This window comes from Pelodiscus sinensis, chromosome 3, assembly GCF_049634645.1.
Source record: "Pelodiscus sinensis isolate JC-2024 chromosome 3, ASM4963464v1, whole genome shotgun sequence".
In the NCBI taxonomy this organism is placed as follows: Eukaryota; Metazoa; Chordata; order Testudines; family Trionychidae; genus Pelodiscus; species Pelodiscus sinensis.
In genome coordinates this window covers 106,724,480-106,796,568 of record NC_134713.1, presented here as the reverse complement: position 1 = coordinate 106,796,568, position 72,089 = coordinate 106,724,480, and the positions used below count along the sequence as shown (strand labels likewise).

Here is a 72,089-nt window from a genome sequence, read left to right as displayed (position 1 = left end):
TAGCCTTGAGTTCATGGGAGTCACGATTAAAGAGGCAAATGGAGCAGAAGGCTGGAAGCAGAGTGTCCATACAAGATAAGACAAGGGGGAACGCGCAGGGAGCCATTTACAATGGACAAGTTGGAAATGCAAAGATGAAGTAAAGAGTAGGTTGTGCACAGACCATGCAACATATGGAAAGAATGAGCTGCACAGGAACTGGTTCCTACAAAGTGACCAAGCAAATCTCAAAATGCATGATGCAATGTGATGTATAAATGTATAACAAGGAGGAAGTTTGCTGTCTAATTTTGGAGTCTGGTACGCCCCTATACCCAGGGAGTATGGGGCCTGGGATAACCCCACTCTGACCCAGCCTGCCCCCAATCCACCCTTTCCTCCAAGCCCTGCCCTAACTGTGCCCAACCCCTCCCACCCTCATTGCACCCATTTCCCCTAGCAATGTGATCCAGGGAATTACTGGGGGGGGCGGGGAGGGGGGGAGAGGAAGAGAGAGTAGGAGAGGGCTGACATCAGTACTCACCGCAGCAACAGAAAGCAGAATGACTAGACTACAGCCTGCTCCCTCTTTCAAGCCCAGTTCCGAGTCACATCACATGGAGGGGAGGGGAGTGGGCTGCAGCCGGGTTGCTCTGCTTCTTAGCACTGTGATGATATGGAGCTAACTGGCTGGGAGTTGGCAGAGCAGAGCAAGCTGCGTCTGGGTCACTCCACTTCCCACAGCTCCCACTGAGTGCAGGGGCAGGCCCGATCTCTGCTGCGGGCTGCCCTGAACCATCCTATAGACCAGATGACTCTGCCTATATCAACACCCTACAATTGAGCATGAGTCACGCAAGCATAGTTTGATTGTATGCCAATAAAGAAATCTCAGTGAGGAGTTTAAAGTCAAGCTCAGTTCAACAGAGTGGATGAGGCTACTAAGTGACTATGGTCTCAGAAGCCACCCCAACACTGGCTACAGATTACAACAATGCCACCAGTTTCTAAGAAGATTACAGCAGTATTATTTTCAAAGGGTCTTTCAATCTGTTAATTAGTTTGGGGAATCAAATCCATCATCTTCTACTTCTTTCTCTTCACTTCCACGCAGAAATGAATTTGTCCTTCTCTTTAGCAGTTTACAGTACTCAGACTTCCCAGACAGACTTTCTTCTTTAGCAGCTATTTCACTGGAAGAATGAAAAATGTGTTCTACTTTCCTTGTAAGCCTGTAAATGTTGTTTCCCTAGTTGGCTGCTTGATCCACCATAGTGGCAAACAAGCAAAGCATGCAAGAATCAGTTACTGTAAAATCCTGACTATAATGCGCACCTATGCATAATGCGCACCTACCTTTTAAACATGAGAATTCTGGTATAAATTGAGCTCCTATCTATAATGCGCACCCCGACTTTGCCGTATTTTGTCTTGCCTTTTTGTATTGCCGGGTAATCATGCGTGAGTGCCCGAGTATACAGTGCGCGGCGTTTCCATGCTCTCTTTGGGATGCCATGAGTTGTTGGCGATTTTACACGACTGCTGAAAAACTTAAAGTTGTTAGCTATGCTGAGGCTCATGGCAACAGAGCTGCCAGCCATGAATTTGATGGCATAGCAGAGTCTAACATTCAGCTTTGGAAACAGCAGAAAGAGCGCCTGCAAGCGCTGTCTCGGATGAAGATGTCTGAGAGAGGTAAAAGCGCTGCATATCCTGAGTTGGAGGCCAAGCTGGTTTAATGGATTGCTGAGAGTAGCTGAACGTGCAGTTCATTCTGTCCATAGGTTGCATGGTCTGTGATAGCATTGAAGAGGTTAGAATAAAGGCTTTGACCATTGCCAAAACATGCGCTAACACAACCGGGTTTAAAGCTTCGCATGGCTGGGGCAATCGGTTCATGAATCACCATGGCCTGTCAGTCCGACGCTGAACAACAATCGCACAGAAGCTACCTATGGACTCAGACACTAAGGTACTACAGTTCCAAAAGTTTATCGTAAAACTACGCAAGCAGCACTGCTACGACCTTTCATTAATTGGTAATGCAGATCAGACACCATTAAATTTCAATAATCCCTACAACAGAACGCTTGAAGTGAAAGGTGCCAAGACTGTCTCCATTGCTACCACAGGCCATGAAAAGTCTAGGTTTACCTAATGCTTGCTTGCATGGCCAACAGAAGGAAGCTACCTCCTTATATTGTGTTCAAGAGCAAGACAATGCCAAAGAATGTTATATTCCCAAACACCGTTCACGTGCGTGTTCACCCTAAAGGTTGGATTTACGAAGCTTTAATGCTTGATTGGCTACAGATGGTTTGGGTGAAGCGGCCAGGTGGACTTATGAGAAAATGGTCTCTAACAGTTTTGGATGCATTTTGGTGTCATCGTATGCCATCCGTCAAGAAAAGGCTTCAGCAGGACAAAACAGACTTGGCAATTATTTCTGGTGGAATGACCAAAATGTTGCAGGCGCTTGACGTGACAGTTAACAAGCCAATGAAAGATGTACTACGCAGGAAATGGAACACCTGGTTGTTGGAAGATGAACATACATTTACTGCAGGTGGACGTATGCAAACAGTGACGCTGCAAGATGTTACCCAGTGGATAGCGGATGTCTGGGTTGAACTTGATCCCACTATCATAAGGAAGGGGTTTCTGAAATGCAGCATCTCTTATACTATGGATGGCAGCGAAGATGATGCCCTGTGGATGGATCCGAGCGACAATAAATCGTCTGAAAGCAAATTACCGGTGTGCGAAGATGACAATGTTTTGTATTACCTGGATGAAGATGTCGAGGGCTATACCCTGGAAGATATTGCTCGTCTGTACGAGGAAGATTCTAACAAACGTGCATTCAAGGGCTTCAAAGATGAATAGAAGATCAATTAACATACAATATTTTCTTGTTTGCGCTGCAGTGTTGATTTCATTTGTTTAACTTACCTTTTTGAAACTGTGTATATAGTTGCTTGTCGATGCTAATAAAAATTAACTTAACCTCTGGTGTCCAGCAATTAAGTAAGTGCCGCGGAACCACCAAATGAAAACTTTGAAAAAAAATCTCCTATGGATAATGCGTACCCTGACTTTGATGTTAAAAAAAATGAGAAAAAAAGTGTGCACTATACTCGCGATTTTACGGTAATCAAAGTACAATACAAGTAACTTACAAAGATCATACCTATTTAAGCATCACATCTAGTGTTCTTAAAGTCCTTTTGCTCTATGCATGATACCTTTACTATACTGATTCGCCCACTGAGTGTGTCATATCAATTCTGGTCATCTGAAGAAGTGGGCTGTGCCCAAGAAAGCTCATGATATCATCTACATGTTTGGTTAGTCTATAAAGTGCTACCAGACCATTTGTTGTTTTTTCTGTAACAGACTAATTCAGCTACCCCCTGAAGCTTCATATCAATCAGTTACTTGCCTCTTCATGAAAGACAGGACAACACAGACTAAAGGTGAGAATTACTTACCATTTTGTAGAAATCTGAAATCATCCTTGGAAGGAACCAAAATGCAGAGAAAATAGCTGTTCCTGCCTACACATTTTATTGCTACACCGCCTACACTGAGTTCATTGCTGACAGAGTGTGCAGGACATTAAAATACTTCCACAGTGTTTATCCACTCTTTCTTGGCTCCTACATTTCCAGTAACTAAGACTCTTACAGGAAGAACATGTGTGTGATTAATGAGCACACAAGGACAAGGTTTAGGCACATATAATACAGATATGAAATCTGGAAAAATGATGTGTGCAGCAAAAGTGTGAGTGCAGCTTATCAGGGGAGCATCTGTGTTTCAAGGACTGCTTTGTTTTTTTTCTCCCGAGTTTCCTATGTGGACTGATTCTGTACACTGAAACACGCTTTCCTGTAACTACCAACAGAAGGATAAAGAGAGGCACAAAGATGTTAAATGATTTGCCAGGGTCACACAGGAGTCAGGAATGGATCTCTTGGCTCCAAGTCCTGGGTCTTAACCACCAGGCTATCTTCCAACCACAAAAACTACTGCACTTTGTGTATTATATCTAATGAGTACCATCAAAATGTACAGGATGCACAATAGGAATTCATGTAGAATTCCTTAACTCTTAAGGTTCAGATCGGGTTTTCAAAAGCATGGAAGGCAGATGCAACTAGGCAACTCGCTCATGTTGACCTTCAGCAAGAGTTGGGCACTAGCACCCTTAACCCCTTTCATACTCCCTCCCAGCTAAAATATCCTAAGTACTTAATTTCTCAATGTTAACATTGTGTTAAAGCTAACTTGTGAGCCTTATTGTATCCATACACCCAAACTGCATTTTACCCCCCCGGATCCTCTCTTCTTAGACCTTCTTGGCCACATCTACACTGCACCCCCTGGATCCTCCCTTCTTTGACCTTCTTGGCTACATCTACACTATTCTTTGTATACAAGAATAATGGGTCCCTTTCTTGGTCAGGATGGATCACAGAGAGGAAATAAACATTTTTTAAAGTGACGTCATCCCTGTGGCAGTCTGTTTGGGTGACTAACTTGAACCACATTAAATTTAGCTTATCTACAAAGGATAAAATTGAAATGAAAGTATACGGATTTATAGTTACAGGAAAATGAAACCAAGCGATTTAACAATATGTCAAAATTTTAATTATTGTGCAAATGACCCTGCACCAAGTGCCTTGATTTCATGTAGTGTAATTGTGCCATCTAGTGGTCCCAAGGTAACAGCAATTAATTCAGTTCTTGCTAGTGCATTACTTTACACAGTTCCTTGTTGGCAATTAGAAACAGAGATGGAAAATCATTAAAAGCTGCACAAAGGACAATGGAACAATTAACTGACAAGTGCCAAGGCTTTATTTTAAGAAAATAAATTAGAAAATAATTAAAATCTAGCAACATCTTCTAAATATCTAAATAGCTCTTCAGTTCTTAAACATTCAGCGCACAAACATTCTTAAACAACTTTGATGGTCAGAATCTAAGATGCATGGAGAAAAGATCCATTTATATATTTTAATTGCTATTACTTCTGGAAAGATAACTTTGGTTAAAAAATATTATTGTCAAGCGGAGTATAATCCCGTTACTAGAAAGGTGGCATCACACAGAATAACCCACTAGCAGAATAGCTACCTCGCCCCCACATAACGGTGATGTCTGGGAGCATCTTCGCAGCTTAAACCCCCTAGGATGGGTGAAAGGGGTACAGTTTCATGATCATAGAGTATGGTAGGAAGTGTGACCCTTCAAACAGGAGGGCTGTGTCTACATTGGCACCCTTTTCCGGAAAAGGGATGCTAATGAGACAAGTCATTTAAATATCCCCGCGGCATTTGCATGAACATGGCTGCCGCTTTTTTCCAGCTCGGGGCTTTGCTGGAGAAAAGCGCCAGTCTAGATGGGATCTTTCGGAAAATAAAGCCTTTTCCGGAAGATCCCTTATTCCTGATTCCGACTTGTCTCATTAGCATCCCTTTTCCGGAAAAGGGTGCCAGTGTAGACACAGCCGAGGTGATCTTGGGGAAAGCCTTTAGACTTTGGTCCTTTGTGAAGCCAAGTGTTCCTCCATGCTATTCCCAGCTCCCTAATCACAGTTACTCCATTCTACCACCCACATCCAATAGGATTGGAAAGAGTGAATTCTATTCTGCATTAATGAGTGTGAATTTTAATTCAATCACATTTGCAGCTTTTTCACCATTTGCTTTCTACAAACATTCAAGCATTCAACCTTTACTAGTAAAAACATACATAAAAACCTAGTGTTTAGCTATTTGATCTTAAAATCTGATCATTCACTCTGGATTAGTTATACAGGTCATATAGTATTGCTTTTCTACAGTGATTTGCAGGGCTGGCCCACAACATTTTGGCACCTGAGGCAGGGAGCTCAAATGACGCCCCGTCTCTAGAGCAGAGAGAATACATATGTACCAGCAGCAGACACAATTTTCTACACTCTGGGTCCTAGTGGTGCCCCCCCCTCCCCCATAGTCTGGCACCTGAGGCAGCTACCTCAGTTCGCTTCATGGTAAGGCCAGCCCTGGTGATTTGATGTCTTGTATCTAACCAACACTGCACCAAGTTACAATATTGCAATACAATTTATCAGGTACATTGTGTTATCTAATTACAGCATGAATTGCAAGTTGTATGTTCAGTTGCAATTCGAATGATCCATAGAACATTAATTATGTGCCACAGAAATTCACTAAGAATTCTGAGTAATGACTACATTAATGAATTTCACAGTCCATTTCTGGACAATTTACCAACACAAATTGGAAGATACTGCACACCTAATATGTCACTCAGTTCTATTCAGAAGAGAAGAAGAATGGTTTCACACTGAAAATTCACTGTAGGCACTTAAATTTGACAATCAATGGGCAGATGGTTTGTTGCGACCCTTCCTTATTACACAGTTCACACATACAGAATGGGAAGTGACTGTCTAGGAAGCAGTACTGCAGAAAGGGATCTAGGGGTCATACTGGACCACAAGCTAAATATGTGTCAACAGTGTGACACTGTTGCAAAAAAAGCAAACATGGTTCTGGGATGCATTAACAGGAGCGTTGTGAGGAAGATACAAGAAGTCATTCTTCTGCTCTACTCTGTATTGATTAGGCCTAAATTGAAGTATTGTGTCCAGTTCTGGGCACCACATTTCAAGAAAGATGTGGAGAAATTGAGAAGGTCCAGAGAAGAGCAACAAAAATGATTAAAGGTCTAGAATAAATGAGCTATGAAGCAAGGCTGAAGGAATTGGGCTTGTTTAGTTTAGAAAAGAGAAGACTGAGAGGGGACATGATAGCCGTTTTCAGGTATCTAAAAGGGTGTGACGAGGGGGGAAATTGTTCTCCTTGGCCTCTGATGATAGGACAAGAAGCAATGGGCTTAAACTGCAGCAAGGGAGGTTGAAATTGAACATTAGGAAAAACTTCTTAACTCTCAGGGGGGTTAAACACTAGGCCTATGTCTACACTAGTGGGTTCTTGCACAAGAACACATCCACACTGCCATGTGCTTTTGCACAAGAGCATCTATGGCACTGTGGATGCTCTCTTGCGCAAGAATGCTCTGATGGCCATTTTAGCCACAGGGCTTTCTTGAGCAAGAAACCCCTGCTGTGTGTCCACACAGCCCTCTTGTGCACAAGCTCTTGCGCAAGAGGGCTTACACTTGTTAGAAAAGAGCGTAGCTCTTGCGGCAGAAGCCCTGTCTTCCGGCGCCATACTGTAAATCTTCTTGCACAAGAGCAGGTGGGCAATGTGGACGCTCTGCGGGTTCTTGTGCAAGAACAGCTACTTTATGCTTTTCCTGATTGATATTCTAAACAAGGTGCTGTACCTTATGTTAAACTTCAATTGTAAGCTCTTTTGGACAGGGATTATTTTTGTGTTATATCATCTCATACTGTGCTAGCAAAAGGCAGTCCCTGTATAAGTTTGAAGATCTCATTGTGCCATCAGGTATACTTTACATGCACAGGATTTCTTGTGAGTTTTGATTAACAGAATATTTAGGACTGTTTTATTCAAATCCTCTGAGCTATCAGATATGTACTCTTTAAACGGAAATAGTTTGCACATGGAAGCTCTTAACTTACAGCAGGCATGTCCAAAGTCCGGCCCGCGGGCCAATTGCGGCCCATGTTCCGGTTTAATACGGCCCCACAGGTAATTTGGCAATATCTATCTTTTATGGCCCCCAACGAATCCATATGTATTGAGATGAATACATTGTAAAATCTCAGTTAATGTCAGTTGGTCTAAATCAGTTATAAATATATTTGGACACAACATGTATACTTGGTGTTATGTTCCTGTTCATATTTTTTTAACTTAAAAGTTGACAGACAACCTTTATTACCAATAATATGTACTATACTTATGTATTGAGATGAATACATTGTAAAATCTCAGTTAATGTCAGTTGGTCTAAATCAGTTATAAATATATTTGGACACAACATGTATACTTGGTGTTATGTTCCTGTTCATATTTTTTTAACTTAAAAGTTGACAGACAACCTTTATTACCAATAATATGTACTATACTTTACAATGTTCCTGACATATATTTCAGCTTCCTGGATTTTTTTTTTCATCTGGCCTTCAGATATGAAAGGCAGAGTGATTTAACACCAGTTTAGATTTGTCATCCATGTGACGAAATGAAAAGTATGCCGTTTGCAATAAGCTTTGCATAAAATAGTTAATTTGCATTTAATTTTAATGGTTCAAAGAATGTCAGGCAAAATGGTCGGCCCTCACGCATGTTCACTTAATCAAATCTGGCCCTCTTTGAAAAAAGTTTGGACACCCCTGCCTTACAGTGTTTTGTACGCTGAACACCTTCCCATATGTAGGGAACAGTCATCACGATCTACTGTAGATACAAACCTAATTTAGCTGTTAAGCTATTCTTTCCTCCCCACATTGTTTAAAAATAATCAAGTCCTTCCAAATTGCTTCTAGAGGTTAGTCTAGTTTGGATGATGAATTATAGAAACACTGCTCCTAAACCCAAACCATGGCATTTCATAGAATCAGAGAATACTAGGACTGGAAGGGACCTCGAGAGGTCATCGAGTCCAGTCCCCTGCCCTCATGGCAGGACCAAATACTGTCTAGACCATCCCTGATAGACATTTATCTAACCTACTCTTAACTATCTCCAGAGATGGAGATTCCATAACCTCCTTGGGCAATTTATTCCAGTGTTTGACTACCCTGACAGTTAGGACCTTTTTCCTAATGTCCAACCTAAACCTTCCTTGCTGCAGTTTAAGCCCATTGCTTCTTGTTCTATCCTTAGAGGCCAAGATGACCAAGTTTTCTCCCTCCTCCTTATGACACCCTTTTAGATAACTGAAAACTGATATCATATCCCCCCTCAATCTTCTCTTTTCCAAACTAAACAAACCCAATTCTTTCAGCCTTTCTTCATAGGTCATGTTCTCTAGACCTTTAATCATTCTTGTTGCTCTTTTCTGTACCCTCTCCAATTTCTCCACATCTTTCTTGAAATGTGGTGCCCAGAACTGGACACAATACTCCAACTGAGGCCTAACCAGCGCAGAGTAGAGCAGAAGAATGACTTCTCGTGTCTTGCTCACAACACACCTGTTAATGCATCCCAGAATCATGTTTGCTTTTTTTGCCACAGCATCATACTGCTGACTCATAGTCAGCTTGTGGTCCACTATAACCCCTAGATCTCTTTCTGCCATACTCCTTCCTAGACAGTCGCTTCCCATTCTGTATGTGTGAAACTGATTGTTCCTTCCTAAGTGGAGCACTTTGCATTTGTCTTTATTAAACTTCATCCCGTTTACCTCAGACCATTTCTCCAATTTGTCCAGATCATTTTGAATGGAAGCGGACAGGGGACTGCAGACAGGGGAGTTGAAGAGGGAGAGCAAAGCGACCCCACCGCCGAAGAGGCTACCCGGTGAGAGTACAAGCTGTGGTGTGAGTGTGTGTGTGTGCCTGACTGTTTGAATTTTACAGTTTGAAGTGTGAATTGAGTCTGATTCCAGGGAGTGCTAGCAGTTTCAGTTTCAGCTTCTGTGGCAGTTGGGACTGAGAGCCTGCCATTGTTCCCTTGATTGCCTCTGATTAGCCTCAGGCTCAGCCTTCCCCTGTGTGACTCAGAAGGGGGCAGGCCTGACCTAGGCAAGCAGGCTTTAAAAAGCCAGAGCAGTGCGACCAGGGGAGCGAAGCGGACAGGGGACTGCAGACAGGGGAGTTGAAGAGGGAGAGCAAAGCGACCCCACCGCCGAAGAGGCTACCCGGTGAGAGTACAAGCTGTGGTGTGAGTGTGTGTGTGTGCCTGACTGTTTGAATTTTACAGTTTGAAGTGTGAATTGAGTCTGATTCCAGGGAGTGCTAGCAGTTTCAGTTTCAGCTTCTGTGGCAGTTGGGACTGAGAGCCTGCCATTGTTCCCTTGATTGCCTCTGATTAGCCTCAGGCTCAGCCTTCCCCTGTGTGACTCAGAAGGGGGCAGGCCTGACCTAGGCAAGCAGGCTTTATAAAGCCAGAGCAGTGCGACCAGGGGAGCGAAGCGGACAGGGGACTGCAGACAGGGGAGTTGAAGAGGGAGAGCAAAGCGACCCCACCGCCGAAGAGGCTACCCGGTGAGAGTACAAGCTGTGGTGTGAGTGTGTGTGTGTGCCTGACTGTTTGAATTTTACAGTTTGAAGTGTGAATTGAGTCTGATTCCAGGGAGTGCTAGCAGTTTCAGTTTCAGCTTCTGTGGCAGTTGGGACTGAGAGCCTGCCATTGTTCCCTTGATTGCCTCTGATTAGCCTCAGGCTCAGCCTTCCCCTGTGTGACTCAGAAGGGGGCAGGCCTGACCTAGGCAAGCAGGCTTTAAAAAGCCAGAGCAGTGCAACCAGGGGAGCGAAGCGGACAGGGGACTGCAGACAGGGGAGTTGAAGAGGGAGTTGGGCAGAGGGAGTGACTGATGGTGATGAAGACCCGTAGCGCTTGTGCCAGTACTTCTCCTGTCTCCTCCACCTGTGCCTGTATCCAGACAGAGAACCTGAGCATGGATGCCTCTACCCAGGTCCTGGTGTGGTCTTGCTGTATTTGTGGCTTGCAATTCCCACTGAGTGATCTCCAGGCTGGGGGAGACAACCGTTGTGAAAGGTGCCTGCTGGTAGAATCTCTCAGGCAGCAGGTGGGAGAGCTACAGGAGGAGGTGGCCAGGCTGAGGAGCATTCGAAGCCATGAGGAATTCCTGGACAGTATTCCTGTGGAGTCCACGGAGGTCACTGTCCTAGGATGTGGGACTGTTGACCAGCCACTTATGGAGGAGGCAGTGGTGCAGGGTGAGCACTGGCAGCTGGTTACTTCCGGCAGCAGGCAGTGTTCCACCCCTGCTCCTAACCCTCCCACTGTGTTGTTACATAACCGTTACTCTTTACTTTCAGCAGGAGACAAGGAGTCACCCCCCACAGTGGAGGAGACCAGGCCTTGCACCACCAAGGTTGAGCAGTCTCCTGCCACCACTGCGAGGAGGAAACGTAGAGTAGTGGTGGTTGGAGACTCTCTTCTGAGGGGAACGGAGGCACCCATCTGTCGCCCTGACAGCTCATCTCGAGAGGTATGCTGTCTGCCAGGGGCCCGTATCCGAGATGTTACGGAGGCATTGTCGAGGATTATCCGGCCCTCTGACTACTACCCCATGCTACTCATCCACGTGGGCACAAATGATACTGCCAGGTGTGACACTGAGCGGATCAAGTGTGACTACAGGGCTTTGGGAGTACGGGTGAGGGAGTTTGGAGCGCAGGTGGTATTCTCTTCTATCCTTCCTGTCAAAGGTAGGGGCCCGGGCAGAGAGAGGTGCATCCTGGAGGTGAATGCCTGGCTGCGACGATGGTGTCGCCAGGAGGGATTCGGCTTCCTTGATCACGGGGTGCTCTTCCAGGAAGGACTGCTTGGCGGAGATGGAGTTCACCTTTCCAGGAGTGGGAAGGCCTTGTTTGGACACAGACTGGCTAACCTTGTGAGGAGGGCTTTAAACTAGGTTTGTCGGGGGCAGGTGAGCAAAGCCCACAGGTAAGTGCTGAATGTGCGGGACTGGGAGATGGGTTGGAAATGGGGGGGACTACGGCCTATAATGGCAAGGAGAAAGGAGGGTCAGGGCACAACAGGGAGGCAAGATCAAATCAGTATCTTAGATGCCTATATACAAATGCGAGAAGTATGGGTAATAAGCAGGAAGAACTGGAATTGCTAACCAATAAATACAACTATGATATCATTGGTATTACAGAAACCTGGTGGGATGGGACGCATGATTGGAATATTGGTATGGAAGGGTACGGCTTGCTCAGGAAGGACAGACAGGGAAAAAAGGGAGGAGGGGTTGCCTTGTATATTAAAAATGTACACACTTGGACTGAAGTGGAGATGAACGTAGGAGATAGCTGTGTAGAGAGTCTCTGGGTTAAGCTAAAAGGGGTAAAAAACGAGGGTGATATCATGCTAGGAGTCTACTACAGGCCACCTAGCCAGGTGGAAGAGGTGGATGAGGCCTTTTTTAAACAATTAACAAAACTATCCAAAGCCCAAGATTTGGTGGTGATGGGGGACTTCAACTATCCAGACATATGTTGGGAAACTAACACAGCGAGGCACAGGCTATCCAATAAGTTTCTGGACTGCATTGGAGACAACTTTCTGTTTCAGAAGGTTGAAAAAGCTACCAGAGGAGAAGCTGTTCTGGATTTGGTTTTAACAAATAGGGAGGAACTAGTTGAGAACTTGAAAGTGGAAGACAGTATAGGGGACAGTGATCACGAAATAATAGAGTTCATGATCTTAAGGAAAGGTAGAAGGGAGACCAGCACAATTGAGGTTATGGATTTCAGGAAGGCAGATTTTGATAAGCTCAGAGAACTTGTAGGTAAGGTCCCATGGGAAGCAAGACTGAAGGGAAAAACAACTGAGGAGAGTTGGAAGTATTTCAAAGGGACGTTGTTAAGGGCCCAAAAGCAAACAATTCCGCTGTGTAGGAAAGATAGAAAATATGGCAAAAGACCAGCTTGGCTTAACAAGGAGATCTTGCATGATCTCAAAATAAAAAAGGAGTCATATAAAAAATGGAAACTAGGACAACTAACAAAGGAGGAATATAGGCAAGCAACACGGGAATGCAGGGGCAAGATTAGAAAGGCAAAGGCACAAAATGAGATCAAACTAGCTACAGGCATAAAGGGAAACAAGAAGACCTTTTATAAATACATTAAAAGCAAGAGGAAGACCAAGGACAGGGTAGGCCCACTGCTTAGCGAGGAGGGAGAAGCAGTAACAGGGAACTTGGAAATGGCGGAGATGCTCAATGACTTCTTTGTTTCGGTCTTCACCGAGAAGTCTGGAGGTGTGCCTAACGTAGTGAATACAAGCAGAGAGAGGGTAAGTTTAGAAGATAGGATACACAAAGAACAAGTTAAAAATCACTTAGGAAAGTTAGATGTCAGCAAGTCACCAGGTCCTGATGAAATGCATCCCAGGATACTCAAGGAGCTGATAGAGGAGGTATCTGAGCCTTTAGCTATGATCTTTGAAAAATCATGGCAGACAGGGGAGATTCCAGAAGACTGGAAAAGGGCAAATATTGTGCCCATCTATAAAAAGGGGAATAAGAACAACCCAGGAAATTATAGACCGGTCAGTTTAACGTCTGTCCCAGGGAAGATAATGGAGCAGGTAATTAAGGAAATCGTATGCAAACACTTGGAAAGTAATAAAGTGATAGGGAATAGCCAGCATGGGTTTGTGAAGAACAAGTCATGCCAAACTAATCTGATAGCTTTCTTTGAAAAGATAACGAGCCTTGTGGATAAGGGAGAAGCGGTGGATGTCATATACCTAGACTTTAGTAAGGCATTTGATACGGTCTCGCATGATATTCTTATTGATAAACTAGGCAAATATAACTTAGATAGGGCCATGATAAGGTGGGTGCATAATTGGCTGGATAACCGTAGTCAGAGAGTTGTTGTTAACGGTTCTAAATCCTGCTGGAAAGGGATAACAAGTGGAGTTCCTCAAGGGTCTGTTTTGGGACCCGTACTATTCAATATCTTCATCAATGATGTAGATATTGGGATAGAGAGTACTCTTATTAAGTTTGCAGATGATACCAAACTGGGTGGGGTTGCAACTTCTTTGGAGGATAGGGACATAATTCAAAATGACCTTAGCAAGTTAGAGAAATGGTCAGAGGTAAACAGGATGAGGTTTAATAAGGAGAAATGCAGAGTGCTCCACTTAGGAAGGAACAATCAGTTCCATACATACAAGATGGGAAGCGACTGTCTAGGAAGGAGCATGGCGGAAAGGGATCTAGGGGTCATAGTGGACCACAAGTTGAATATGAGTCAACAGTGTGATGCTGTTGCAAAAAAAGCAAATATGATTCTAGGTTGTATCAACAGGTGTGTTGTAAGCAAAACTCGTGAAGTCATTCTGCCGCTCTATTCTGCACTAGTTAGGCCTCAGCTGGAGTACTGTGTCCAGTTCTGGGCGCCACATTTCAAGAAAGATGTGGAGAAATTGGAAAGGGTACAGAGAAGAGCGACAAGAATGATTAAAGGTTTAGAGAACATGACCTATGAAGCCAGGCTTCATGAACTGGGCTTGTTTAGTTTGGAAAAAAGAAGATTAAGGGGGGACATGATAGCGGTTTTCAAATATCTAAAAGGGTGTCACAAGGAGGAAGGCGAAAATTTGTTCCTCTTGGTTTCTGAGGACAGGACAAGGAGTAATGGGCTTAAAGTGCAGCAGGGGAGGTTTAGATTGGACATTAGGAAAAAATTCCTAACTGTCAGGGTGGTCAAATATTGGAATAAATTGCCAAGGGAGGTGGTGGAATCTCCCTCTCTGGAGATATTTAAGAACAGGTTAGATAGACATCTGTCAGGGATGGTGTAGACGGAGCTTGGTCCTGCCTTGAGGGCGGGGGGCTGGACTCGATGACCTCTCGAGGTCCCTTCCAGTCCTATTATTCTATGATTCTATGATTCTATGATTCTATGAATTATGACCCTATCCTCCAGAGCAGTCGCAACCCCTCCCAGCTTGGTATCATCTGCAAACTTAATAAGCGTACTTTCTATGCCAATATCTAAATCGTTGATGATGATATTGAACAGAGTCGGTCCCAGAACAGACCCCTGTGGAACCCCACTAGTTATACTTTTCCAGCAGGATTGTGAACCATTAATAACTACTCTCTGAGTATGGTTATCCAGCCCGTTATGCACCCACCTTATAGTAGCCCCATCTAAGTTATATTTGCCTAGTTTATTGATAAGAATATCATGCAAGACTGTATCAAATACCTTACTGAAGTCTAGATATACCGCATCCACTGTTTCTCCCTTATCCACAAGACTCGTTATCCAATCTGATAGCTTTCTTTGATAGATTTGACATGATTTGTTCTTTACAAATCCATGCTGGCTGTTCCCTATCACCTTGCCACCTTCCAAGTGTTTACAGATGATTTCATGTTTACAGATGATTAAACATCTTTTTATTCATAAGAAAAGCAGAGCTTTTCATACTTTGGTATGACCTAACATGTGGAGAGTGACCCATTTATCTGTGACATTGGCCTAAACTTTCTACAACTTGATAGCCCCCCTTACTCTTATTAAGATTACTCATGGCTTGTTACTGCAGCTGTAAATCCAGAGGAAAATGAATACTGTAGTTCTCCTTAGACCAGCATCTCAACATTCATTTCATGTTCAGTAAGCCTATTATTTAAAAGGGTTAGGCATTTTTAAAAAATGTTTTATGGAAATGTGGCAGCAGCTCGGTTTGATTTTCAAATCTCCTTACAAAGATCCTTCCAACATACCTTGCTTTGGTCCTAAGTTTATGTAGAACTTGTTAGATTATAAAGATGAAAATATAGAAGATTAGTAGTTGTATTGACAGCAATCAATTTAGCACAATAGGATTTTTCCTTTTAACCCTGGCAAAGGTTCTTCTCCTAATTCAGTACCACTTAGCACAAGTATCTTGTCATTTAAAAGCTAGGAGAAACATCTGGCCAGATTTACACTTATGAAGATGTTCAGAACAATGAGTAATCCTGTGGCACCTTAGAGGCTAACAAATATATAGGATCATGAGCTTTCGTGGGTAAAACCCACTTCATCAGATGAGTTCGAGTCTCATCTCCAACTCATTTGATTAAGAGGGTTTTACCCACAAAAGCTCACGATCTAATTTATTTGTTAGCTTCTAAGGTGCCACAGGACTACTCACAGAAACTGGTGACTCATGTCTCCACAGTAAGTCTCCAGCATGAAGATGGGAGGTCCCATAGCTCAGGCTGTAGCCCTACCCTGAATAGCCACACCATTGTTAAACAGCCTCTTCTCCTCAGCCCAGTGAATCTGAGTCAGCTAAAATGAGTCAGCCACAGGTTTTCATTGCAGCATAGACATGAACAGCTATATCATATCATGGTATCATATCAAACAGCCATATCATGGCACCGATATTTTTAAAGCAATATTTTGTCTTTCTGTAAAAAGGGGAACAAGCCGTGAGGACACCACAATCGTTTCTGTTCATACATTTATTGAGCCCCAGTACCTGCTCTGAGAAGCTTACAACCTAAAAAAACAAAAACAAAACAAAAACAAACAAATGAAATATGTGGGGTGGAAAAGAAGGACAAAATATTACACAGTTAAAATTATATAACATCTGTCCATCTCACCTAGCCATTAGTAATTGGCTAATTACTGGTAGATATCATAGGAGAGAGAGGTCTGAGGGAAGAGATTTGAGGAAGGTAATTTTAGTAAACAGTTCAAGGAGGGTCTTTCATGCCATCCACTACAAATGGAACAATACAATGAGATGGAAGGTAGCGTTTATGAATGGCACTGAGGAAGATGTTCATAGGATTTGTTGTTGATGCTCTGATAGAGCTATTGGGTTCCTTGTGGTGACTGGCCATTACCTAAGCTATAGTGTCCATTTTATCTCATTACTGTTTCACTTTTATAATAACACCTATCCTATCAAGTTAGCCCAATTGCTTTCCCTCCAAACTCGGTCATCTCTCTCTAGTAAAAGAGTTATTTAGCGTGACAATTTTTATCAAATTCTATCCCACCAGCAGTTAATCCACACAGTTGACTGAGGAGGAGAGAAATCACCCCTCACCCCAGAGTGATTCTGTGTCTTCCAAGAACAGCAATATTTGATGTTTCAGTGTTTCTCAAAGTGTTCTGCAGGCCCACACTGTCTTGTTTACCTAAAGGATCCATAGCCATGGAGCCTCGCAGCTCCCATTGGCTTTGGTTCACTATTTCCAGCCAACGGGAGCCCCAAGAAGCAGCATGGCTAAGCAGCGCAGGCCTGCTAGTAGCTTTTTCAAAGCAGGTCCGTGGCCCACTTTAAAAAACACTGCTTTATATTCTAGTGATCTGTTATTTGTAGTAGAACTCCAGTAAAAGGGAAACTATCACTAGAGTTTGGTTAAAGACACAAAATTTGGTCCAGATTTCAAACAACCAAAAGATTAGGAGAGTTTGTTTCTCTGGCCTTAATGAATTTTAAAGATTATGTAGCAGGCCTATCCAATCATAACAGGCCTTTACAGTTATGAATTAGAATAGCAGCTTTGAGTCATGCAGCATGATGCTCAAATCCTGAGCAGACATCCTGCTATAGTAGTACATTTTGGAAATACTGCATTTTTTTAGGGAAAGGTTGAAATATGCTTTTATTTAAAACATATTCTTGGTATCAAATTAATCCTATGTAACTTTAAAATTATTCCACTTGCTCATCCTTGCTGGGATATTCAAAAGAGCATAGTCAATCAACCCCATTCTCAGTTCCTCTCACAATTCCAGCTGTTAGTCAGTATTTTGAGGGGTTTTGCTTTCTAAATACATCTTATAATAATAAATATTTAAATACTTTTTTTTTTAAAGTATGCCAGCCACTGCCTTAGTTAACTGACACTTTACCCTGTGTTAAAAAACAAACAGCTGTTACTGCTATATTTTATACTGTTATGAAACTGTAAAAACTATAGTTATGTGTTTCTGACACCTTTCTATGCATAAGAAAGTCTTGTATTGTGTCTCATTAATCTGCTTATATTATATATTTGATCAACGTTTTTATTTGTCTGCATTGCAGTTATGAAGTAGGTTTTCTTTATACAATCACCTGCAATTTACAGTAACATCACACACAAAAGCAAATTGAAATAAAAACATATATTGCTGAATATGCTACTGAATTAACTCTGCAAAGCATTTGAGTATATAGTTTGCATGAAAGACTCTATACAAAATAAGATTTGTCATAATAGCTCAGATTGGTAGTAGCTAAATAAAACAAAGTAAGAACAACCATATTGCTTAGACCAATGCTCTATGTAGCTCAGTATCCTGTCTTCAGACAGTGGCCCAATGTCAGATGCTTCAGAGGGAATGAACAGAACAGACAACATTGAATGAACCATCTCAAATCATCCACTCCCAATCATTGTTTGTCAGTATGGCTCTACTACTTATTCATTTTGAATTACATACATTTTCAGTAGTTTCATGGTACACTCCTGCTGAAATGTTAGCAGCAATTCTCATATTTTAGGACATCCAGGCATAAGGGAGAATGTTTCAGGTGGGTCCTAGTTATCTGGGAAGATCACATGATACAGCAAAGTGGGGTCTCTAGAACACACTCCATTTCCCCTTGTTCATAAAATGCACCACTTTCCACTCCGGTGAAAGTGCAAGAAAGTTCCTTTCATCTTCAAGCTGTTCCTTCCCTTGCAAGGACACTCCCTGACCCTTAGTCCCTCTTCCCTCGGTTTACCAGAGGTGAAAATAAGGCTGTGGGCTCTAGTACACCACTCAACCAGTATGCTCAACCAGGGGCATTCTACTGCAGATGGAGGAGGCAGAGCAAGCTCCCAGCTGGACTTCTGCTAGTTCCCAGAACTCTCCTGCTAGGGAGCCCCTGCCCTCTTGGTGCTGGTGACATCTTTGCACTCTGTACTAAGCAGCAGAAATCCAGGCAGATTAAAGGGGCCTGCTGGGGGGTGCGTGGTGGGAGGATGCTTAGTGCACCCTCCCAGTGTGGCTCCTGGTGGGGCACCTGTGTCCCAGCCTATGCTGCCCCTCACCGTACCAGCTGGATGCCGAGCAGTACAGGAACAGGAGTAATGCAGGGAAGGGACCCATCCACCAGCCAGGTAACCCAGCAGTGACTGGGACAGCCAGGCCCAGCCCTGAGCCCCCCACCAGAGTGGGACTGCCTCCTACACACCAACCCCCTGGCTCCTGCCCTGACCCCCTACACTCCTCCAATCCCTAATCCCTGGCCTGAGATTCACCCCCAGTTAAATTTCTTACAGGTACTGTTATATTGCAACCTTCTCCCCCCACAACCTCCTGCCCTGAGATCCCCCACAAAAGGAAATTTAAGTTACTTTTTACAGTTGACTTGATGAAACATAAATAGCCACATGCCTAACTCACCCAGACACTGACTTTGCAGTTTTATGCTAAGCATATTGAGCTCCTCTGGGGGAGAGAGTAAAAAGAAGGACAAAATACTGTTCATTTGTCTTATGGGCCAGAGAATTGACCAACTAAAACCTTGCAACAGCACTAAATTCATCTCTCCCCAGAACATACTTTCACACTTAAGCTACCAGGCCCTCATTAACCTGAGTCAGCAGGTGCTGTATATTATTAACCTTGGTTAGTCCTTGAAATCCTACTAGGATATGTGAGCTTGCAGTCAGGAGCAGCCCTTGTAGCTTTACATGCTAGAAGAGATTTGTTTTAATTTCTTTTTCTTGCTTCTAGTTTACAGTACTCTTGACTTTATGATGCTCCTGTTGTACATGGTCCAGGCTAGACAGCAGCTGGAGCCCTGGGTGAAGAGCTTCCTGGAGGAGGCTAATCTCAACCCCAGCCCTTCCACCTAAGAATCTGCCCCTTCCTGGGGCCCAAAGTCAGCTTGCTCCCCTCCCACCTCCACCTTGGCCAAGGCCCAGTGAAGTCTGTTGGCTGCTCTGCCCACAGCTGTACTGCGCTTAAAGAAAAGTTCTGCAGGGGCAGGCTTTACTCAGTTCACAAATCAAGGCTGCTAGCTAGTGGAGGAGGAAGGGGAGCTCTGAGACTGAGGGGGCCTTGCTCTGATCCCTTGTTTAAGCCATGGTCTGAGCAGCGTCCCACTGGGCATGTCCACTGACACCTTAGGAGCCTTTGAGGGGCAGTCAGAGGTCAAAGTGGGCTGGTGCCGTGCTCTGACAAGAGCCGGCTGCTGGACTGGCCCAGGCACGGCCAACTTTTGGCTCCCCTCTGTTAGCGGCCCTGCCAGGGAGTCCTTTTGTGGGCAGCAAGGTTAAAGCAGCAGCAGCCTGACCCTACTGCTGACAGGGCTGCTAACAGTGGGGAGTAAAAGGGGCAGGTGCCTCAGCACCCAAAGCTGTCCGTCCATTGGATAGTTCATCCACCTACCTCAGGCTCCGCACTCACTGGTGGCAGTGGAAGCAGAACAACATGTCCCCAGCCTGTTCTGCCACCCCAGCTCCGGCTCACATCACTTGGGAGAGGCAACTTGGGGAAAGGGATGGAACTGCGCTCACCGGTGGCAGTTAGCTGAGTGACGTGGCTTGGCACTGGGGATGCAGAGTGAACTAGGACCAGGTTGCCCCACTTCCCATCACTGCTGGTAAGTGTGGGGTGGGTCCTCCCACTAGTCCCCCATGCCATGTCAGGAGAGGGAGATTGAGAAAAGCGGTAGAATAAGGGTGGAGCTTGGTCTGGAAGAGGCAGAGTGGGTATTGGGGAGAATGGGAGGGGAGCAGTGAAAGCAGTGTTCAGCCCTAACCTAGATTTTTTTTAATTTGCTGTTCTGATTGTTTACTTAATTTTTGCTCCTTTGTCTTTGAGATTAAGTGGTTTATTCAGCATGCCTCCCCAATCAGAGGTTAAGAATTTAGTCCCCTCATAGCAGGTGTAACCTCAGGCCCGGGCACCAGATGTAGGCCCTGGTTTACCTGGATGTGGCACCAGAGCAGAAAGACACTCCCTCCCTAAGGCTTGGGGCTCCCCCATCCCACAGAATTGGGAAGCCCACACTGGTGCTCTAGCCCTCCTGACATCTCCCCACAGGGCTGGAGCACACAAAATCTACTTGCCTCTCCCTCTCTTCCCCCCTCCCCCCAGGCTTTGGTGTGCAAGAGGAATGGGAGGGAGTGTCTTTCTGCTCCTTAGTCAGGGGCCACATCAGTGAGAGTTTGGGTGTTTTTTCTTCTCACTTTTTTGTGGACCCCAACTGATTTTTCTGTGGGTCAGCAGCCCTCAACTCAAAAAAGGTTCCCTGTGCCTGCCTCATAGGCTTCCTATACTGGTTACAGAAGACCAAGCTAAGATTTGATTCATAGAGCTTGTCCGCACACAGAAATTGCACTGCTTTTACAATATTGGTACAGGTATTCCCACACAGAAAGGGGTATAAATCATCATATTATAAAGCAACTATATACTAGTACAGAATAACTTATGTCAGTGGGAAAAGAAGTTATGCCTTAATTGAAATAATTATGCCAACCCAAGCACTATATGTAGGGAAGGCATTAGAGATACCCCAGAAAGCTTTATCAGAAAGTCAGTTTTACCATGCTAATTGTTTCTCTAAGGCCAAGCTTTCTACTGGTGAGATACAGAAGGGGGTTAAGCATCAAAAAGTTCTGAGCTGCAACTGTGCACAGTGAGTGACTGAATAATGAAAACATTAGAAAGTTAACAACCCTGACAGGGAGATAGACTGGAGGGTTTAAGAGCTTTATGTTTTCCATCTATACTCCTGATTTTCATGTGTTGCTTACTCAATGCAAAATTATCAAGAGCTCAGTAGTTTGGATTCTGGGCTGTTTTGAAAATGGGGGCATACATGCTACAGTGTGAACTGTTCAATGCTGAGCTCATATGAAAATATGAACTTGCTTGTTTATTGTGGTTTAAATTTTTAATGGATGGCTAAATATAAAACAAAAACCCTCACAAAATGCCTAAGAGACATTGCCACCAAGCTAATCTCTGCCCACATGACAGTTATTAGAACAACACAAGTTAAAAGCCTTCAATTAATAAGAGTCAAACCACTACAGAGGGAATATTTCATTTTATTTAAAGAAGTTATATAGGAAAACAGAAGAGCAAAATTTCTTATCTTTCAATTTCACTGTGTGTCAAAAATGATAGCATACTTGTAGAATGTTGACAGATCTAAGCAGGCATTGAACATATTTGATAAATTTCTCTCATACTGTGTCATCAACAGTTATAATTCTATCAAAATGTTTATATTTGGATTGCTGGTGTATAGACACATGGTCTTATACATGTGTTTAATGAAATCAGTTTAAAATTACAATTTCAAAAAGCAGGCATGCCTGTGTGTGCTAGGGTTGCCAGGTGTCCCATTTTTTACTGGACTTCCCAGTGGATCTGGTCAGCACTGTTGACAGGGCCATTAAAAGTTCAGTCAGAGTTGTGGCAAGGCTAAAGCAGGCTCCCTGACTCTGTGTAGGTCCTGGAAGTGGCCAGCACCACCCCATAGCTCCTAAGTGGAGAGATGATCAGGGAAGTTCCACATGCTGCCCTCCTCCCCCCAGCATCAACCCTGCAGTTCCTAGTAGCCAGGAACTAAACCCAATGGGAGTTGTGGGACCAGTGCCTGTAAATGCAGGTGGGACCCAGAGCTCCCTGGTCCAAATGCAGGTGGGACTCAGAGCTCCCTGGTCCCTCTGCTTAGGAGCCAGACCTGCTGGCCACTTTTGGGAGCAACATGGAGTCAGGGAGCCTGCTTAGCCCCGCTGCTCCACCAACTGGGAACCACCTGAGGTAAGCGCTGCCTCCCACATCTAACCCCCTTTCCTGCCTGTACTCAAACTGTTTCCCAGAACCAGCATCCTGTACCCCATCTTACACTGTAACCATCTGCCCCAGCCCTGAGCCCCCCCCCCCTTGTACCACAAACCCTTCATTCCCACCCTAGAACCCTCATTCCCTCTTGCACTCAACTTCCGGCCCTAGCCCAGAGCTCCCTCTTACACTCTGAGCTCCTCATTTCTGGCTCCACCCCAAAGTCCACATTCTCAGATGGAGCTCATGCCCCAGCCCAATGGCTGCATCTAGACTGGCAAGTTTTTCCACAAAATCAGCTGCTTTTGCGGAAAAACTTGCCAGCTGTCTACACTGGCCGCTTGAATTTCCGCAAGAACACTGACTTCCTACTGTCTGAAATCAGTGCTTCTTGCGGAAATACTATGCTGCTCCCGTTCGGGCAAAAGCCCTCTTGCGCAAAAACTTTGCGCAAGAGGGCCAGTGGAGACAACGCGGTATCGTTTTGTGCAAAAAAGCCCCGATCGCAAAAATGGCAAGAGGGGCTTTCTTGCGCAAAACCGCGTCTAGATTGGCACGGATGCTTTTCCGCAAAAAGCGTTTTTGCGGAAAAGTGTCCGTGCCAATCTAGATGCTCTTTTCCGCAAATGCTTTTAACGGGAAACTTTTCCATTAAAAGCATTTGCGGAAAATCTTGCCAGTCTAGACGTAGCCAATGAGTGTGGGAAAGAGTGAAGGACAACAAGAGAGAGGGAGGGAAGAGCAGGGTCTCTGAGAAGGGATAGGGCAGGGATGAGCTCCTGGGAAAGGGACTTGTGATTAGAAAATTGGCAACTCTATGGTGTCCAAACAAAACCAAATGTCAATATTCTGGTTTGCTCTATGGGAGCCTCCCACCTTGTGGTGGAGCTGGATAGTGGCCTCCAGCTGGAGACTGAATATTTAAACTGCAGTTAAACAGATACAAGCCCCATGATCCCAGGCCTGCTGACATAAGCCAGCCATGGCTTACTAATTGCAGTGTAGACATAGCCTCTTTGCTTCACAGGAGGCAGCAATGTTGGGAGCTCTAGCTTGGACAAGGAACCAGCATCTTCATGACCATGCCTCCTAACTGCCCAGAGCACACATAGATACTAGTTAAAACATCTTGGATGCCATGTCTGCCCTATATCTCCCAAATGGAGAGCCTTGCACCAGTGGCAGCAAAGGAAAGAAATTCAGAGAAATTTACAAAGCCTCCAAATAGCTCAGTCAAGCAGGCACAGTACTAAAATATGTGAAGAGATTCTCTTTCTCGGCAAAGGATAATGCAGTTGGTAGGCAGGGATCGTTGACTGGTGTACATCAAGTAACGCACAAAACTGCTTAGGTCTCACCCCACTCTCTGCTGATTGCTCTGCTGAACCCCTGAAATGAAAATAACCCCTGCTGTGCAACTGACAATCAAAGATATCAAGCTGAGTATGTCCTTTCCAGTTCAGGCAAAGAATTGCTCCTTAAAGGGAAAAAAGAAACGGGAGCCATTAAATCAATTTAAGTGCTATTGTGCATATCCCCTGGAACAGTCAACAGGTTCATCAATAATAGCGGCTGTCAGATTCACAGAGTTTGATTGCTTGCTGCTATTACTGGATGCAGCCTCTGCAATTACTAATGCTAAGAAGGCATATGGGTATAAATAGTCAGCCTCACAGGTACACTTCAGAGGGCAAAGCTAAGCTGTGTAGAAGAGACAAAGAGAAGCAGCATATGGTGGGCTATTGCTTTACCGTTTGTATTTTAGCAGTTCCTTTCTTTGGTCGTTCCACAATCACATTACCACCATAATGTCATCCAGTGGCTTTCGTGTCAAATCAGGCACGGTGGCATCTGTGCTGGGGTACCCGACTGGGAGCAGCAAGAGTAACTTCTCATTTGGTGGGCGTTGGAGCAGGACCCTGAGGCGAGGGCCACAGTTCAGAGGCGTAGAGGTCACCGTGACCAGACCCACATTCTAGAACAAGAGAGACAGACACCCAGAGGCAAGGTGCAGTTTAAACGGAATGAAATAAAATGCAGTCCCTCTGAGTTTATAGCTGACTGTCCATGCCCATCTTCATCCTGTACAATCCAAACATGCTCATGTGCTTTGAACCTTTAAAGCCCACCTCTAATGTATGGCAGCCTTACCAGCAACAAAGGAGATTTCTTACCTGACTTAAAATAAAACACACTGGGCTGCTGGGCAAACAGCACATTCCACCCCCTTCCTCCCACCACTACCACTGATATTCAGAGGCCAATTCTCACTCCAGCCTCATCACATGGTTCTAACAGCCTGGAGGGCAGTGAAGGAATCAAGAGTAGCTCTTCCACTGCAGGAGCAGCATAGCCTAGCACAGTGTTTTTCAAACTGTGCTCTGTGGAGCCCCAGGGCTCTGCGAGACATCTCCAGGGGCACCGCCAGGTTGACAAACTGGAAACATAGATAGGTACAACACATGCAATCAGTGGACCGCTGGGGCTCCGCATACATTTTTATGCATGTAAAGGGCTCCGAGCCCAAAAAGTTTGAGAACCGCTGGCCTAGCATAAACAATCCTATGCAGCCCAGAGCCTCGCAGCAGGCCTTAAGGCAGATGGTGCTAGGAAGGGACCTCAGTGTTATGTGGATTATGAGTTAAGGCAGCTACAAGGAGGCTGCTGGAAGTACCCAGCAAGCCCTTCACCACCGGAGGCCCTTTAAATAATTTAAAAGGCATGGACCTCTGGCTGCTGCTGTTGCAGCAGCCAGGAGCCTCGGGTCCTTTTAAATCACCAGGCTCTGGGGCAGCGGCCCCCTACGCCTCCTGTCAGGGCACCTGCACACAATATACCGTACTTATTCTTGACATGACCATTTGTGAAATGGGAGTTGGAGAGGGGTCACTGTATGCATTCATATAAAGAAGTGATTTAGGTACAGTGATCTGCTCTTCAAGGTATGGAGAAATTGTGTTGGTTTATTATAATTCCTAATTGTTCCTGATGGAGTGTCCAGCTTTATTATTCCAGATCATGACTGTATGATGAGGTGCAGTGATGGCAATAAACGTTAATGAATAAAAGGCTTTATTTATAAATGTGTTGAAACAGTACAACAGTCACCCACTGCCATGAAAACAACTGCCCTTACAACACCCAGTTACCCAAGAACATTTCCAAAAAACAGAGTGCATGAACAAGTGCAAACATGACAGAAACCCCTGCTGCTGCTGCGTGTCCCCTGGCTCCCTGTTCTCCTTTGCCTCTTGCCTTATTTTTCATGCACTAGGGCCCAGGGGAAGGGGGCGTCGGTATTCACAGGATGGGGGGGGGGAGGGAGAGGAGAACAACATAGAAGGCTGAATGGGATTTAGTTACCCTGCCCAGCCATTCATGGGCCACTCAGACAATGAGAATTCTTGACTGTTTCTGGACTGAGGACATGCTGCAAGGGAGTCAGGCTGTGGTGTGGGAGAGGCAGCAGGAGCCAGTACTCTTGAAGCCCTGATTGAGATGAGCTGCTCAAACATTTCTCTCTGCTAAGCTCTATCCTCCTTCCTTAGCCAGTGTCCCTGTCGTAGCGCTGTGAAACACAGCCTGCTAGCTGTGCAGAAAGCCTCCGCATTTCCTCCCGCCTCTTGGCACGCCTGCTCTCCAGTCTTGAGTCCTTCTATTCTAGTATTGGACCTGCTTGTTGCACCATCAGTTCACATGGAAATGCTTCCTTTTGGAATAGTCCATGAAGGTTCACTGGGCCAAGCTTGTCCTGCACTGGCGTTAAGTTGTGGAGGAACAGCAGGAAACAGAGAGCAAGGGGCCTGCAACAGGACAAGAAAGTGTTGCTGTCCCCAATAGCTCAGTGGAGATGCACAGAATTAATTCTTGTAACAATTTGCACCCTTGAATTTCCACTTTTCACAGTTGAACTGCAATATTTTGTGCAAGGGATGTTTCACTCCACACAATCTCCCTGGACACAGCAGGGACAATGGTAAGGCAAAACATCTAAGCTGCTTTGGTTTGACAAAAATAGCAGAATTACTGGTGTTGGGCTAAGGAGGGCAGTGACTGACCTTGCAACAAAAGGCTTTTTCTATCATTTTAGGCCTTTCACATTTTGGAGGCAGGCCACCACTGTTTCTGTGATGGCCTATTGGCAAAGCTGCTGGTAGGAAACATGCAGTATATGCAGCTGAAAAATTCAAACAGGCTGTCCTTAGGCATAAGCGGCTGAGTAGGGCACCATTAAATTTGGAGCACCACATTGAACGTGCTTAGTGACACAGTAGAAGCAGCCACAGGCAGCACCAGCTCCAGTAACATCTCCCCACGGCCCCATGGGGTCAGTACCAGGGCTCTGATGGCCCCACACTAGATTCTGAGGCTGGCAGGGATCATCCCAGCTGACAGGCCATTACGTACACAGTTGGCTGAAGGCTAGATGCAGTGCCAGTCCAATGCCTCATAAAATGGACAGGGTGCCAGTGAGTTGCCTGAGGTGTGGATCTGGTCCCTAGTCTTGTAGTATTTGCTCTTGAGCTGCTCAACCCACTCCCAGAACTGGTCACCAGTCTGGTAAATTGGCAAATCTACCAGTTTCTTTGCAGTTTACTGGTTTGCCTGGTCACTCTTGCTACTTTTTCTGAAGTCTATAGTTTTGCTGGCCTCACACCAGAGATTCATCACAGCTGGCTGTGCTCCCATCAGCATGAAGCAGGTCACTTCTTGTTCAGTTCAGTCTCCAAGCACAGAAGGCTCTCAGTGTATTTGCTAACTCCATGGTCAGAAGACAATGGAAAGGTTAACATTAACTGAGCTGTGGCTGTGCACCAAGGGGGTGGCTTCTGTTTTCAGCTGAGTCAACTGGAGATTCTTAGGATAAAAGATAAAGGAATTTGGCCTACGGGATGGTGGGATACTTTTGGCAGTCTCCCAAGACCTGAGTTAAGTCTTCATCCTCCTTCTCCCCCAAATAATAGGACTTGAGCCCTGGTTCATGACTGGTTGTGGGCTCAGGCCCTTCACCCTTGCAGGGGCCAAGGACTCTAGGTCTGAGCCAGTCAGAGTTTTGTGTGTAGATAAAAGGGGGGTTGGGCTACAGTCTGAGTCTAATCGTGGGTTTACATTACAATACAGACATACTCATACACAATTGTGGAGGAGCAACATCCCAGTGTCACAATTAAACCTTGTGCAATGCTCCCTCCTTGTACTTCTTCCTGTGATGTGTTTTCTTTAGAATGAAGGATTCAAAACATTTAGACTAAAAGAGAAGAATCTGCCAATGATTGACCCGCTGTTATTGTGCCCCAGTAATGATTTAACAGTTTAAACATGTTACTATTTAGACATTTTTGCATGCATTAAGATATTACATTTAAACGTGGAGAGACTAGTCCAACAGTCAGATTGGCCAATGAATAAAGCTCAGAGCTTTAAACTCTTTAGAAATAAAATCATCTTTACAAATGCCTGGAACAAAACAACTGAAACTGCAATGCCTGTTAAGTAAAACATACACCTGCTTCTCCCTTCTACTCTCCTCTTTCCTCCCTGTCCCTCAAGTATTGTGCATAACACTGAAACTGATCTTTGAGAAAGACATGTCCCTGGGATTCGTGAAAGGAAGTTGTGTTAGAGTAATGACATATTTTAAGACTGATATACTGGTAACCTGAGAACTCCAGTATTGTTATTAGTATAGTACAAGAGTTATGAGTGCTTAAATTGGTGTTTACTGCAGCTCTATTAATAATACAGTTATTAAAACAGTATGCACCTGTCTAAAAGGAAGTGCAAATAGAAAGAAGCACATTGCTTAAATTAAAAACAAGTAGTCTTGTGGCACCTTAGAGACTAACAAATATATATATAGTATCTTCAGCTTTACCATATATATATATATATATATATTTGCTAGTCTGTAAAGTGCCATAGGACTACTCAGAGTCTGGAATTTTAAAAACAAACATGGCTACCCCTTTGAGATTGCTTAAATTAAGTTCTTCTTAGTATTAGCCAATATGGATGGAGAAAAATTTACCTTCTGAGTTCTGGACCTATATCTAGCTAGTCCATAATGTTGTTTTTCCTTGACAATGCATGCTATCAATAGATGAACATTTCAGCATCAACTTTTCACTTGAGTGACTTTTTTTAAAACAGCAAGTTAAACTTTTTCAGCTCCGAAAAATAGTATTTGGATTTAATCCAATTTTGGGCCAAAGGGTTAGTTCTGTTCTTACCCAGCCCAACCCAGCTCTAGTTTATACTAACTCTGATCGTATGGCATGGTGTCAACATACCTGCAGCGCAGCAAGGAGAATACCGCAGGCAATAGAAACACTGATCTCATTGTAGTAATGGGTCTTCTTTTGGCCATTTGGAAGCATCCCATACACCTGCTTAAAAATGAGGATCAGATATGGAGCTGTATCCAGGTATTCTTTTATCCAGTTTGTTCTGCAAAAGGGTGATTTTGAAGACATTTATTATGTTGTCTCATTGCTTTCACTCTCATATATAATATGTGTGTTGGCTAGAATGGATTGGTATAGATGTACTACAGCTACAACAGTTTTTTAAAGCTTCTAATTAGATACTGTTCTTGAACAATATTAAAATGAAAGTTTGTTGGATTTTACCTAGAAAAAGGCCTGAACTAGAACCCTGGATCCCAGCAGACAGTCAGTGGATGGATGTCGGAAAGATTTTGAGAATACAGTGCAAATATATCTAGGGCCCTGCATATCCACTTTATATCCACGGATATCTGCATCCGCACATGTGGATGCAGCTATCCAGAGCTCTTGTTCTCAGATTTAGATGCAGATACAAATTTTGTATCTAGAACCGTACAAACGTGTGGATATCCACTTTATGTCCCCAGGATCCGCATTAGGGATGTAAGTGACTAGTCAACCATTTGACTATCTGATAAGCAAAAGCTTTTGCTTATTGGATAGTTGACTAGTTCCTCAACCAGTCGCTTTCTCCTCCCCACCCTTGCTGCCTCTAGTAGAGGGGGAAGAGCAGGAGCAGGAACTGGTGCTGGGGGGAGCTGGCTTAAAAGCCGGTTTCCCCCAGCACTGTCTCTGCAGGGGGAAGGAGAGTAGCAGGAACTGGGTACAAGCCAGAAATCAGCTGACTCCCGACTTGCGCCCAGTCCCAGACACTGCGATTCTGCTTTTTAAATTTATTAAGAGCCTGTCAGCTCTTAATACATTTAAAAGGCTGGTGCATAGCAGGGGGACCCAGCATGAGCTGGGAATCAGCTGGCCCAGTTTGCATTGAGTCCCCACTGCTGTGCACCAGCCCGCAGGCTCTTAATATATTTAAAAATCAGAAGCTCAGCAGGGTGGACCCAGCACGAGCCGATAATCGGCTGTCCCAGCTTTCACGGGGCCTCCCCACCCCCGGCTATGCTTCAGCCTTTTAAATGTATTAAGAGCCTGCCAGCTGCCAGGCTGTTAATACATTTAAAAGGCAGAGCCACAGTGGGGTTAGCTAACCCTGCTTATCGACTAGTCGATGGAAAATCTATCAATTAGTTGATTAAACTATATTTAAAATCCCTAATCTGCATCCTCAGATGTCAATGCCAATATCCACTGTAGTCAGTGGTGCCTATTGGTAGTTTACTGAATTGGGAATTTTTGGCATAAGTTTTAAAGCTATTTTGTGTAGTACATATTCATCCAACCGAGGTCATTAAAATCCAAAAGGGATGACCTACACAAGGATAGGTTAGTCACACTGGATCCAGATATGTTGTTAGAAGAATTTATGAGATAGCCTGGAAGGATATATAAAGGAGCAGTTTGTGAAAAGGTACTCCTGTTTTCCTCTCATCTTATTATGCAAAAAGAAATTTTAAATATGTATTGTGACAAGGTCAGGCCACAGGGCTGCCAAAGAGTGGGGAAGAGGCAGACCAAAAGGGGTAAAAGGCCCTGCTAATTAGGGGCAGAGGGCTGAAGGGCAATTAGGAGCAGCTGGCAGGGAGCTGTCCCAGGAAGATTGGGACCAGCTGACTCCACTTCAGGCCTGCAGGAGGCCTTTAAAAACCTCCCCAGTCAGAAGATAAGAGGGAGAGTAAGAGAATGGGAGGAGCAGTAAAGAAAAGGAGAGAAGGAGAGTAAAAAAAAGAGAGAGCAAGATCTAGAGCTAGAAACAGCAGGGGAAGGAGTCCCAGAAGGCGTAGCTGGGCTCACTACCCCAGAAACTAATTGCAAGTTCCACCCCCTGACAAGGTGGGAAGGCTGCCTGCCCGCCCAAACACTGACCAGGGAAAGAGGGGCCCTTGCCACAGTACATAGTACATTTGCAGTATGGTCTTGTACCAGAATAATGATAACTATTGTTATAAATAAATGTATATTGTGAACAATTGATCCCCATCTTCTTTACAACAGCCCCTAACATATCTGAAGACTTATCTGGTCCCCACTCAGTTCTCATTTCTTAAAACTAAACATGTTTTTATAAAATCTTTCCTCATTTTCATTGCTGTCTTCTGGAGTCTCTCCAAATTGTCCACATCTTTCTTAAAGTAGGATACCACAATTGGACACAGTACAATTGCTGAGACCCATCCGATGCCAAGAAGAGTGGGACAATTATCTCCTGTTTGACATAAAACACTCCTCTTAGTCTACCCCAGTATTATACTAGCCTTTTTTTTTTTTTTTTGCAACTGCATCACACTGTTGGCTCATATTGAATTTGTGATCCATTACAACCCCCAGAATCTTCAAAAAGCTTAAAAATGACTATTTAAAGCTGAGCTGAATAATTGTTTTCCCTTGAAGTGAAAGAAAAAAAACAAGCAATGCTAAAATGAATAAAATTCCCTAACAGGCCTTTTCTTCTGTGTGTCTCACTTGCAAAGTTAGATTTATTTATTTACCTGGTCCAAGATTTTTAAAACTAATGATTTTGGCTGCCTCAATATTCAGGTGTTCATCTTGAGACACTTAATAGGTACCAAGTTTTCACAAGGTGGGTACTCATCCTTTTCTAAAAATCAGATTCTTCCAAGATGACCCACGCCAGGCAAACAAAATTCCCTAGTCACTTTTGAAAAATCTTGGTTCATTATTTGCCTTGATTTTTGTACCTCAGTCTCTTCAAGTCATTAACCCATCGGTCTCCCATTCTTTTCTTGTAGTTTATTTCTTCCTCTTCTTCAATGATCTCCCGAATCTTATGTTTTAATTCTGGATCCTCCACTACTACAAAGGTCCAAGGCTCAGTGTGTGCTCCACTTGGAGAAGTTCCTTTACGCAAATAAATACAGACATTTAAAATCAATCAGCAAAATGCTAGGAAGGAAATAAAGAGTCAGATTATCTTTCTGTATGCTTCAGGACTGAATTACAAAGGAATGAGAGAGCCAGCTGACAAAACGGGAAATAATGGATTTATATCCATTGGTGTTGGTCTTAGTTCTTTTCCTGGAGGCAAGCCTGAAGTTGCTGTTGTAGGGCATGTTTGTGTTGTGGTGCCCCCTGCAGCATCAGTGTGGTGCTGCACTTACTCCCTCCTCGCTCTTCATCCTCAGGAAGCCAATAACTAAACATCAGGGACTCCTGGTGCTTGTCTTAATTATATCTGACTTAGGCTTGTTTATTACAAAAACTCCTACAAAAGGGTCCCTCACAAAAAAAGTTCCAAGTAGTTTGAAAAGGTGCTTCCGGTTTTTAGGGTTCCTCTCAAGCTTGCCCCCAAAACTCTGTTACCAGTCCCCTCAGAATTACTCTCAGTCTTTTATTTTTCTCCTTACCTCTTCTTGGAAGTGGGTAATTCAAGCAATTATTATACTTCAGATGGCCCCACTTAATCCTCATCTGGCAGTCTTTCTGCTGGTGTGTGTGTGTTCCCTATTAACAGAGCTTTCTTACTCCCTACAGTACTGTAGGCACAAGTCCTGCTACGAGAAAGGAGGCAGCATTTATACTGGTCACCCTTTCCCAGCTGATCCCCAATTGGCTGGGAGATTGGGAAATCTTGTCTCATTCTCTCTGCAAGGCACCCAACCTGGTCCAGGTTCTTTAGGTTGCCTCCTAACTGATTCTCACAGTCAGGACCACTTCTTCCCCCTTGTTATCCCCCATTTCCTTGTAACTGTAATTGGACCTTTTAACCATGCCAGGTGGTGGGATAGACTGACTAGAAGGCAAGTTTAAGAGAAGACAACCCTATCACAGCTCCGATCCATGCTAAATCCACTGGTTAATTCCTGTCTAATGTCGGTTCCAATTGCTCTCTTTAAATCGGAAGTGAGAATTTAGATTTTTTTTAAATTTAATACATTTAACATACCTGTCAGGAGGCATCTAAGTGCTGTACAGGATATCAGTGCAAAATATTAAAATCAAAGTAAAAGCATCAGCCAAGTATATAGGCAACTCAAACCACAGGCTTTGGCTTCAGGGCAAAAACTGATGACCTTTGGGTACGCCATCCTAGCAGCCAAAAGGAATCAGTTGTGATGCAAATGTTTGCCAAAGAGCATTCAGATTTTATTTGACAGACCCAAAGGCAGCTGGTGCATGGAGGTGCATATTAAGTCTGAATTTGTTCACTCAGTCCTAATTGCCATGTCCAAATATAATGGAAAGAATGTTTAACTGGTTGAAAAGGAATACAATCAAATCTATAGAATATAAACATTTTGCAAGACTTAAATGCCTATAAGAAGCAAAACAGGTATGAAAGAACCTGATCAGATCTTCATATTGACTAAACTTACCATACTACCCTTCCTCCATGTTAAACACTTTTTAACTATTTATAGGTTTTAGTAACAAATGACCATTTGCTTAAGTTTGATATGCACCATGTAACTATTTAAATATATTGGTCCTGCTCTGAAATTTTGTCTGGAAATGGGTGACAGGAGAGGATTACCTGTTGCATTCCCTCCCTCTGGGGCATCTGGTATTGGCCACTGTAGACAGATATGATACTGGGCTTGATGGACGGTTGGTCTGACTCAGAATAGCCATTCTTATGTTCTTATTTTCTTATGTTCTTAAATTAAATGTTGCTTTGTTTCTTCTGACAAACAAGAACCAATATTTATGTTTATGTTTTTTCTCCTTTCTCCACTCCTCAGAGATTTCAGAGCACTTCATCTATACTGCAGGCTTGCTCATTTTGTTGCATATGCTGGAACACATTTAGTTTTTTAATGATTGTTAGCTAATTGGAATAGATCGCCGCCATCTTCTTATGTGCAGGTACAGTCACAAAACTGCTCACAGATTTTTCAACAGGGCAACAAATCTGCTGTAAATAGTAGCTCGGATCTTTGTATTACTATTCTGGCTAGAGGCTGCTGAAACATACTCTAATGCTGCTCACAATCTTAAGCTTTTCTAACAGCAGTCAAACTCGGGGACAAGATAAATAATAGGGGTCAAATTCATCCTTGACTGAAGTCAACGGGATTACAATAGAGTTCAGTCTGCCCCTGCAGTAAGATTCACACACAGCAGTTCTGACAAAGAACTTAAATTTATTTCCTAATCACCATCCCATGACTTTGGTCAGGATTCCAAAGGTTACCATGGTAGTCACATCTCAGGGGTCAGTGGTATCCATTGGCTCAGGGCTGTTCATGTGTTTCTGACTACTCATTCAGTGCTGATTCGATAGGCCTACACTTACAGCTAGGAGAATGGTTGGCATCTTCTAAGTTTTAATTCCCCAGTCTTTTCCTATCATTCTTATCTTACACATCTGAGAAGCAGGAGTGAGTCCAGTGCTTCTGTCATTCATTCAATACCATACCTGCTGCTTTGATGACATTATTTATGACCTCCCTGGGGATTGGCTCATCGCTTATAAATCTGACAGACCGTCTCTTATTGAGAAGCTCATAAAATTCCTTTGACCTTTTAATCATTTCATCCTTGGAGTAACGCTCAGCAGAAAAGGAGACATGTGCAATGTTTTGATCTAATTCTTGCCAGTCACTATCAGCATCTGTAAAGAAGGAGAAGAATACATGCACGGCAATAAGGATTTTCTTCTTGCTGAAGGAAGCCATAAATACACTTGACATTAATCACCATAATATTTTTAACCTAAGTTTGTACCTGTATATGATTGGAGAACCAGAATTCCTGGCTTCCAGATGACAGAGAGCATTAATCTCTAGCTCTAGTTGTAAAATCCACAGAAAAAAAAGACACTGTTTAAAACAAATGATCAGGAGCATTCCAGGTCCTAATCATGATTTAGCCATTGACTCGTGTAACCCATCAAGTTGTGCTTTAATCAACGCAGCCAGAAAATTAGGTTAAATAAGACATTGCTATGAAAAAGAGATGCTACATTACAGCTAAGAGTCCATTAGATTAACAAAAATAAAATGGGATTGCTACACACTTTTCTGCAAAGCTTACTGCTAAAGGTCATTCAAATTAACAAAGTCAAGAAAAAACCTAATTACAAACTTGTGAAATTTTCTTTTGGGGTTGAATAGCTACCTCTCTCATTGGTCACATCTCAAACTAAAGGTACTATAATGCTGAGCTCAGTTCAAATGTGACTTTGTGGTTTCAGTCTGTGGTTTCACAATGCTTTGTCTGTTTGACAGCTGTGGGAGATGGGAAAGGGGGTATCTAGACTTGTGATAAAACCATATTAAACTCAAGATGAAATATTGCTTTAAATGCTTCCTCCTAACATGGAGTAACACACAGTTGGCCTGATTCTCTAACAACTGTTTACACAAACATAACTTTATTGACATCTTCAGAGAATTTATTCCTAATTTACACTTGTGTAAGAGGAGAGGAAAATTGGACTCAGATTGTTTGGCTGATGGGAATTAATCATAAGAATTTTAGCTTAGGGCTGGCCCAAATCATCCAAGCAAACTGTGCTCAAAGAGTGTTAGTAACAATTCCACTTAGTCTCATTCCTAGAGCAGATGGCCCCAGAAAGTAGAAAGTGTGGCTGTAGAAAATTGAAATTTTTAACACACATTGATGTTTCTTCAAAGCCAAACAAAACACAAAAGAAGATAATGTGGTAGATAGTGGTAATTTTCTTCCCACATTTTTATGTCTGCATGACAAAGTATATCAGCTCATGCATTGCCAGCCTCTTTCTCGTTCCCTTTCTTAAAACCTAAAAACTATTCCTACATTCCAGACTCTTATTTGTCCCATAAAATTTTCTATAATGTTTGCTGAGTGACAAACTGGCAGGACTCCCTTTTCTCCCTAGACCTGGCACACAAGAACTTGGGTTTACATGACACCATGTTGGAACAAACCCAGACCGAAGGCACTCCATAAAAATTTCACAAAAACAACATGTAATTAGTTCAGAGAAAATAATGCCAAATAAGGACACCACTGTGAATCAAATTTCAGTACGTCACTGAAATCTTGCCCTTTTTTCATAATATAAGATTTTTTGTTGGCTCCAAGATCCATTCCTACCCTTTTTTTCCAACTATTCAATATAGTGAAACCTGTTTAGCCTCTACACAATGGTCATCCAATATTACTAAGACATCTGTCAAGATAGAGTGTTTAAAAAAATTGGATTTTTTTTTATGATCTTAGTAATTGTCATTTGGCTATTATTCCAAAATAAAGGAGATACAGCTACCCCCTTGAGGCTGTATTGTATGATCTTGAACAGTTTCAAACAGAAATTATCTCTTAATTTTAGCCTATAAAATTGTTATGCAGACCTGTACAAAGTATTTGCTCATTCTATAAATAGGTTAAAAATGTTTTAAAGGGTGGCTTAGCATATGGGAGGAGTTGCAGCCAGTGGCAGCCCGTCCATAGGTGCGAACTAGGCGGATGCCTAGGGCACCAAATTACACGGCCATTGGGGGGTTTGGAGGCGGGGGCGCCGATCGTGTGTTTTGCCTAGGACACCAGTTTCCAGCAGCTCGTCTAGGGCCACTTCTGGTTGCAGCCTATCCAATTTCTTACTTATAACCCCAAGAGATTCTAAGAATCTGGACTTTAGAATCTGTGCTTTAGACTATATACAACAATATTCTGATGTACATAAAAAGTAGTAATTGCAATATTTGTCCCTTGCAACATTGCATTTACATTTACCATGTGCATATGTTGTTTGCAAGGAGCTGGCACAAAGACAAAGGTCAAAAGTAATAGATTAACATTTTTGCTGGAACTTTATTGATCTTCAACATGCAAAAGAAAACCTGTATGTCAAGGAGAATGCATACCCTTGAAATGTAGCTATTATGCATCTTATGCAAACTATTATAGAGAGAGCTGAGAACAACCCTGATATTTAGGTTGCCAATCATTTTACATTATGAAAAGGATCTTGAATGACTTTTGCTTCAAAAGCTCTCGTATCTCCATTGTTTGCTGCATGTCATTAATATTCAGAAAGGGAAAAATCCTTAAGCAACAGAGGAGACTCTTCTTTGTCCCATGAAATTTTCTGTAATGTTTGCTGAGTGATGAACTGTCAGGACTCCCTTTCCTCCCTAGACCTGGCACACAAGAACTTGGGTTTACATGACACCATGTTGGAACAAACCCAGACCCAAGGCACTCCATAAAAACCTCACCAAAAAACAACATGTAATCAGTTCAGAGAGAGAAACTAATGCCAAATAAAGGCACTACTGTGAATCAAATTTCAGCATACTACTGCATCTACTGACCAGTGTCCTTTGCTGTTTCCATATCTGACCAAAAGCACGTTCACACATCTTTATCATACCCTGGGTATTTCTATAAAAGAACTCAGGTACCCTGATAACTAGTGTTATTTCAAAATAACTTAGTCTGCATCTACATAGCAGGCAGTTATTTCCAACTCCTGTAACCCTCATTGTACAAGGAGTAAGGGAAGTCGGAGGAAGAGTGCTCTATTTCAAAATAAGTGCTGTGTAGACGCTCTCAATTTCAATTTTGAAATAAGCTACGCAACTGACGTAGCTCAATTTGCATACCTTATTTAAAGTTAAGCCCTGCTGTGTAGACGCACCCTCCCAGAACTAAAAAGACCAAATTCTGCCTGATTTACTTATGTGAAGTCAACAAGAGTTGTGCACACGTCTGAAGATGGAATTTGGCCCACAGTTTGTGTTTGGTTTCCAACCTTGTTCTAGATGTGTGTTCAGCTGATGTATTTGTGGAAGTAACAAGACAAATTGTATTGATTCCTAATACTACACGTAAAGCAACATAGAGATGCTGACATGCTTTAAAGATCATTCCTATCAATTTGTCTGCACTAAACTCATAGACTTTAAGGTCAGAAGGAACCATTATGATCATCTAGTCTTACCCCTGCACAATGCAGGCCACAGAATCTCACCCACCCACTCCTGGAATAATCCTCCCACCTATATTTCAGATATTGATGCTTTCAAATAGTTTAAAGACCCCAAGATGCTGAAAACTGAAAGGGTTTTGGAGAAAATATCCTGACATAAAAATGAAAAGGTCTCTAGAAAACTGCAGTCTCTCTCCTTAGTTGTCTCCTTCCCATGAGGCATTCAGAATTAAAGAACCCCTATCTATAAAATGTATGCACTTATTAGACCCATGGTTGAGGAGATCCACTTGACTGACCTTGATTCTTAAACAGATCAATGAACAGAATGTCAACACTCTTTGCAAGCCTATTGCAAAACCAGTAAAATAAAATATTAGAGGGGTAGCTACACTAATGTGTAAGCTATTACAAGGCATAAATGTAGCCATTAATAAAAGAAGTGTCAAATCATGCAGAATTAATATGAATAGTTCGTGTTCGGCATATGCCGAGGTTTCATGTTGAATAATTCACAACAGCTGCTATCATAATATTAAAAGGTGATGGACCTCTAAACCTTGCCAACCTCAGGGGGGCAGCAGCAGCTTCTGAGAGGTGGAGAGATTCCTTTTAAGAGGTCTTATAAATTACACTGCATATATGCATTGTACCTTTAGAAGAAATGGTGCATGCATTTAATAAGCATATATTGTCAGGCTCATGCTTCACTAAAAGAGGGCCTCTTCCTTATAACTGTAGCACACCCTTCTAGTGCTAATGATTTCAGTGGATGATTCTTAGAGCAACCACAATAAAAACAGCTCACCTTGTTTCGAATGATCCTAATCGGATCCTGTTGCTGTAAACTGGCTTTATGTGCATGTTTACAAAGCAATTTCACCTGCTTACTTTCCACTGTCACAAATCTCCACTAATCTTAACATCTTCTCCTGAAAGTCGTTTCTTCCTGACTTGTGTCTTAATGGAATATAGTGACAGTTAATTGAAAAAGATTATGAAGAGACAAGATATGGATGAGGTAATATATTTTATTGGACCAATTTCTCTTGGTGACAGAAACAAGCTTACAAGTCCTCTTCAGGCCTGAAGATGATATTATCTCCCTCACCTTGTGTCTCTAAAATCCTAGAACCTACACAGCTACAATAACATTTCATAGAAAGATTATAAAGACATTTCACTAGTAAGCTGTATATTAAGATTCTGCCTCTTTAAGAGTTAGCCCTGGTCTACACTAAAGAGTTACTTTGAATAAAACCAAACTTATTTCAAAATAATAAGTGGAGCGTCCACACTACCAAGCCCATTATTTCAAAATGACCATCTGCTTATTTCAAAATCTGTACTCCTGCTTTCCTCAGGGAATAACACTTATTCCGAAATAGCGTTAGTGTGGACACTCCACTGCTGCTATTTTGAAATAACTAATCCCCAGAGACATTCAAAGTAATTACTCCCCAGTGCTTCCTGGGGCTCTAAGTCGAGGTAGTGTGTCCACAATAATGGAGCCTGCCTTGGACTAATTTCAAAGCTTCTCCCTAGTGGGGACATGCTATTTTGATTTTGGGAGTTATTTCAAATTTTGTTATTTTGAAATAACTTCCTAGTGTAGATATACCTCTATTGCTGGACACTCTAGTCTGAATTTGTCTCAGCAACAATCTAGATCTAGGTAGAATATCTATAAATCTCAGTGAATTGAAGGCAAAGCATTCTGGCTGAGATTTTTAAAGGTACTTAGGTGTTGTAATGCCTTAACTGATTTAGGAAACTAAATTTCATTTTCAAAAAGAATTTACATACTTAACCTAAATACCTTAGACTGACAGTTGGATTTAGGCTTCTAAGTGTCTAAATCCCATTTGAAAATGAGATTTAGTCTCCTAAGTCTGATAGGAAACAATGTGCAGCAATGTCTAAATATTTTCAAAAATCTGGGCCTCTATTACTATGTATTTCAGCTAATAAATTCATAGTTTACTGCTGTAAGATGTTTTCAGTCTCTTTCATTGTGCAAGGCAAGGTTATATGAATATATTTACTATAGCTTTCAACAAAACTGACATGCTCATAGTTCTGTTTTGGGAACAGTATAGTGCCTTGGAACATGGCTGTGAAGGATGCAAATAGGTATTGTAGATCTAGAGACAAAGAAAAAAAATCTCACATCCCAGACCACATAAATGAGGAAATTTCTAGAGGGAAAGAAATAGAGCCCAGCAAATCCGCTCATGTTGTGGATATGAATGCAGATGCAGATACAGATTTTGTATCCAGAACCCTGCAAATTTGTGAATATGCGTGTTTGTATCTGCAGGAACATTTCATATTTGCTATATCCACATCTGCAAATACAGATGCAGATACAACATTTTGTATCTGTGCAGGGCTCTAGAAATAGAAGAGCAAACAGAGCTGCTGTGCCGACACTCCTAATACTAAGCACATGTACTATCTATATGCCTTCCACTTAGCAAATGAATTGGTATTTGGAGGGCTTCTCTTAAGTTGGAGAAAGAACAACAAAAAAAAAAGCTCTGTAGCATCTAACCTTTTCTCGCCCTGCACTTTAATTCCATTAGCAGCTCTTGTGAGTCCATCCAAGCAGTAAAACTAATTGCACCTACTGTGCTGCTGCTCAAAGGTATGCCATTTTCAGAGCACTGCACCACTTTTAGGCTCACTGAATGGATAGCTGGATGAATGGATGGATGGCCAAGCAAGTGCTAGTGTTAGCCTAACGGATTTAAAGAATGTCATTTGACTCTTATGGCATGCTGATTTAGAAAAGCACTACTTAAGTGCAGTTTGCTTTGTGTCCAGGCAACTTACCCCCAGTTTGTTAAAAAAGCAAGTCATGGTCCAGTATAGACCAAGCTTGGACTGTACTGAGCTGTATGGCTCCACATCTCTCTTACTTTCCGGTTCACAAAAGAAGATTGTGTTTCCTTCTGCCTTGCTGTGTGCTAGATAGCATTGGACATTTTTCCATCAGACTAGCATCATATTATTTTCCCTTCTTCCTACTGCAGAAAGTGTGGTCCCTTGTTCATAACATGGTAAAGCAGCTTGTTTGTACTACAGCCTCCTTCATTGCTACCAGTGGTGGAGAATTGCTGGTCTGTTTTCCTGATGCATATTTTACACCAAGTTGCTTCTCAAATATGGCTGGACAAGAAGGATATTCCCCCTTGCCCTCCACAAACTGATAGTTTCTTTATTTGTCCAAGTACCTTTTCTGAAACCAGCATAACTATTTTTGGTGTGATTTATTTTTACAGAAATAGTTATAGGCCAGGTCTACACTTACAATTTTATTGACATAACTATGCCAGTCAAAAGTTTGAAACAGCCACGCTCCATAACCAATACAGGCAGTCCCTGGGTTACGTACAAGATAGAGACTGTAGGTTTGTTCTTAAGTTGAATCTGTAAGTAAGTCGGAACTGGCGTCCAGATTCAGCCGCTGTTGAAACTGATCAGCGGCTGATTCCAGGAAGCCCGGGGCAGAGCAACTCTGCCTCGGGCTTCCTGTAGTCAGCCGCTGGTCAGTTTCAGCCAGTTCTGACTTACATACAGATTCAACTTAAGAACCCCAGGCGTCCCCAAGTCAGCTGCTGCTGAAACTGATCAACATCTGATTCCAGGAAGCCCGGGGCAGAGCAACTCTGCCTCGGGCTTCCTGTAGTCAGCGCTGGTCAGTTTCAGCAGCGTCTGACTTGGGGATGCCTGGGGCAGAGCAGCTGGGGTGCTGCTGGGTTGCTCCAGTAGCGCCGCTCCTCGGCGCTACTGGACCAACCCAGCAGCACCCCAGCTGCTCTGCCCCGCCGGGTTGGTCCAGTAGCGCCCAGAGCGGCGCTACGGGACCAACCAGCAGCGCCCCAGCTGCTCTACCACAGGCGTCCGGAGAAAAGCCTGGTCTGCTGGGGGGGGGGGGAGGGCACACTATCTGCGACCCTTCCCCCAGTAGACCAGGGAGACGCAGGCAGAGGACTGAGACGCACCACGGTCCCGCCACCCGGATCCTCTGCGGCTTTGCTCCGCATCTCCCTGGTCTACTGGAGACCAGCAGACCAGGGAGACAGAGAGCAAAGCCTCGGAGGACGCCGGCAGCGGGACAGCCGCTGCGCGTCTGGGCTGTCCCGCTGCCCGCGTGCTCCGCGGCTTTGTTCAGATTCTCTCTGGTCTGCTGGGGGGGCTTACCCCCCCCCCCCAGCAGACCAGGGAGACGCGGAGCAGCTTTTCTCGCCCTGGAGGACGCGGGCTGCAGGACCGCGGCGCATCTGGGCCTCCCACCGCTCCCGTCCTCCGGGGCAAGAAAAACCCCGTTCGTAACTGCAGATCCAACATAAGTCGGATCTGCGTAATTCGGGGACTGCCTGTATAGCGAAGCAGCACAATACCTAGCATAGATGCAGCTATGTCGATGGACGAGAGACTGTCAGTTTAGCTAGTGTCATTTGAGGAGGTTGTGTTATTATGCTGCATACATGTCCAGCTAATATATCTATACTGGCAAATCATTTGTAGTGTAGGCAGGGCACCAGCATAAATATAGCTATACTGGTCTAAGACACCTTTATGCAGATACCACTGCAGCCACTCTAGGGAAGTTAACCTGCAGTAGCTATATTAGGACAGTTATACCGGGGCAATTTCTAGTGTTGACATAATCTTAGAACTACTTGGTCCCATTCAGCTAAGACTTTCCACAAAACAAATTCTCCTGTAACTACAGGTCAGACCTGAGATATTTCAGGTAGAAATGAGCCTAAGTCAGTGAGTGAAGTTATTTAAATAAAATAAAGTTTATAGTCAATGTAAGTTTTACTACCGACTTGGGAGTATGATCTGACCTTTAATTATGGCATTATTAGCTCAATAAATCACTACAGGGAAAGCCATATTCTTATCTCAGTTGTACCTAAGTCATGCAGGTTTCCATGTGAAGCAGAGCAGAATTTTCTCAGAGAATGTTACATCTTTGTTCTTTTAACTTCTCTGGAGATAAAAACAGGTGCGTGTTTTCCAGAGACATTGGACTTTAAACTGTACTGTACATAGAGGAGTGATTGCTTGTTGTTCAAAAGTGAAAAAATCCTGCAATACCGGGGTGGATGTTTATTGTGTTAGAGTAAGCAGAGGACAGTTATCTAAAAATCTTCCTTTTTGTAACAAGACAAAAATATGTGTTGTGTATGAAAGTTGATTTTAATTAACCTGAATATTTTGAACAATATTTTAAGTTGACCCATTTTAAATTACTGGTATTTTTAAAAAAAAAGAAAAGAGAAGCATGTAAAAGTGTAAAAAATATAAAACATTTTAAATATGACACTTTGGCACTAAATCCCCTCTTGAAGGATTTAAAATGTTTTTTCTCGTTTAGAAAATGTACATTTTAAACTGATGGAGCCATGCGCACTCCAAAGTGCCACACCGGGAATTCACATATCACTTTAATTAGCCACAGGGATTTTAATTTGCCACAGTTTAATTAGAAAATTCAAGCATAAAATGATAAAGGGAGAGGACTTTATTAATTTTGTAGAGGATTAGGTTTTACTTTGTGTAAGGAGGATATGGTAGATGAAGTGATTATTGTAAAAAGTTATAGATAATTTAGGAAACAGTGACTTATAACTTAATGAGGTTCCATTATTGAGATTTTGGATATACATACTAGTAAATTAAACTTTAAAAAGTTTGTCAAATAGACAGGTAATATGCATTAGCAACAGGCAAAGGAGCAGAAAAGTGGTTGAAGTTTGAAGAGCTGGAGACGTGGGCTCTGAGACAGCATGTATCATTATGAGATAAAATCCTAAACTTAAAGCTTTAAACCCATAGTGACTGAAACAGTTGTTACATCAAATGAGAGTTTTTAAAAGAGCTCTAAAATTAGAGAGAGCAAAAATCTGCAGCATTAATTTAAGAAGAAACATACATTCAAAAAGCACAAAGGAGAAAGTGAACATTTTGTATGCATATTCACTTATGTACCAATTCTGCATCAGGATAGACCAGAGAGTGAGTCCACACAGGTACTGGAACCTTCACTAATGGCTCCCAGTGTGAAATCAATACCACATTTTGTTGGTTCAAATTCTCTGCCTGCCTATTTCTGGAAAAATCTGACCATCTCTGTACTTCCAAGCAGATACCAGTCCTACAGTCCTAACATAAGGGTATCAATGTAAGCTGTGTGTGCACTACGACTAAACAGTTGAGCCACTTATACAATTAAAGAAGATTTTTATTTTAAAAAATGTTATATATTTATGCTTTCATAAACAACAGGTGGAAATGAGCCAACAGATCTGACAAAATTTGGCTTCAATTATGACAACAATGCTCATAATGTTATAATGTATGTATATATACAGTCCGGAGTATATCTATTCACATGTCCCAAGATCTATATACAGAGATCATCTATTCACATGTCCCAAGATCTATATTCAGATCGCCCTCTTCCATAGAGATAGTGCATCTGCCTGCTCTTTCCTCAGACCCCAAGTAAAGCAGGTTCAGAAGACACTACATCCCTAAAGCTTTCTTTTGCATGGGAACCTGTCATAGGGGGTGCATGCTGCATCAGACACTAGCTACAAAATCTGATGACCCAAAGGGATCTAGAGAATTGCAGGCTGGCCCATTAGCTTGTTTCATTGGGGATCAAGACCTACCCCCCAGTAAAAGGTATGGGAATAAAACTCCAGCAGAGGAATTAATGGGCATTTTCTCTTCTTTGACCCCCACCTCCTTTACAATTTTTTTCCTGCAGGAGCAAGCAATCTTACCCACAATTAATTATTTAAGATAATCCTATTGCCCAGTATTAACTATGTTTGGATGATCTGACTTAAAGAACTGCAGTGCACTGTAGCTGCAAAGTTGTGTGTGCGGACTAACTCTGTCTCAGTTTAGAGGATCATTTCTTCCTTATTCATACTGACAGATGAAAATTAGACACAAAAATGCTTAGTGGGATTCTATTTTCCTTACCTTCTTCATCTACATGAAGGTCAGTGCTGTCTCTTAGGTCGTCATCAACCCATGGGCGAGATTCAGACTTACTTTTAGTCTCACTCTTCCCTTTTTTGCTGCTTTTCCTGTTGCTTTTCAGTATTATGCCAATTAGAACACATATAATTGCTACAAAGACTGGTGTTAGGGGAGAAAAGAATTCCATGGCCTGCAGTTTAATTTAGAAGGGTATACTCTCCCTTTCCCTGATAGTTTCTTTTACAAAGAGAAAGAAACTGGGGGTTGGTTGGAGGTTGATAAGCAAAAAGGGGTGGAACAAAACATGTAGTGAGAGAGAGGAAAGTTCAACTCTCTAATTCTGTTGTTTTCCCAGAAGCAAATGCTCCTTGTGGCTGCAGCTCTGTAGTATACTTCATTTGCTGGCACCCTCTTTAAAATCTGACATAGTCGGTCAGTTTTCAAACTACTGGATCTCAACTCTCTCTCACCAGGCTCTTAGCAATGTCTTTGCAGTGCTTGTGTCATAGTTAGGGAATGGTGGGAATCCTGGTGCTATCACAATTGCTCTTTATTTTGTTTTCTATGACCTTTCTTTTGATTTTGTGCAGCGGCAAAGCCAACTTTATTTAGGTATTTCTTTATCAGTTTATTTAATATGGGGGATAGAGTTAAATTGGAGTTAAACTGCTGACTATCACTTGAATGAGCAGTTGTATGCCATGACTAAATTTGTCCACTTCCAATAAAGTGAGGTACATGAGCTCCAGTCCAATTACAATTTTTCTTTTATTTATCAATGCAATTCCTACATAGCTGGGGAGGCAGCTATATCCCCCCCGCCTTCCCTCTCTTCCACCAGCCATATACACCTGTGTTATGGTCTTGTCTTCTGTTTGTTTTATTTCAGTATTGCAAACCCCAAGCATGCAAAAAGTTATAAGACAGCCTCCACCCCAAAAAATTGAGATTAAAATAATCTGTAGGTTTTATCTCCTTTCTGAGAGTTTAGTTTTCAGTGTTTCAGCTTCAATTTTATTACAATCCTTAGGGCTAGAAGCATACTTCTCCCAATTCATAGATTCTGTGGCCAGAAGAGATTCTTGTCATCATTTAGTCCAATGGTGGGGAACCTATGACCCAGCCTGCAATTTGCCTTGATCCAGCCTGCGGGATTTGGGGCCATAATTGTGGGTCTCTCTCCAGATACCACCACTGTCATTCCCATTGGCCAGGAATCTCAGTCAATGGGAGCAGTGTGGGGGGGATGAAGCCTGCAGAGAGGGCATTTCTGCCGATACCCATGCCCTCCGGGAACTGTACCAGATAGGCTGCCAATCCCCTGCCCACACCCTACACACCTCCACCTCACTTCTGAACCCTCCCTTCCTTCTAGACCCCACATCACCCAAGTTTGTTCCTGCATTTTCCCTCCTGTACGAAATCCTCATCCCACTCCTGCACCCTCCCTCCTCCCCAGACCTTGAACCTTCACCCCCAACCTGTTCCTTCTCCTTCACATTGAACCCCTCATTTTTCATCCCAGAGCTTAGAGGAACCCACAAAATCTACTGGCCTGGGACCCCCAGAAGCATTATTTTTGCCCTGATAAGCCTTGAGCCTCAGCACCATACCCCTTCTCTGGGGTTAGAGCTTCAAGGGAATGAGAAGAGTGTATTTTTTTCCCCCTGCTTTTAAGTTGGGGACCACATCTGTGCAGGTTTCTTTTTCTCCTTTTCACCTAGAGGCCAGCTCAGTGAGGGGTTTTTGTGTTTGTTTGGCCCCCAACTGATTTTTCTGTGGGTCAATGCCCCCAACCCAAAAAAGGTTCTTCACCCCAATCTAGTCTAATCTACTGTATAACACAGACCATATATTTTCCCCAAAGTAATTACTAGAGTAGATCTTTCAGGAAACCAGCCAATCTTGTTTTAAAAGTAATCATTGATGGAGACTACCATGACTCTTAATAAATTGTTCCCAAGGTTAATTGCACTCACTTAAAAAATTATGCCTTACTTCCAGTCTGATTTATCAAGCTCACAAGTGGGCAATAAGTGGGCCACGGGTTGTATGCGGTTCACCAGGATTAGCCTCTGTTGGGCCACCAGATACTTTATCCCATGTAAGATTCCGAACTACTGGGCTAACCTCAAAGCCCTGGTCTACGCTAGGGAGTTATTTCCAAATAACTCCCCTAATTTTGAAGCAGAGCATCCACACTACCAAGCTCATTATTTCCTACTTTCCACGAGGAATAACACTTGTTTTGAAATAAGTTATTTCAAAATAGCAGTAGTGTGGATGCGCCTCGTTTCAAAATAGCAGCAAACTACTCCCCAGTGCTTCCTGGGGCTCTAAGTTGAGGTAGCACATCCACAATAAGGGAGCCTATCTCAGACTAATTTCGAGGCTTCCCTGTAGAGTGGACATACTATTTCAAAATAGTTATGTTGGGAGTTATTATTTTGAAATAAGTTATTTTGAAATAATTTCCTAGTGAGAGAGCACCACCACTTCCCTGAATGGCATCTAAGGACATGTCTACACTGGGGGAATTATTTCAAAGTAACTCCCCTTATTTTGAGATAACAAGGTGAGTGTCCACACTACCAATCCTGTTATTTCGGAGGAATAAGCTTATTTTGAAATAGTTATTTTGGGAATTATTTTTTTAAATAATTTACTTCAAAATAACCTGGTAATGTAGATATAACCTAAATGCCCCAAAAAGATTTTGGGGGTTGATTCTATTTGGAAAACTCATGTCTCATTTATGAATATTTTTGGGTTGATCCATTTTTCTGTGCAATTATTCCCCCTCCCCCCATTTCTCCCAGCTTTACTTCCAGATTGTTTTAAGTAGTTTGCCATTCTTAAAGGAACACTGTCAGCTTACTATTTGAAGGGTACTTCATCAGAAAGTGGATTTTAAGGTACCTTTTATTTATTTTTAATTCTTAAAAAAAAAAAAAAAAGCTCAGTGTTGGTCTTCTCCTACATTGATATACAGAAGAATCTTTGAATGGGCCAGAGAACACCACTCAAACATTCTTTGATACCTCTATCCCACGAGTTTCCACTCTACTTCTTCTTTCTGCCTAATGTCACTTGATTTTTTTGCTCTGCTTTGCTGTTAATGGTAAACACTCTCTTCCAAGTCATGGGGAAAGGCATGTACCATTGAAAAACAGCAATGCTGGCTACACACAATACGCTGAAAAAACCAACTGGGCGGGGGGGAAGAGAAACATTCGTGCTCTCTCTTGCTAATTTCTTTCAGTTACATTAATCTTCGGGCTATTGGTAATAAGAACAGCTCCAAAATTAGCTTGTCAAATGGAAATGTGATTTTGAAAATTGATCATGTCTATTTAAGATGGCTAATGATTAAACATTAATTAAAAAAGACTAAATATGGTAGACTATATTCAGGAAAGCAGTAACTCTATAAACAATTTGGGGTCATGGGGACAATCAATTGAAGATGAGCTCCCAGTGTGACTGTTGAATGTATACACAGAGAAATACACATTAGAAGCAGAAGGGAAGCATTACCTCTGCTGCATGTAGCATTAGTGAGACCATCACTGGCGTACTGTGCCCAGAGAAAGCAGTCAAGCTAAAGGTTTAGTGATAAAGAAAAAAGAGGCAGAGTATAACCTGTTGAATGGTAATGTTTTTAAGAATTACGTTTTTGATACTGAGAATTTTTTCATCATCTCTTTCTCATAAAACAATTTTGACATTCTCTGAGGAAATGGTTTATTTATTATTCCCTTGCAAACCAGAGAAATACAGCGCATATTGCATTAAATGCCCTTCAGTGTTAATTTAGGCAGAATCCATAATCATAGCAAGACAGTTAACTTCAATCTGACAGAACTCCCACAATGCCCCGGTTTATTAAAATCTGATTTAGTTTCATTAACTCCATCCATAAACATTCAAACAGTAAACACCAACATGCACTCAGGGATCGGTGGGGGATGACAGTCAATTTAAAAAATAATTGTATTTTCCTAGTCTCTTTAATAGCATGTAATACAGGTTTACTTCAATCTAAAGTTTACCTATAAAATAACAATCATCATCATAACAGACAGTGCCAGAATTGTATGGTCACCATTTATGCTCTAAACCCTGAATTTCTACTGGTGATTTTTGTTAACCAGTCATAAATGTTAAAAAAAAATATCATTTTTGGAAAAGCAACATTCCCCACACACAACTAAAAACTAATCAAGCTGTTTCGCCCACAGGGTGGGAAGGATGAAAGACTTATTATAATTTTCTATTTTGAAATACCCAAGAAGTGCTCAGATACTTTGGAGACCATAAGTACCTGGTTGGAAATCTACTGACCTTCATATTGCAAGCACTTGCCCAGAGTAATTTCTTTTCCATTTCTTATTAAGTTAAATGTGCTCATTTTTCTGCTATGAAAAGAAAACAAAAGCTTAGTGAACCAGATATAGCCTTTTATTTCAAAGCAGATGAATTCAAACATGTGTTAAATATGCATAATAAGCAATAGTTGTTTAGAGGCCTCAAGTGAAAGCAGAGCAGTCCTTCAGCACTCATCCAAGGTTCTGAAATTATGCAAATGTGTCCCAGTCAGCAACTCTTCAACACATCCCCTCTCCTCTACCTTCTTCATAAGATGAGCATGTCCCTCATCTTTCTACTTAACGATTCCACTTCCTTTAAGAAAGCTTCACAATAGCATCGTGAAGTCTCCATCTTTCCATATGAGGGCAGAACAACAGCCCATTTTGCCCAGTATCCTCTCTTCCAACAATAGCCAGTGCTAGGTGCTTTAGAGGGAATGAACAAAACAGGGCAATTATTGAGCGGTCCATCCCCTGTCATCCAGTCCCAGCTTCTGGCAGTCACAGGCAATGTTCCCTCCAGTCTTTTCCATCTATTTGCAGATTTTTTCCATCCATGTGCAGAATATATTTTTATGTGCACCAAAGCACATGCAAATGTGCACTACCAATAGAAACAAAAACCTAGCTGTGGGTGCTCTGCTAATCAGCTGGGTGGCATTTAAATCTCTCAAGTGGCTGCACAAGCACACTGCTTACAGAGAACAATAGTCACAGGTTTAGGGACACCAGAGTATGCATCCCTGATGATCTTGGATAAAAGCCACTGGACCTATCCTCCATGAAGTTATTTAATTCTTTTTTTAAGCCAGTTATACTTTTGGCCTTCACAATACCCTATGACAAGGAGCTCCACAGGTGTATTGTGCATTGTGTGAAGTCACACTTGCTTGTTTGTTTTAAACCTGCTGCCTATATATTTCATTGTCCCTGGGGACAGACACCACCAGCTTCGCAATGGATGGACCTGGCACCCTGGGGAGAAAGGACACATAAGGGGGGACCAGAATGTAGGAAGGTTGGGGGGCTCCTCCAGTGCTACGGTGGATAAGGTACCTGTTTGTATTTGTGTTATGAGAGTGAATAAATAATGCTTTCTTATTCGCTTTCACACTCACAATTTTCTAAACCTCCAAGATATCTTTCTGAAGTGGTAACAGATAATTTAGACCCCATCATTTTGTATGCATAGTTGGTATTGTGCTTCCCATGTGCATGCTTTGCATTTATCAACACTGAATTTCATCTACAATTCAACTCATTTTGTGAGATCATTTGTAATTCTTCACAGTCTGCTTTGGATTTAGCAGTCTCGTGTAATTTTTGTATCATCTGGACTGCAAACTGTCAGCCCAAGGTTTATCCCTTTCCAGATCAACTGTGAATATGTTGAACTGCACAGTCCCAGTACAGATCCTTAGAGAACACTGCTAGTAACCACTCTCCACTATGGAAACTGATTGCTTAAAAGATTTAAAGACAGGAAACAAGGATAGAAATAATGAGCCCTGAGATGACCTTCTCTCTTATCCCATGTCACTTAGTTCGTTTAAGAGCTTTTGGCGAGGGATCTTATCAAAGGCCTTCTAAAAGTCCAAGTACATTATAGCAACTGTCCACATGTTTGTTGACTCCCTCATAGAATTCTAATATATTGGGGAGATATGATTTCCCTTTACAAAAACCTTATTCCCCACTATATTGTGTTCATCTATGTGTCTAATAATTCTGTTCTTTCCTATAGTTTTAAGCAATTTGTCTAGTATGAAGTTAGGCTTACTGAGCTAATTGTGAGGATCACCTCTGGAGTCTTTTTAAAAAATCAGTATCACATTATGTATCCTGCAGTCATCTAGTACAGAGGTTGATTTATAGATTACATACCAGTTAAGAGTTCTGCAGCTTCATATTTAAGTTCCTCCGGAACACTTGGGTGAATACTGTCTGGTCCTGGTGACTTATTGCTGTTTAATATATCAATTTGTGATAAAACCTCCTCTACTGACACCACAGACTGGGGCAGTTCCTCAGATCTGTCACCTGAAAAAGAATGAGCCAGACATGGGAATCTCCCTCACATCCTCTGCTTTGTAGATAGGTGCAAAGAATTGATTTAAGGAAAACTCCCAAGTGTGGAAGATCTTAATGAACTGGTTATCCAGGTAAAAACTGACAGTGTGGGAAAGGGTTAAACAAGGATAGAAGGCTAGGAGACAGTGTGTCCAGAAAGAACTTAAATCCATCTGTGTCATGCATATTCTTAGCCAAAATCTTTAGCTGAAAAAGAACAGCTGGTAAAGAGATACTACAAGAGATGAAAGAGGACAGCCTACAGTGAAAGGGATCGCTTAACTATAAGTGTATGTTATTAAAGATAATTGAAGTATTGAGGAAAAACAAAACAGTAAGGGCCAATTTCCATGTGTTCATGTAGTTGTGTCCACATCTTTGAGCATTATTAGCTAAGCACACATGGAATTTGTACACATTACTTCTGTCACCTGTCTGTACATGTGCTAGTGTTGCCATACCAAGCTGGTGAAATGCTCAAAAATGTGCATGTAAACGCATATGTTCACTTTGTTACCTACACAATTTGAAACTGAGATAAGATCCTTTGACAGTTTGACCCTCATCAATAGAATATGTATATATATTTAACCTATTTTAGGAAGAAAGAGTGGGAGAATACAAGTTAATGCACAGTGAAAAGTTTAAAAAAAGGGGTATTCAAAAGATATAGACAGCAAAATTTATCTATGTACATCACCAACTAAGCACTTATCCACTGAGGAGCACACAGGGTTCAAGTGAACTGGTAATAAGTAAGCTCCCTGGCCAGTCAATGTAGAAAGACCTACATTGAAAAGAATTAAGACCTGCCTTTCATCAGGTATTCAGGCTACTAAAATATTATTTGAATAAGCTTGCCTTGTTTGTTCCTCTGCCTCCAGCAGGATGCCAAAGCAAGCCATTTCTGAGCAAAGGTGTCTCTGCCCTCCTGCCATATCCTTCCCCATGCCAACCACCCACCTACCCATGCCAGCCATTTATGCGATCCCACACATGAAGTAGGAATCTTCCAATGACCGCTGACGATATCTACTTATGCTTTAACACATGGGATTTGATATCTTTTTCATTATCTGAACTCACATAGCCACAAATGTTATTAGTGGTTATAGCCTAACTCTTAACATCCAACAATTCAGCATATAAACAAATTCTATCCCATCGAACTGAATTTCACAAGATAGCTACATACTGTGTACAATAACATTTCCTCTCACATGTTCTAAATGTGCAGCACTGCAATTTCACAATGCTCTTTATGTCCATATTACAGGACAGAAGAGCTGACCCTATAGTCAACAAAATTATTGACAAACATCATTGAGAATAAAACCATCACTTTGTTAGGTTTTGTGGGAACATACTACCTATTATGACTACTATGGACAACAGGGAGGTGTTTGTCTAAAATGTTTGAGAATTCCAGAAAGTTATGCAAGTTTTAGAATAAGAGATGGTTTGCCCAGTAATTCATACCAGGAATGTGTTATTTTCTAATTAGGTACCAGCGTTGCCAGCATATACGCACGTGAATAAAGTTTTGCATGTGAATAGTCCTACTGAAGACAGTAGGACTGCTCTGGTAAATGAAGTTGCTTACATGAGTAAATATGTTAATGATCAGACCTTTAAAAAGTTTCAGTTAGCCAATCAAGAAGCAGAAAAATATCACTGAACACAACACAATATCATTTGACACAACACAAATCACAAGTAGTGAAAGGGAACAGGTCACAAATAGTCCATAACCTCCTGAAAGTTATTTGGTGAATACGAATAGAATAAATATGGAGTGATGTGATGCTGTTTTAATAAAGTAACTTTCAGGGATAGAAGGAGATTAGGTATAAAAGTAAATTTTCTTGTCTCAGTAAAGTTAGGCCACATGGGGCTTGAAGTTACCACATGGGGCAGAAAAGGGGGAAGGCATCCCCTTGTGCAGGACATCTTTATTGTGAATGATGGCTTGAGGGAGAGAGCAGCCTGTTTGGGATTGCAATGACCTCTCCACTGTAGATGGGTGGGGCCTTGGTCCTCTATCCCAAACATGCTGAGCAGGCCCCCCGACAGGAGGGCAAAGGAGGCAGCTGCCCTGGGACCCCATGATTCAGAAGGGCCAAACGCTCCTGGCCTCTGCTGTTGCTACTGTGGTGGCCGTTGTTCCAGACTCTTTTAACCAGTGGTCTCCAACCTTTTTAAGCACAAAATCCCTTTTTGAATTTAAGTGCAATCCAGGATCTACCTCAAACCAAAATGCTTTTGCCCCACCTCCTTCGTGCCCCTTCTTCAAGGCCCTGCCCACTCCATCCTCCTTCCCTCCCCCATCCTCCGTCACTTTCACCAGGCAGGGACAGAGGGTTGGGGCACAGACAATGGTCTTGGGCTAAGAGATTTGGAGTGTTTGAAAGGCTCTGAGCAGAGCCTGGGGCAGAAGTTGGGGTGTAAAAGGGGGTTCAGGGTAAGACTCTGTAAGGGAGTTTGGGTCTAGGAGCGCTCACAGCTAGGACAGGGGCTTGGGCGTGCAAGAAGGGGTACATGACTGGGACAGGGATTCAGGATGCAGGCTCCAGCTGGACACCGCTTACCACAGGTGGCTCCTGTGTGGTGGTACAGTGGGGCTAAGGCAGGCTCCCCCCTTCCCTGGCCCTGTACCACTTCCAAAAGCAGCCAGCAAACTCCCTCCATCCCAAACCCTGTTGTGCTCCTCACCCCCGTTCTGTGGAGATAGAATACAGGGTGGGAGAAAGAAACAGCTCCAAGGCAAAGGGCAGAAGATGCACAACAGTGGGGGGGGGGGGGGGGGGGAGGCAGTTGTAGTTCCGACACTTGGTAGCCTCTTGGACAAACCAGTCAAGATCACCTGTCAGAGGCTCCAAGATCTACCAGTAGATCCGGATCGACTGGTTGGTGACCACTGACTTAAACCATCATCAGAGTGATGAGCAGCACACTTGAGGCAGCTGGTTGCCTTCAGCCCTGCTCCTTCCGCTTGAGGCCCACCCCTTCTGGGATTGCAGAGCTGGGTCCCTCCCCCATCTTGCCCAGGGACACAGCAAGTCTGTGGGCTCCCCCGATGCTTAGTCAGCATGGATGGGGAATATAATCTATGCCAGCTGTATAGCCATTACTTATTATCCTTTTGCTGGGGGGAATACAGGACCAGACTGTGGCTCTTTTGTTCTTGGCCTGCTCCTGACACAGTGCTTGAACTTGCTGCCCCATACTCAAAGCTGGTGGCAGAGCCACCATCAAGCACTAAATGCGTGGACTTTGAAAACCGTTGTAGAATGTCAATTACTAGGGATAAACAAACTGGTAACAGAATATTGTGTGTAGCTACAGAAGTGTGTATTGCCATTTGATTTTTTATTTTAGTTTTTAAGCAAAAAAAAAATATCACTCCAGGCCTGTGCTTGGGGGACTCCGCAGAGCCCAGGAGATTAGTGGAGAGCCTGGCACCAACCATAGAGGATCCCCCTCCTGCATTCACTGCTCCCCCAGCTCCCAGCTGCATCTCTCTGCTTCCCGCTGTTGGTGAGTGCAAGGGAAATTCCACCCCTTCCCTCAAGTTCTCTACCCCATCAATGCAGCTTGGGAGATTGCGGGGACCTAGCGCTGGCAGCACCATCAAGCTCACCCCGCACTCACCGGGGAAGTGGAGTGACCCGGCCCCACCCGGCTCTGCTCTGCCAGCTTCCAGCCACATCGCTGAGGGGAAGGAGCAGAACCGCTCCCTACACTCACCAGTGGCAGGAAGCAGAGCAATGAAGTTGGGAGCCAAGGGAGCAGAGCAGGCTGGGGCTGGATTACTGCTGGTATCAGGCTCCCCCTAGTTCTCCAGGCCATGTCTCTGGGGGAAGAGGTGGAGTATGGAGAGGGGAGCAGAGCAGGGATAGGAAGAGGTGAGGAGGGCTTGGAGCAGGGGCAGGGGACTGGGAGAAGGGATGGAGTGGAAGCAGGATGGGGGCAAGAAGTGTGACCTGGGGTGGAGTGCGGGCAGGAATGGATGGGGCACTTCTCTGTGATGGGGTGGTGCAGAGATGTCACATGGGGGCGTCACATGGCCAGTGCTCCCTTGTGTTCCTCCCCAGTAGTCACCACTGCCCCTAGATGCTTTTCAGCAATAGCACTGTTTAGCCTGTTATTCCCCATTTTACAATCATTCATTTGATTTTTCATTCATAACATAGTACTTTTCATTTGGCTTTTCTGAATTTTATCTTACTGATTTTTATACCAATTCTCCAGTTTTTTAAGATGATTTTGAATTCTAATGTTACTCTCCAAAGTGCTTGCACCCCATCTCAGTTTGGAGTCATCCCCACCCTTGATAGGCACACTCTCCACTCCATTATCCAAGTAATTAATGAAAATGTTGAATTGTTCCAGACACAGGACAGACCTCTCCACGATCTCATCAGATATGCCCTCCCCATCTAACAGCAAATGATTCTTAACTAGTCTTTGAAATAAGATTTTCAACCATTTGTGCACTTACCGTATAGTAATTTCACCTATACCACATTTCCTAGTTTGCTTATGAGAATGTTATGTGGAACTATGTCATAATCCTTCTAAAACCAAGGTACATCTACAGCTTCTCCTCAACCATTAGCCCATTAACCCTGTCAAAGATGGAAATTAGATTGGCCTGACATGATTTGCTCATGACAAATCCATTGGTTATTACTTCTCACCCAATTATTATTTGGCACTTGTAAATTGAATGTTTGATTATTTGTTCCAGTATCTTTCAGGTTTGGAAATTAGACTGACTGGCTTGTAATTCCCCATGTCCTCTTTGTTCCCTTTTCTAAAAATAAACTGTGTTTACCCAGCTCCAGTCCTCTTGACCTGATACATACTCAAACAAGTTTGCTTCAGCCAATTCATTTAAGTACCATAGAGTGAATTTCATCAGATCCTGCTAACCTGAATATATCTAATTTATCTAAATATTCTTTAATCTGTTCTCTCTCTTTTTTGGCTCACATGCCTTCCTGCTTGTTTTTAATAATTGTACTACACATTGTCACAATTAACCTTTTTAATGAAGTTGGAAGCAAAATAGGCATTTAACACCTTAGACACTTGAAGCTGCCATGGGCAGTGGCTGAACATCTCCTTTGGGAAGCTAGTCTACTGGCCCTCCCCCTTCTGCCTGAGATGCTGTACCCCCCCATGACCCACACATGACACGAAATGCTCAGACACACTCGTCTACGGCCAGAGGAACCCCAGACTGCCCTTCCTAGCCATTTTAGCGAGTCCCCACAAGCACTACACCAATGCCTGGCCAAGCGATCACCTTCCCCTCCCAAGTGCTGGGCCAGTTCCGTGGCTCAACCCAACCCTCTCCCCGTAACCCCAGCCTGGTCTGACTTCTACCCCAGACCACCGGCAGGCCCAAAGTCCAGGCTGCCAGCAGGACTTGAGCACCCCTGCCAGTTTAAGGGTAGAGAGGATGGGGCCAACAAAGCCAATATCCTGTACACAAAGTTCGCCTCCAGTGAGGCATTAAAGGGAGAAGGTCAACCGCCATGGACAAGATTTTCAAAACTGACCACATCAGTAATGTTTCGTGTGTCAATGCTGGGAAGCCAGGGGCTCAGCATGTTCTGAACACACAGGTTCCTTTAGAGGCTTATGAGCTGGCCAGCAAAAAACAGGCAGTCAAAATCACTAGGTACTCTGGCAATCTTAGTCCATTGTTTTCAGCCATGATTCCCAGAACACTGGCAATCTAGATCAGCAACATGACAGAATCTGAGTGAAGACTTTTCCCATCAGCCCGGCAAGAGAAGCTTTCTTTCCCTAAATTAATAAGCCTGGTCCAGAGTCTTTCCCCTTTCTCTTCAGATTAGGCTACTCCCTTGCACCTCCAATACAATCTCCTCCTTCACAGCCCTCTGCAGCAGCCACCTTTGCAGTCATCAGTGTAGTGCCTCTTCAGCGTAGTGTAGTCACTAGGGGGCATTAGAACATTTTGCAGGCTGCACCTTCCCTCCAGGACAGAGAGATTGTAGCCTACATCATGCATGTCTGAAGAGAGGTATATGGCAGGAGTTCTCAAAGGACAGTGCATAGCACTAACCTCAAAACCAGAATGCTGGCTCCCCCTCCCAGGCTATTGGAATACCTTTGCCACAGGTAACTGCTCTCTGTAATTGGACTGTAGCAGTCTAAAAAAGATATAATAATGTAGTACCAAGTGGACTGATCAGAACTTGCTATTCTGCCAGATATTGCTTTAAACCCTCTATGAAGGAAAATATTGTGGCAGATGTGCTGCTGCTGACCATTTTCAGCTGAGTGAGTTTTCCCAAAGGGGTCCTTACAGACCAAAGGTCCAACTTCATGTCAACCCTGCTCCGGTGCTTGTGGGGAAAATGTGGGGTCTGCCATGCCTGGGCATCAGCATATCACCCACAGTTCAATAGACTGACGTGGAGAGGTTTAACGGGACACTAAAGCAGATGCTATAGACATTTATGTACCAGCACCCACAGGACTGGGACATGTACTTACCGCACCTGCTGTTCACATACAGAGAGGTGCCCCAGGAATCCCCAGAGTTCTCCCCATTTGAGCTATTGTACAGTAGGAGAGTGAAGGGACCTTTGGACATTCTAAGAGATGAATGGGAAGAGAAGGCCTCCCCTAATGGGGATTTGGTAGTGGAGTACATACTGGCTTCCAAGAAACGCTTGCTGAACTCATGAGCCTGGCCAGGGAGAACCTAGGCAGAGCCCAAAGGAAGCAGAAGGTCTGGTATGACCACAATGCATGGGTACATGCCTATGCCACTAATGGTTCTCATTCCCAGGGCTCGACAAATTAGGCAATCTACTCGTCCCTGGCGAGTAGATTTTAGCCCGGCGGGGCCGTGCAGCACGGTCTGCGCATGCGCACCGTGCACTTCCGCGCCGCTGGCGCACAGGGCTCACTGCCGCTTTGCGAGCCCTGTTCATTCCCATGCGGAAAAACAAGCTGCAAGCAGCCTGTTACTAATACCTGACTTCTTGGTAGTGTTGTGAAAATAGATATGCTAGAAGTTCTGAAGACACTCAGATACTGTGGCAATGGGAGTCATAGGTTTGTGAGGTTAACATATTTCTAAAGAGCTCATCTCATTCATTGCAAACTATTTTGAACTAAAAAGGATGAATCTTTGGGGGGCTGTGCTCTTTTCCCCGGTTTTTTATTTTAAAAAGAACACTGCAAAGTAGGGATGTAAAAGAGTAGTTGAATAGTTGATAAGCTTTGGTTTCTCCCCTAGCACTGTCTCCATGATGGGGCATGGGGTGAGGGAGGAGGCAGAGGCACAGCACGGGACCTGGTGCAAGCAGGGACTGCTTCAGTCCCAAGTCACGCAGAGTCTGGACTGCTGCGGCTCTGCCTTTTAAATGTAGCAAGAGCCACCCAGCTCTTAGTACATTTAAAGGGTGGAGGCACAATGCAAGACCAGGCACAAGCCAGGACTGCTGCAGTCCCAGCTTGCGCCTGTTCCCGAACCTACTCCCACTAGGCTCTGCAGTTTAAATGTAGTAGGAGCCAGGCTGTCTGCATGCCTGGCTCCTACTACTGTATATTTAAACTGCAGAGCTGAAATAGCCCCTTATTGACTGTGTACTCGATACAAATTGTATCGAGTACACAATTAGTCATTTCTTCAATGCTTAACATCCTTACTGCGGAGAAGTTTTATGCAGTACTTAGCATTTAATGCATCACTGGACAGCAAAAAAAATCCTTTTGACATTTGGCACGCTATTCTGATGGAAAGTGATTTTGAAAGGGCATCATACTTAGCAATGGAGCTGCACAGTCTGCCAGAGAATTAGAAAATATTTACAGCCTTCATAGCACCATTGCTTAGCATCGGCCTTTTTTCTATTTATAGCAACCGTCCTTTAATCAGTGTGTAATCCAGACAATTATGAAATGATAACAGCATTCGTAAACTTTATGGATTGGATTCTCTTCTTGTACCCAGTGTAAACCAGCTAATAACTCCTCTCAAATAAGTAGAGTTCCACTGGTATAGCAGCAGAAAGATTCCGGCCCCATAGATTTTGATACATGAAAATGTGTGAAGTAAAAATGACAGTTTTGGCTGAATCAGAGATTGTATGGGCAGATGCTGTGCAAACTCCACCCTCACAGTTCTGCCAGTGCATATTAATCCTGACTTTACTATTCCAGTCATGGGCCTCTCTCACTCTGTCTTGCACCATCCTGTGCTGCAGTTTTGTGATGTTACTGAAAAATTGTCAAACAATAGAATTTTTATTTGTATTGTGTTAAGTTACGGTTAGGACAGCTCTCCCCTGCTGCTTGCTGATGCTTCAATAGATCACCAAAGCACTGCTTGGAGACTCATGTCTTTTCTTCAGTGATCAATCACATCTTGCCTCATAAGCAGGCCACTGCAGTCAGTTATTGATAATCAATGCTGAAACATTTTCTGCATCCGAATAATACACTTGAGTTCATTTTTTCAGTATTGACCACTTCCATTTGCTGCTCAGCATGAATTGCAATCCACAATTAATAAATGATTAATTATGCATTGAATTCTCCCCCCCCCCCCCCCCCCATGGATGCCTCTCCCTACTTACCTGAAGAAAATCAGTTATTGTGTAGCATGTTTTGCAGATTGACTGGAAATTCTGACACACATATTGAAATAATTCCTCTTAAGGACCATTGAAGATTAAAAGCCTGATTCTCCATTGTAGTCAAGCTCTGCTCTGTGCAGGGAAAAGGAGCAAAGGGAAGGCAAGGTCAGCTTTAATTCTGAGACTAGCTGAAGACCCTGTCCTATCCATGATATAAGCAGGAGCAGCTCAGAGGCTATTCTAATTAACAGCCAGCTGCTCTTGGGGCCTGTCTGGCAACCAAGAATCAGCCGCACTCAGTATGCTGGCCACTTTCTTTTCCCCTGGCTGTGCCCTTCTTTATGTAAGGACAGCAAGGAAGTTGGGCAAACAGTTAATCATCTGGGGAAGCCACTAGATGGGGCATTCCTCAGTGGCTTCACCACAGGAGCATGAAGGAGACAGATTGTAATAGAATCAGGCCTTATTATTATTAAACATTTAACAGGACCCCAAGAAGGGATCCATCACCCGCACAGTTTATAGTAGAAGCTTTTACTTAAATTGTAAGTAGATCTTCCAAAGCTACTCCTGTTGATTCCTCTCCTGTGCTCCTGGAAGCAGGCAGGAGCAAAGCAAACAGTGGATGGATTGGAATACCATTGGGATTTTTGCATACAAAGTGAACATCTACTCATTCAGATCTTGGATCCATGAAGGGGCTTAGACATTGCAAATAAAAATTATTTGCCTAGACCAGTGTTTCCCAAACTATGGGCGGTGGCCCGGTACCAGGCCGCGGGAAAAAAATACCGGGCCTCAGCATGGCTGCCGGGAGGGGAGCAGAGGAGGGAGGAGCTGGGAGGTGGGCTGGGAGGAGGGCAGGGAGGAACCGGCCACTGGGAAGCAGTGCTGGGGGCAGTCAGGCTGTCCCGGTGGAGATCCGGGCAGGCGGGCGGGGGGCCAAAGCAGGGCTGGGAGCAGTGGGTCTGACCCACAGAGATGCAGTCAGCGAAAGCAGGACTGGGGGAGTGGAGCTGTCCCGTGGAGATCCGGGCATGTGGGCGGGCAGGCGGCGGAAGCAGGGTTAGGGGCAGTATGTCCTGTGGTTGTTGGTAAGAATCATCCTGAGGTTAGGTGGTTGTCTACAGAGGTATGTCTACACTAGCCCCTAGTTCCAACAAGGGTGGCTAATGTAGGCATTTGAAATTGCAAATGAAGCCCAGGATTTAAATATCACGGGCTTTATTTGCATCTTCCCGTCCGGGCGCCATTTTTAAATCCCCCTAGTCCAAACTAACTGCCCGTGGCTACACGCAGCAGTCAAACGTTAACTCCAACTAAGTCCTCATGGAATGAGGTGTAACAGTTAACTCGTACTGTTTAGAACTCACTCCGTTCTAAAATCTGACATCTATTTTATATGTGTTCACTTTTTTGGATTGTATCCGTTTGGTATATATGGTCATGCCAATTTTCTTCCACAATTTGATCTGAGGAAGTGGGTCTGGCCCACGAAAGCTCATCATCTAATAAACCATCTTGTTAGTCTTTACAGTGCTGCATAGTCCTGTCTTTTGTTTCAGCAAGATCAGACTAACATGGCTACATCTCTATTACTATTCTACAAAGAATGGGAGAGATGAGAACCTTAAAATACTATCCCCCCAAAGCCAGCATGCTAGTGCAGCACCACCTAAGTGAGCCAATGAAAGATGCCCCATGGCTCTCAGAGTCAGGCACCTATGTCTGCTAGTGAACTGCCTCTGGAAACCTAGAGTCCAGCAGTATAGGCACCTAACCTCTTACAAAAAGTAGCTAGGTACCTGGTTTACCCCCATACAAATGGGCGGGAGTAAAAGAAGCCACCTCAAAACTTTTAGCCAAATGATACGAGAACTCACCTGAGATATGGGAGAGACTGGTTCAATTCTTCTCCTGAGGCAGGAGGATTTGCACATAACATTCTCTTGAGAGACAGGGTAACTACTAAGCAATGGGCTATTCTAGTACAGAGCTCTCAGTCTCTTGTTGAAATTGTTCTACCATGGATAAACACGTGCATGGACTAGTAGTTTGGGCACTCGTGGGAAACCCAGGGCCCAGTCCAATTATTGCTCCAATTATTATTTATCCAAAGTTGAACAGCTTCAGCAAGAGAAATTACCCCACATGAATCCTCTACATACCGGGCTAAAACTTATATCTCACTATCAACCTCCAGATTTTGAATGGAACCCTCTCTGGTAGATGTGCTTTGAGCCCACCTATCCAATCAGGGCCCACAAGTGGGAAAATGCCCGTCTCCCTCTGGTTTGTAGAGTCCACTGGGGTTTATTAGGGAAAACAGGCTCCTAGAGTGAGAGAGGCTGAAACTTATTCCCTTAGGCTTTGTCTACACTGCTGGCTTTGCTGGCAGCACCTATACAAATGAAGTGTGGATTAGCATATTGCCATGCTTAATTTGCATAATTTATTCAAGCCGTTCGCACCAAAAGGCTTGAATAAAATATGCAAATGACACATGTCAATATGCTAATCAGTGCTTCATTTTCATAGGCACTGCCAGCAAAGCCGGCAGTGTAGACAAGCCTGAGAGAATTTTTACAGGAAGAATTTAAGTCCTGTATGAGGTTTGGACTCCTGCAGGCTTGGGCAGTGGCTAAGCATGGGTTTTGTGGTTCACAGTTCTGCCTAAAACTGGGATTTAGTCACTTAAATTCCTTAAATCTGAGCCTGAGAGCTTTCCTGTCCATTGAGACTGAAAGATGAGGCTCGGAACAGAGCTGTTACAATAATGCATCAGCCCAGCGTTTCATCTATTCTAACATTCTGGCACTGAGAAAGACTAGTCCCCAGAAATCTCCAAAAATCTAACAACCCAGGAGTAGGCAATCATGGGATAATCTACCAGCAGGGAAAGTGCCTTTCTAACCAATAGCATAGAGTTTGGCATAATCCTGGAGCATGAGAACTGGCATTCTCTCCAAACTATTTGTTTTTCATATTTAATATTCTGACTGTATTATGTTATCCACATAAATGTCTACTTTTTTTTATTCCTTCCAAGCTCTTAACTTCAATGACATCTTGCAGCAATGATTCAACATGAGAATGGCCATAGTGCATCAGGCCAATGATCCATCTAGCCTCATAGCCTGTTTTCCAACCATGGACAATCCCAAGAATCTGGATGCTTCAAAGGAAATTAATAGAATTGGGCACTCAGCAAGTGATCCCTTGTAGTCCAGCCCTCAGCATCTGGCATTCAGAGCCTTAGGCACATCTATATCATGGGATTGCAATCCTGATCATCTTGGCTACTAGCCACTGATGGACCTACCCTCCAGGATCTTATCTTGTTCTTTTTTGCACCCAGTTATAGGAGACTAGTCTTTTATACCATGTTCTTCACTGTGGAAACTAGTTAGGATTGAACAGTTTTCAAGCACATGGCTAATGAAATCATACAGACAACTCACACGGCAATCCAGGGCTTTTAAATCCCCTGCTTCCCTTCCCCACCAATGCACAGATTGTAATCCTCATCTTAATCTTGTACAATGCTGAGCTAAGGACAATGAAATTCAGAGTGAGACAACAGAAATTTAGGGCCCAATTCTCACTTACCAGTGTTTGTCTGGAGTGCCGAATGGGATTATTCTGCTCTCATTCCAGTGTAACTAAGAACAGAATGTGTCTCTGTTCTTAATTCAGTTCCTTGTGTCAGTGTTCTGCTGAGGTCTCAAGCAGTACTGTTGTGTACATATATGTGTTGCAATCTCTTCAGTCACATCAGGGTTAAAGGTAGTGAGCCTTACATACCCTTGCTTTGGTCAGTTTAAGTTAGCTATGTGGTGTATTACCTTTTTATAATACAGTACTGCAAAGCTGTAGTTTTGTTACACCAGAATCAATTTCCCTTCCAGACATCAGACAGTAAAACTAAATGGTCACTCTCATAACACTTTATGATCTTAAACATCAAACATTCCCCGGTTGCTAAATCAGTCAAGATTTATTGACTCCTATTAATGTCTAACTGGGCACCGTGCTCTTCGAGCAACTGTTCAGGTAAAGGGTTTGACTGTGTGAAATCAAGCTGGATAGCCAGAAAGTAATTTACACCATATGCTCTGGTTTGTAAGAACAAGACAACATGAAATCATTTACTGTCTGTAAAGCATAAATCAGGATTCCACAGACAATAGAACACCAGTCCAAACCCCGTATATGCATCTTGAAAACAATGTCCTCACTCCATCACTCATCTAAATATTACATTTCTTTCTTTCTGCATAGATCAAATAGCTTTTACTGTAAGATAGCATAAGAAATTGTAAGTACACTCATGGCATATTATAAGTAATATAAAATATGGGGCTATACAATGTAGATATAGTATTTCAAATAGGTGATTATTAGCTCTTTAGGTGCAGGTATCCCATCAGGCAAACACAGCCAGCTAAATAGGAGAAAGGGAACTGTTCTGAGTGGTAATAGGTCTGAGTTCTGTTTTCACTTTCACCAACAACTGGTTGGTCAAGTCATTTCATCTCTGTGTGTCTGCACCACCTTCACTGTGGAAATGTGATTTACAGGGGCATCCAGAAAACAATTACATTTCCTGAAAAAAATGAGGTTTTGAAATGTGTTTTGGTCCCAGAGCAGAATGAAAATTAAACCTCTTCTAAGAATGTGCAAAAAACCAAGAAACCAACACACCAGAATAGCCAGTGGCTATCAGGACGATGGTGGGCTAGCCTAGTGGTCGAAGTGGGAATCAGGCCTAGTAGTTGGTCTCAGAGCCATAGTCAGGAATCAAAGCCAATGTCAAATCAGGTCAGGAACTGGAGTGAACAGGGTCTCAGGCAAAGGAGGACACAAGACAGGTGCAGGGTAGAGGCAAGACTGCATGTGAGGCAGGAGCAGCAGGCACAAAGTAACATAGGAGCAGGCACATATGAGTGTGGAGAAGCCAATGAACTGCTGCTACTGCTGCTCAAGGTCCTAATACCTGACACAACCCCATGTCCCTTCAAGGGCATTGTCTAGAGACTTAGGGAACCTGATGTCTCACCAAAGACAAATCCATGGCTGGCCCATGCCAGCTGACTCGGGCTCATGATAATCAGCCTGCAGAGCTATTTCACTGCTGTGTTGGCTGCCAGATTTGAGCTGGAGCCTGAGTTCCGGAGCCCTCCCACTCTGCATTAGGGACGTAAAATCCTATTTAACTGGTAAACTTGTTAAACGTGATGTATAACTGGTTAACTGATTAAAGGGAGAGCGGGGGGGAGGGGCGACTTCAGCCCCAGTGGGCTGGGGTGATCCTTTCCCTGCTGCAGGCCGGCGCTGCTCCAACCCTGCCTGCAACACACCCAGGCCCACCATGGACAAGGGGTGCTCTGGCTGGGCTGGAGTGCCCTTGTCTGCGGCGGGCCCCTTGGGGATGGACAGCCTCCTACCTGCGGTGGGAGAGGAGCTGCTCCAACCCCCACTGGTTAACCAGAACCAGTAAGTATCACCCATTAAGGGTCATGCTTACTAGTTAACTTTTCACATCCCTGCTCTGCATGGTCCTAGAACCCAGGCTTCAGCTCAAATCTGTGCCCAGAAGTTTACACAGCAGTGGAACTGCCCCCTCAGCCTGAGCCTCACAAGCCTAATTCAGTTGTCACAAGCTAGTCACATGTTCTCCTTTGCTGTATCCCCAGGGCAAGTATGGTAATGTATGTAGGAGATCTGGGGCATCGATGTGTTCTGCTGGTTCCCATGAATGTTCACCTGGGCCATACTCATCCCAGTCAATTAGATATTGCAGTTTTTCTTGGACCTGAGGAACCACCTATTGTTCTTGGCCCTAAATGGTTATAGATGGAGGAGGTGTTGGCTGGTGGGATCTTTCAGCATACCATTTGATTAGAGGTAGCCTTGGCAAATTTTAACTGCCTCTTGGTATATCTACCATATGTGATGTGTGTGCTCAGTAACTGTGGGCCTTGATGATTGGAAGGGTTCTGTGGATGAGCACAAAGATGGAAAACAGTGGAGGTGTGTCTAGCAGTGTTGTACGCAAACTCAACATGCAGGTTTAGGGATGGCCACTCATCTTGATGATGGTTTACAAAGCAACATAGGTACTGTTCAAGGACTGTGACTGCTGTAAAATAGGCTACCCGACATAGTCAATGAAGCAGGGATTTAAATATCCCCAGCTTCATTAAAATAAAATGGCCGCCACGCTATGCTGGCTCCGCTGATTGTTGGCACAGCATGGCAGTCAGGATGCAGATTGGTCGACAGGGGAAGCCTGTGTCAACCACTCCTGTAAACCTTGTTTCACGAGGCATAAGGGAGTGGTTGACAAAGGCTTCCTCTGTTGACTGAGCCGCGTCTTGACTGCCGCGCAGTGCTGACAATCAGCTGAGCCGGCACAGCATGGCAGCCATTTTTATTTTAATGAAGCCGAGGATATTTAAATCCCCGCTTCATTGACTATGTTGGGTAGCCTATTTTACATGCCTTTGTCAGCAGAGGCATGTAGTCTAGACATACCCAAAGTGTTGAAAGGTTGCTGGGGCATTGCTAAGGCTGAATGACAAGACTAGATAGTGACTCCACTGAATATGAAAGGCAGGCTTCCACTCCTCTCCCTCTCACTAGCACATCAGATTATAGGCCCCACACAACTCTAAGTTTGTAAAAACACAGGCTGTGCATACCTGGTCTAAAAAGTCATTAATAAGTGGGAATGGGGAGTGGTTTCATATGGGTGGAGTAGGGGAAGTCAGCTGGACAACCTGCCCCTGCCAGAGTACAGTCTGTGACTGCAGGGCAGGTTACTTGCACCTGCATCAGAGGGATAGCCCTGTTAGTCTGGATCTGCAAAAGCAACAAGGAGTCCTGTGGCATCTGTTAGTCTATAAGGTGCCACAGGAATCCTGGTCGCTTTTGCACCTGCAGGTTCTGGATGGCATGCACCAGGACCACTGGGGCCTTAATGAAGTCCATGCTAGCACCCAGAGCTGCTAGCCCCAGTTTTAAAGACTTCTCAATCTATCAGACAGCTGGGATGAGGATGGCCTAGCCTAGGCTTGGAGCTGCCATCAGGCCTAGTGCTCATAGAAATTGTCAGGCCGAGTGGTCAGGGTCAGAGCCAGAGCATTGAAAAGCAAGCAAGCTGCCCTTGTTGATGGCTTCAGGGACAGCCTGCTGGCCTCTAATCAGTCAGGTTGTGTGGCTAATCAGGCAGCTGCTGCAGGCCCTGGGGACTAGCTCTGCTGCAGGCCCTACTTCTTGACAACAGTCCAGTACTTGGGTGCTCTCTTGGAATGTAGCTTGGAGAGAAGACATGAACCTGGGACACTCAAATCCCAGACAAGTGCCCTAGTTCCCCCATTTCTCAAACCTTCCTGACAACATTTTCATCAGTATGTAAAAGAATATTTTAGTTTCCACAAAACCACATTTTGCAGTGGATCCATAGGTGAGATTAACAGCTCTTTGAAGAAAGCATTGTCTATGCATGATGTCTGTGTTTAACAGATCTTCTTCCATAGCTCTCAGGGCTGGCCGCCTTACCATGAGGTGAACTGAGACAGCTGCCTCAGGTGCCAGACTGTGTGTGGGAGGAGCGCCACTAGGACCCAGAGTGTAGAAAATTGTGTCTGCTGCTGGTGCATATGTATTCTTTCTGCTCTAGATGCACAGAGATGATGGAGTGCCATGAGAGGAGTAGAACAGGAACAAGGCAGAATTGAGACCTTTCAAAGTTTTGGTCCAAGCGAGGGGGAATGGGGGCGTCATTTGAGCTCCCCGCCTCAGGTGCCAAAATGTCGTGGGCCAGCCCTGATAGCTCTGCTTCCTGTGACTATTCTGTGAGGCTACGTCTAGACTGGCATGATTTTCCGCAAATGCTTTTAACGGAAAAATTTTTCCGTTAAAAGCATTTGCGGAAAAGAGTGTCTAGATTGGCACGGACGCTTTTGTGTAAAAGCACTTTTTGCGGAAAAGCGTCCGTGTCAATCTAGACGTGGCATTGCGCAAGGAAGCCCCGATCGCCATTTTCGCCATCAGGACTTTTTTGCGCAAAAGAGTTTTTAGCTGTCTACATTAGCCCTCTTGCGCAAATACATTTGTGCAAGAGGGCTTTTCCCCCCCCCCCGAACAGGAGCAGCACAGTATTTGCAGAAGAACACTGACAATCTTACATTAGATCATCAGTGTTCTTGCGCAAAATCAAATGACCAGTGTAGACAGCTGGCAAGTTTTTCCGTAAAAGCAGATGCTTTAGTGGAAAAACTTGCCAGTCTAGATGCAGCCCTAGTGTTCAGAATCTCCTCTGTTGATTTTACAGGCTAACAGATTAAAGCACCTAGAGAGTTTTGCATGTGTAATGTCTGATTAAGTCCTGAGTTATTCCTACTGGTAGCTAGAATCTCAGTCAACCTGACATGGAATTAACAAGACACAAAAACATGATTACATGGTGCATTTTTTTTTTTTTTTAAAGTTACATCTGCAACAAAGATTCTAAAGGAAGAAAAGTGTCAGTAAATGAACTGAGGTCTGTCAGTTTTCAGTAATGGAGAAATTTCTATTCCCAATGTTTGAAGATGCCATCTTAGAAAACTATTAATTCAAGTTCTATTAGCTGTTTTTGGCAATGTCAGTAGATATCTCACATTTTTATTTTGGGTGTGGCAAGCTGAAGACTGCTGGCAGCCTACAGCATATTTATCTAGGTCACTGACACATGTAGCAGCAAGATAGATACAAAGAGGAAAAGATCTGTTATTGTTTCAAAGGATCTAAAATTGTAATATCAGAGTATTTATAATTTTTTTTTTACAGAGACTTTTAAAATGGGCAGTTTTCTAGCTATAACTTCACTTAAACACCATTAGCCTTACTAACACCACTGAAAATCTCAGTTCAGTCACCTGCTGTTTTGCCTCAGTTAGGTTTGCAGGATTTGACCAATAGACAAAACCGAATCTGCATCTGATGTGGTTTTGCATTCACAAACATTCTTCATATGCCCTCTCCTCAGGAGTACGCACTTTCATTCCCTGGATGAATGTGTGACCTATTTTGCAAGACAGTTATTTCCCTACCCACCTTTCTTGCAATTAGCTGGAGGGAGGAATATAGCCATTTTAGATTTTCTTTGCCTCAGATTTTCATCTGCAACTTGGTATGTTAGTCTAAGACCAGATTTTGCCTTCAGCAGTGTCTAGTGCACTCTGTCCTCTTTCTGATTCTTTATTATTTCATTTGGGTCAGGTTTTGATGCAAAGTTATGTCACATTTAAGGGTGTAGTAGCTCCACATAGCCACATGAATAAGCTCCAAACTCTGACCCTCCAATCCAGATGGTCAGACCTGGAACATCAGGTGGGTGAAGTGAATCTTCAGCCATTTTGCCATCGGTTGGCACACAGCCATTTGCAGAGAGGGGAAGCAAGGAGAATGTGAACCCTTGCAAATGAATACCCCATTCTGCAACAACATGCTGATCCTCAGCCTTTCTTGCACCATTAAGCCCTACTGAAACAAGAGGTGTTATTGCAGCTCTGAAGGGTCCATCTTCCCTCCTCTGGTCTTTTCTGGTTAGAGTTTAGAGAGAGGAGGCAGAAGGCAGCCTTTAATATGGCTAAAAGATTTTTATATGCCAAAGATGTCAGACTTACAGCAGCACTGGTATCAAAGTAACGTGTTCAGCAAAACATGAAAGACCTGCCTTTTTACAGTTACTGAGTTCAGTGACAAGCTTCTCACTGATTTCAGTGGGAGCAGGAGCAGGCCTTAGTAAGATGCATGAAGAATAATGCAGCACTAACACATTTCACACAAAGATTTTGGTCTTAAGAGAATCAGTTATTTGTGCTATTTTTGTCCTAGCTTTCTGAGGCTGTACAAACAAGCTATTTGGCTAAAAATACGACATCACACATTAGCCTTCTTTACCAAAAGAAATATTTCGTCAATCAAAATATAGTCCACAGCCTAAGAGAATACACAGGATTGTACAATGTAATGTCCTAGATCACTGTAGGTGTGGCTATATAATTATCCTCTCAGACAAAAGGGCCTTTCATTTGCAGCTCAGTTTGTCTCAAGTTATATCACATGATCACAGTTTGTCTGCCTCTAAATTGCACTATAACTTAAATGACTGAACACCCGGGGTTAGGTGAGCACTGATGCTTTGTTTTTTTCAGTACAGTGGATTTCTTTATTACATAAATCAATTTAGCAGTCACCATTTTTAACCATTATAATTGAATAGTATCTAGATCCACAACACCACACTGTAAAACAGACACATCTATAGACATGAAATTACCATCATTCTAAGATAATCACAATTCTGTCAGGGTTTAAACTAGCAAAATGTTTACACTAGCAAAATATACAACCATTATTCAACAGCACTGCCCAAAATGAATTAGATAACATGGTGGTAAAAATACTCAAATCCTGATTGCTGGTGGCACTGATGGAGGTGCAAATGTAAAGGAGCTGAACCAATGGTGAATTACAATAATAATCTTCCTGGCACAGACAAGGGCATGTGCTATGGCAGGAAGCTGGATTGGGCTTGGCACTTTTGCAAACTGCAAGATTTTTAGTCTACAACCCAGTAACACTCAGAAGTCTGAAATTCTTACTTACCTTTGAAAACACAGAAAATTTTTAAAAATAATTTCTAATCTAAGGGGCAAACATATTGTCACAATCAGAAATAGCATCTGAAAATTAAGATTTGATCCATTTGGATATATGACAAAATTAATATTAAATTTAACCACAATTCTAAGGGCTACACACCTGAATTTCAAAATGTTGAGCACTCATAAATCCCAGGGAAGCCAGTGGGAGTGGCAGCAGCTCTGTGCTTCTGAAAATCATGTTGTAAACTTTCAGAGAATGAGTGCCCACCAAATCTATTGTTACAGGTGTTTATTCTAAACTAGTCTAGATGACATAGAAGTCACAGATTTGTACCCCCTCTTCCACATCTATCATTGGTCTGATCTTTAGTGATAGAAAACTGACACACAAGGTAGGTGCAAACACAAACAGTTTTGTTTATTGAAATAAGGACCCCAAAACTAATCATCAAATCAACAAACCACTTGGTCATTGAACCAAAGGCCTTAAGCCTAGGAACTCAAAAGGTATAACATGGTGGGTATAAGATATAACAAAAGATTTCCTACATCATGAAAAGTAATAGAGAGGTAGACGTGTTAGTCTGATCTTGGTAAAAAAAAAGGAAAAATTATGTAGCACTTTAAACACTAACAAGATAGTTTATTAGGTGACGAGCTTTCATGGGGCAGACCCACTTCTTCAGATCATATTCAGATCATATTTTTCCTTTTGTTTTTCCTACATTGTGATTGCCAATGAGAATCAAGAATCACACAGACACAGGAATAGAGAGACAGGAATACAGGATTCCATAAAGACAAGGATCAACGAGGACACCAGAACACACCAGTATGGGTCCTCAGATGGAACCCAGGTGATTATCAGGTAGGCTGATCTTCTCCTTCCAGGCCTTTCCATACTTGTGTCATCCTGCATAAGTGTATGTATGGGTGCTACCTGATATGTGATGCAATGGGAATCATGCAGATGGCACTAGTCTGTCACAGTGATAAGTTGGCTGCCTCTAGGGTAGACAGCATCTGAGAGACTAGTTGCTCAGACTTTAAATAATCTCTTATCAGGCATACTTCATGGATTACCTGACTTGCACTTTCCTGCCTTTGCAAGGAAGGGTGCCAAACCTGGAGATAAGAAGGGCACCAAATATGGGGAGCACAACCAGAACCTTATAAATCCAAGATGGCAAAATCAGGGAAAAACAGAAAAATCCCTGCCCCATGACTGTAGACACAAATACATAGAAATGCTTTCCTGAGGGCAATTTAAATGAGTCATACAATTGGGAATATGGAATTTTTGCATGAACTACAATGTGCCTAATTGCACATCCAATTACACAATGGCTTTAAAATATAAAGATGGCTGACTTGACAGCACGTTAAAAATAAATATAACAATGCAAAATCATATTTCTAAAATATTAACGACTCTAAAACATAGCCACTTATGTTTCCTCTCCCTCCTTGCAAATACAGGCAGTCCCCGAGTTACGCAGATCCGACTTATGTCGGATCCGTACTTACGAACGGGGCTTTTCTCGCCCTGGAGGACGTGGGCGGCGGGACCGCCCAGACGCGCCGTGGTCCTGCAGCCCGCGTTCTCCGGGGTGAGAAAAGCTGCTCCTCGTCT

At 43.2% G+C, this 72,089-nt stretch overlaps 1 protein-coding gene across 2 annotated transcripts; it reads right to left on the bottom strand.

The window, feature by feature from the left end:
• Nucleotides 1-21,683: 21,683 nt before the first annotated feature.
• On the bottom strand, nt 21,684-45,005 carry IYD (iodotyrosine deiodinase). 2 transcript variants are annotated; one of them, XM_006114962.4, is made up of 5 exons: nt 44,735-45,003; nt 34,223-34,417; nt 31,545-31,704; nt 28,732-28,888; nt 21,684-24,416 (listed from the first exon to the last, which is right to left on the bottom strand). In XM_006114962.4, exons 1-5 carry the CDS (start codon nt 44,919-44,921, stop codon nt 24,234-24,236), a joined length of 882 nt encoding a protein of 293 aa, XP_006115024.1. In that variant the 5' UTR covers nt 44,922-45,003; the 3' UTR covers nt 21,684-24,233. The 2 variants fall into 2 exon arrangements, with proteins under 2 accessions (XP_006115024.1, XP_075780544.1); XM_075924429.1 differs by lacking the exon at nt 21,684-24,416 and adding an exon at nt 25,289-26,244 and having other exon boundaries at nt 44,735-45,005.
• Between the last annotated feature and the right edge of the window lie 27,084 nt (nt 45,006-72,089).

What these genes read in the sequence shown, in the direction of transcription:
- IYD (XM_006114962.4), bottom strand. Translation starts at nt 44,921, where the DNA reads ATGGAATTCTTTTCTCCCCTAACACCAGTCTTTGTAGCAATTATATGT. An exon ending in CCTTCATGTAGATGAAGAAG is followed by an intron (nt 34,418 to 44,734) that starts GTAAGGAAAATA and finishes CCTTCTTTACAG; the next exon opens with ATGCTGATAGTGACTGGCAA. An exon ending in TAATGTCATCAAAGCAGCAG is followed by an intron (nt 31,705 to 34,222) that starts GTATGGTATTGA and finishes ATTTGCGTAAAG; the next exon opens with GAACTTCTCCAAGTGGAGCA.